Below are 72089 nucleotides of genomic sequence, written 5' to 3' on the forward strand. Positions count from 1 at the left end.
CCTGCATTTCTGGTTTTTACACTTTTTTCAGCATGGCCCTTTTGACCGATGGCAAGCGAGACTTCTTTGTAGTGCTGATTTGCCTTTCCGGCTTGCTTGGTTGGCCAAAAAGGGCGTATGCGTTTTTTCCTGAATATATTCAGGAAAAAACGCATACGCCCTTTTTGGCCAAGGGCATCATTGTCGACCTTTTGCCGCTTTTCATGTGCTTTAAAGGCGAGTCGAATCTACCTCCTGAAATCTGTTTCCTGCAATTCTGACTTGTTTTCAAATCCTCTTCGTTGCCTTCCCTGAATATATTTGTGGACGAGAGTTATCAGTTGTAACTCTACAGGTTTGTGAATTGAAGTGCCCCTGAGCTCCATTTGTCAACTCGCTTTTTTGGGAGCTGGCCGCAAAAGCGCAGGATTGCTTCAGGCCCTATTCTGGTTCCGGAGGGGGGGGGCAGGCTGAGCCTGTGGTTCATTTTTCTTCCTGATGGGAAAATAGAGTGACCTGTGCCTGTCCCAACACCTAGAGTTAGTCTCTCCTTGGTACCCCCTCTTCCCGTTCATCCTCAGGCCAAATTGCAACCTGTACGAAACAGGAGGTTAACGGTGCTGATTCTCCAATAGGGAGATTGTTCGTAAAGCGGCTGGAATGGCGAACCCGAGCACAAGGAGAGGAGAAATGAGGTGCATTTCAGAAACCTTTCCCGATCACACGGTGTACCATCTTCTGGGTTTCCCATGCATGTTTTCGATGTAGGAAGATGCCCTTGAACCTGGAGATTTAGGACTCATGGGATAGGTACCACGCACTATTACTTGAAAGGGTCTGCGTTTGCTCACCCAACCTCACCAATCCTCTCAGCCCCAAGAGTGTCCAGCCTTATGTCTCATCCAGCTGTGGGTGTAGATATGGTCAATCCAGGTTGCATCAGAGCCCCTGAACGGATTTTGTAAGAATTTCTCTCTCTTTCACTGTCTTTGTTTTATGGGTTTTTTTTAAAGTAATTTATTTTTGTTATGGGGTTTAGCTGCTTTTCACTGCTGTGTTTATGCCGCTTTACACCCTATTGATTCATTTCCAGAGAGATATCAATACATAGGTTTTGAGATTCTTACTAGTCAGATATATTCTTGTGCGGTGAATAGGGGATGTTGAGTCCAGTTCACTGAGCAGGGAGTAGGTTTGTCTATTACATATTTGGCTTATGGAACGGTATCTGAGCTAATTTCAAACCCTTTATTTTATGCATCACCCACCTGATCTTGCCGGTTAAGCAGCCATAGTGTGTTTTCTAAACGTGTGATTCTGTTCTGTTTTGTAATTCAGTTCAAGTGTAGCGAGTTTGACATTCCCTCTATAAGTGATATCTTAGGATAAGTGTCTTTTTCTGTGTGACTTATTTCACTTAGAGTCATGGTAACTAAATCCACTCATCATGCTGCTACTAGCCTTGTGACATTGATTTCATGGCTGAGTGATATTCCATTGTGCATAAGTACCACAACTTCTTTATCCATTTTTCTCTTTCCTGGGCTATTGAAGGTGTACCGAAGTGGAGATTCTTGTAAACAGAGCAGCCCTACACTCTGGGGTGCCTGTGTCTTGTGGATTTTCAGTTTTCCCAATGTATATGCCCATGAGTGGAAGTGCCCTATGCTCTCTAAGCTGTGTTTATTACATGTTTCAGAACACACCGTACACTTCTCCAGAGTGGCTGTTGGCAATTTACATCCCGCCCATCAGCGTAGCAAGGCTCCCATGTGTCCGTGGCCTGTCCTGCATTTCTGGTTTTTACACTTTTTTCAGCATGGCCCTTTTGACCGATGGCAAGCGAGACTTCTTTGTAGTGCTGATTTGCCTTTCCGGCTTGCTTGGTTGGCCAAAAAGGGCGTATGCGTTTTTTCCTGAATATATTCAGGAAAAAACGCATACGCCCTTTTTGGCCAAGGGCATCATTGTCGACGTTTTGCCGCTTTTCATGTGCTTTAAAGGCGAGTCGAATCTACCTCCTGAAATCTGTTTCCTGCAATTCTGCCTTGCTTTCAAATCCTCTTCGTTGCCTTCCCTCAATATATTTGTGGACGAGAGTTATCATTTAGAACTGTGCAGGTTTGTGAATTGCAGTGCCCCTGAGCTCCATGTGTCAACTCGCTTGTTTGGGAGCTGGCCGCAAAAGCGCAGGATTGCTTCAGGCCCTATTCTGGTTCCGGGGGGGGCAGGCTGAGCCTGTGGTTCATTCTTCTTCCTGATGGGAAAATAGAGTGACCTGTGCCTGTCCCAACACCTAGAGCTAGTCTATCCTTGGTTCCCCCTCTTCCCGTTCATCCTCAGGACAAATTGCAACCTGTACGAAACAGGAGGTTAACGGTGCTGATTCTCCAACTAGGGAGATTGTTATTAAAGTGGCTGGAATGGCGAACCCGAGCACAAGGATAGGAGAAATGAGGTTCGTTTTAGAAACCTTTCCCGATCACACGGTTTACCAACTTCTGAGTTTCCCATGCATGTTTTCGATGTAGGAAGATGCCCTTGAACCTGGAGATTTGGGACCCATGGGATGGGTACCACGCAGTATTACTTTAAAGGGTCTGCGTTTGCTCACCCAACCTCACCAATCCTCTCAGCCTCAAGAGTGTCCAGCCTTATGTCTCATACAGCTCTGGGTCTAGATATGGTCAATCCAGGTTGCATCACAGCCCCTGAACAGATTTTGTAAGAATTTCTCTCTCTTTCACTGTCTTTGTTTTATGGGTTTTTTTAAAAGTAATTTATTTTTGTTATGGGGTTTAGCTGCTTTTCACTGCTGTGTTTATGCCGCTTTACACCCTATTGATTCATTTCCAGAGAGATATCAATACATAGGTTTTAAGATTCTTACTAGTCAGATATATTCTTGTGCGGTGAATAGGGGATGTTGAGTCCAGTTCACTGAGCAGGGAGTAGGTTTGTCTATTACATATTTGGCTTATGGAACGGTATCTGAGCTAATTTCAAACCCTTGTTTTATGCATCACCCCACCTGATCTTTCCCGTTAAGCAGCCATAGTGTGTTTTCTAAACGTGTGATTCTGTTCTGTTTTGTAATTCAGTTCAAGTGTAGCGATTTTGACATTCCCTCTATAAGTGATATCTTAGGATAAGTGTCTTTTTCTGTGTGACTTATTTCACTTAGAGTCATCGTAACTAAATCCACTCATCATGCTGCTACTAGCCTTGTGACATTGATTTCATGGCTGAGTGATATTCCATTGTGCATAAGTACCACAACTTCTTTATCCATTTTTCTCTTTCCTGGGCTATTGAAGGTGTACCGAAGTGGAGATTCTTGTAAACAGAGCAGCCCTACACTCTGGGGTGCCTGTGTCTTGTGGATTTTCAGTTTTCCCAATGTATATGCCCATGAGTAGAAGTGCCCTATGCTCTCTAAGCTGTGTTTATTACATGTTTCAGGACACACCGTACACTTCTCCAGAGTGGCTGTTGGCAATTTACATCCCGCCCATCAGCGTAGCAAGGCTCCCATGTGTCCATGGCCTGTCCTGCATTTCTGGTTTTTACACTTTTTTCAGCATGGCCCTTTTGACCGATGGCAAGCGAGACTTCTTTGTAGTGCTGATTTGCCTTTCTGGATTGCTTGGTTGGCCAAAAAGGGCGTATGCGTTTTTTCCTGAATATACTCAGGAAAAAACGCATACGCCCTTTTTGGCCAAGGGCATCATTGTCGACGTCTTGCCGCTTTTCATGTGCTTTAAAGGCGAGTCGCATCTACCTCCTGAAATCTGTTTCCTGCAATTCTGCCTTGCTTTCAAATCCTCTTCGTTGCCTTCCCTCAATATATTTGTGGACGAGAGTTATCATTTAGAACTCTGCAGGTTTGTGAATTGCAGTGCCCCTGAGCTCCATTTGTCAACTCGCTTGTTTGGGAGCTGGCCGCAAAAGCGCAGGATTGCTTCAGGCCCTATTCTGGTTCCGGGGGGGCAGGCTGAGCCTGTGGTTCATTCTTCTTCCTGATGGGAAAATAGAGTGACCTGTGCCTGTCCCAACACCTAGAGCTAGTCTCTCCTTGGTTCCCCCTCTTCCCGTTCATCCTCAGGACAAATTGCAACCTGTACGAAACAGGAGGTTAACGGTGCTGATTCTCCAACTAGGGAGATTGTTATTAAAGTGGCTGGAATGGCGAACCCGAGCACAAGGATAGGAGAAATGAGGTGCGTTTTAGAAACCTTTCCCGATCACACGGTTTACCAACTTTTGAGTTTCCCATGCATGTTTTCGATGTAGGAAGATGCCCTTGAACCTGGAGATTTGGGACCCATGGGATGGGTACCACGCAGTATTACTTTAAAGGGTCTGCGTTTGCTCACCCAACCTCACCAATCCTCTCAGCCTCAAGAGTGTCCAGCCTTATGTCTCATCCAGCTCTGGGTCTAGATATGGTCAATCCAGGTTGCATCATAGCCCCTGAACAGATTTTGTAAGAATTTCTCTCTCTTTCACTGTCTTTGTTTTATGGGGTTTTTTTTGAGTAATTTCTTTTTATAATGGGGTTTAGCTGCTTTTCACTGCTGTGTTTATGCCGCTTTACACCCTATTGATTCACTTCCAGAGAGATATCAATACATAGGTTTTAAGATTCTTACTAGTCAGATATACTCTTGTGCGGTGAATAGGGGAGGTTGAGTACAGTTCACTGAGCAGGGAGTAGGTTTGTCTATTACATATTTGGCTTATGGAATGGTATCTGAGCTAATTTCAAACCCTTGTTTTATGCATCACCCCACCTGATCTTTCCCGTTAAGCAGCCATAGTGTGTTTTCTAAACATGTAATTCTGTTCTGTTTTGTAATTCAGTTCAAGTGTAGCGATTTTGACATTCCCTCTATAAGTGATATCTTAGGATAAGTGTCTTTTTCTGTGTGACTTATTTCACTTAGAGTCATCGTACCTAAATCCACTCATCATGCTGCTACTAGCCTTGTGACATTGATTTCATGGCTGAGTGATATTCCATTGTGCATAAGTACCACAACCTCTTTATCCATTTTTCTCTTTCCTGGGCTATTGAAGGTGTACCGAAGTGGAGATTCTTGTAAACAGAGCAGCCCTAAACTTTGGTGTGCCTTTGTCTTGTGGATTTTCAGTTTACCCAATGTATACGCCCATGAGTGGAAGTGCCCAATGCTCTCTATGCTGTGTTTATTACATGTTTCAGGACACACCGTACACTTCTCCAGAGTGGCTGTTGGCAAATTACATCCTGCCCATCAGCGTAGCAAGGCTCCCATGTGTCCATGGCCTGTCCTGCATTTCTGGTTTTTACACTTTTTTCAGCATGGCCCTTTTGACCGATGGCAAGCGAGACTTCTTTGTAGTGCTGATTTGCCTTTCCGGCTTGCTTGGTTGGCCAAAAAGGGCGTATGCGTTTTTTCCTGAATATATTCAGGAAAAAACGCATACGCCCTTTTTGGCCAAGGGCATCATTGTCGAGGTTTTGCCGCTTTTCATGTACTTTAAAGGCGAGTCGAATCTACCTCCTGAAATCTGTTTCCTGCAATTCTGCCTTGCTTTCAAATCCTCTTCGTTGCCTTCCCTCAATATATTTGTGGACGAGAGTTATCATTTATAACTCTACAGGTTTGTGAATTGCAGTGCCCCTGAGCTCCATTTGTCAACTCGCTTGTTTGGGAGCTGGCCGCAAAAGCGCAGGATTGCTTCAGGCCCTATTCTGGTTCCGGGGGGGCAGGCTGAGCCTGTGGTTCATTCTTCTTCCTGATGGGAAAATAGAGTGACCTGTGCCTGTCCCAACACCTAGAGCTAGTCTATCCTTGGTTCCCCCTCTTCCCGTTCATCCTCAGGACAAATTGCAACCTGTACGAAACAGGAGGTTAACGGTGCTGATTCTCCAACTAGGGAGATTGTTATTAAAGGGGCTGGAATGGCGAACCCGAGCACAAGGATAGGAGAAATGAGGTTCGTTTTAGAAACCTTTCCCGATCACACGGTTTACCAACTTCTGAGTTTCCCATGCATGTTTTCGATGTAGGAAGATGCCCTTGAACCTGGAGATTTGGGACCCATGGGATGGGTACCACGCAGTATTACTTTAAAGGGTCTGCGTTTGCTCACCCAACCTCACCAATCCTCTCAGCCTCAAGAGTGTCCAGCCTTATGTCTCATCCAGCTCTGGGTCTAGATATGGTCAATCCAGGTTGCATCAGAGCCCCTGAACGGATTTTGTAAGAATTTCTCTCTCTTTCACTGTCTTTGTTTTATGGGTTTTTTTTAAAGTAATTTATTTTTGTTATGGGGTTTAGCTGCTTTTCACTGCTGTGTTTATGCCGCTTTACACCCTATTGATTCATTTCCAGAGAGATATCAATACATAGGTTTTGAGATTCTTACTAGTCAGATATATTCTTGTGCGGTGAATAGGGGATGTTGAGTCCAGTTCACTGAGCAGGGAGTAGGATTGTCTATTACATATTTGGCTTATGGAACGGTATCTGAGCTAATTTCAAACCCTTGTTTTATGCATCACCCCACCTGATCTTTCCCGTTAAGCAGCCATAGTGTGTTTTCTAAACGTGTAATTCTGTTCTGTTTTGTAATTCAGTTCAAGTGTAGCGATTTTGACATTCCCTCTATAAGTGATATCTTAGGATAAGTGTCTTTTTCTGTGTGACTTATTTCACTTAGAGTCATCGTACCTAAATCCACTCATCATGCTGCTATTAGCCTTGTGACATTGATTTCATGGCTGAGTGATATTCCATTGTGCATAAGTACCACAACCTCTTTATCCATTTTTCTCTTTCCTGGGCTATTGAAGGTGTACCGAAGTGGAGATTCTTGTAAACAGAGCAGCCCTACACTCTGGGGTGCCTGTGTCTTGTGGATTTTCAGTTTTCCCAATGTATACGCCCATGAGTGGAAGTGCCCTATGCTCTCTAAGCTGTGTTTATTACATGTTTCAGGACACACCGTACACTTCTCCAGAGTGGCTGTTGGCAATTTACATCCCGCCCATCAGCGTAGCAAGGCTCCCATGTGTCCATGGCCTGTCCTGCATTTCTGGTTTTTACACTTTTTTCAGCATGGCCCTTTTGACCGATGGCAAGCGAGACTTCTTTGTAGTGCTGATTTGCCTTTCCGGCTTGCTTGGTTGGCCAAAAAGGGCGTATGCGTTTTTTCCTGAATATATTCAGGAAAAAACGCATACGCCCTTTTTGGCCAAGGGCATCATTGTCGACGTTTTGCCGCTTTTCATGTGCTTTAAAGGCGAGTCGAATCTACCTCCTGAAATCTGTTTCCTGCAATTCTGCCTTGCTTTCAAATCCTCTTCGTTGCCTTCCCTCAATATATTTGTGGACGAGAGTTATCATTTAGAACTCTGCAGGTTTGTGAATTGCAGTGCCCCTGAGCTCCATTTGTCAACTCGCTTGTTTGGGAGCTGGCCGCAAAAGCGCAGGATTGCTTCAGGCCCTATTCTGGTTCCGGGGGGGCAGGCTGAGCCTGTGGTTCATTCTTCTTCCTGATTGGAAAATAGAGTGACCTGTGCCTGTCCCCACACCTAGAGCTAGTCTCTACTTGGTTCCCCCTCTTCCCGTTTATCCTCAGGACAAATTGCAACCTGTACGAAACAGGAGGTTAACGGTGCTGATTCTCCAAGTAGGGAGATTGTTCGTAAAGCGGCTGGAATGGCGAAACCGAGCACTAGGAGAGGAGAAATGAGGTGCATTTCAGAAACCTTTCCCGATCACACGGTGTACCATCTTCTGGGTTTCCCATGCATGTTTTCGATGTAGGAAGATGCCCTTGAACCTGGAGATTTGGGACCCATGGGACGGGTACCACGCACTATTACTTGAAAGGGTCTGCGTTTGCTCACCCAACCTCACCAATCCTCTCAGCCCCAAGAGTGTCCAGCCTTATGTCTCATCCAGCTGTGGGTGTAGATATGGTGAATCCAGGTTGCATCAGAGCCCCTGAACGGATTTTGTAAGAATTTATCTCTCTTTCACTGTCTTTGTTTTATGGGTTTTTTTTAAAGTAATTTATTTTTGTTATGGGGTTTAGCTGCTTTTCACTGCTGTGTTTATGCCGCTTTACACCCTATTGATTCATTTCCAGAGAGATATCAATAAATAGGTTTTAAGATTCTTACTAGTCAGATATATTCCTGTGCGGTGAATAGGGGATGTTGAGTCCAGTTCACTGAGCAGGGAGTAGGATTGTCTATTACATATTTGGCTTATGGAACGGTATCTGAGCTAATTTCAAACCCTTGTTTTATGCATCACCCCACCTGATCTTTCCCGTTAAGCAGCAATAGTGTGTTTTCTAAACGTGTGACTCTGTTCTGTTTTGTAATTCAGTTCAAGTGTAGCGAGTTTAACATTCCCTCTATAAGTGATATCTTAGGATAAGTGTCTTTTTCTGTGTGACTTATTTCACTTAGAGTCATCGTAACTAAATCCACTCGTCATGCTGCTACTAGCCTTGTGACATTGATTTCATGGCTGAGTGATATTCCATTGTGCATAAGTACCACAACCTCTTTATCCATTTTTCTCTTTCCTGGGCTATTGAAGGTGTACCGAAGTGGAGATTCTTGTAAACAGAGCAGCCCTACACTCTGGGGTGCCTGTGTCTTGTGGATTTTCAGTTTTCCCAATGTATACGCCCATGAGTGGAAGTGCCCTATGCTCTCTAAGCTGTGTTTATTACATGTTTCAGGACACACCGTACACTTCTCCAGAGTGGCTTTTGGCAATTTACATCCCGCCCATCAGCGTAGCAAGGCTCCCATGTGTCCATGGCCTGTCCTGCATTTCTGGTTTTTACACATTTTTCAGCATGGCCCTTTTGACTGATGGCAAGCGAGACTTCTTTGTAGTGCTGATTTGCCTTTCCGGCTTGCTTGGTTGGCCAAAAAGGGCGTATGCGTTTTTTCCTGAATATATTCAGGAAAAAACGCATACGCCCTTTTTGGCCAAGGGCATCATTGTCGACGTTTTGCCGCTTTTCATGTGCTTTAAAGGCGAGTCGAATCTACCTCCTGAAATCTGTTTCCTGCAATTCTGCCTTGCTTTCAAATCCTCTTCGTTGCCTTCCCTCAATATATTTGTGGACGAGAGTTATCATTTAGAACTCTGCAGGTTTGTGAATTGCAGTGCCCCTGAGCTCCATGTGTCAACTCGCTTGTTTGGGAGCTGGCCGCAAAAGCGCAGGATTGCTTCAGGCCCTATTCTGGTTCCGGGGGGGCAGGCTGAGCCTGTGGTTCATTCTTCTTCCTGATGGGAAAATAGAGTGACCTGTGCCTGTCCCAACACCTAGAGCTAGTCTCTCCTTGGTTCCCCCTCTTCCCGTTCATCCTCAGGACAAATTGCAACCTGTACGAAACAGGAGGTTAACGGTGCTGATTCTCCAAGTAGGGAGATTGTTATTAAAGTGGCTGGAATGGCGAACCCGAGCACAAGGATAGGAGAAATGAGGTTCGTTTTAGAAACCTTTCCCGATCACACGGTTTACCAACTTCTGAGTTTCCCATGCATGTTTTCGATGTAGGAAGATGCCCTTGAACCTGGAGATTTGGGACCCATGGGATGGGTACCACGCAGTATTACTTTAAAGGGTCTGCGTTTGCTCACCCAACCTCACCAATCCTCTCAGCCTCAAGAGTGTCCAGCCTTATGTCTCATACAGCTCTGGGTGTAGATTTGGTCAATCCAGGTTGCATCATAGCCCCTGAACAGATTTTGTAAGAATTTCTCTCTCTTTCACTGTCTTTGTTTTATGGGTTTTTTTAAAAGTAATTTATTTTTGTTATGGGGTTTAGCTGCTTTTCACTGCTGTGTTTATGCCGCTTTACACCCTATTGATTCACTTCCAGAGAGATATCAATACATAGGTTTTAAGATTCTTACTAGTCAGATATACTCTTGTGCGGTGAATAGGGAAGGTTGAGTACAGTTCACTGAGCAGGGAGTAGGTTTGTCTATTACATATTTGGCTTATGGAATGGTATCTGAGCTAATTTCAAACCCTTGTTTTATGCATCACCCCACCTGATCTTTCCCGTTAAGCAGCCATAGTGTGTTTTCTAAACGTGTGACTCTGTTCTGTTTTGTAATTCAGTTCAAGTGTAGCGATTTTGACATTGCCTCTATAAGTGATATCTTAGGATAAGTGTCTTTTTCTGTGTGACTTATTTCACTTAGAGTCATCGTACCTAAATCCACTCGTCATGCTGCTACTAGCCTTGTGACATTGATTTCATGGCTGAGTGATATTCCATTGTGCATAAGTACCACAACCTCTTTATCCATTTTTCTCTTTCCTGGGCTATTGAAGGTGTACCGAAGTGGAGATTCTTGTAAACAGAGCAGCCCTACACTCTGGGGTGCCTGTGTCTTGTGGATTTTCAGTTTTCCCAATGTATACGCCCATGAGTGGAAGTGCCCTATGCTCTCTAAGCTGTGTTTATTACATGTTTCAGGACACACCGTACACTTCTCCAGAGTGGCTGTTGGCAAATTACATCCTGCCCATCAGCGTAGCAAGGCTCCCATGTGTCCATGGCCTGTCCTGCATTTCTGGTTTTTACACTTTTTTCAGCATGGCCCTTTTGACCGATGGCAAGCGAGACTTCTTTGTAGTGCTGATTTGCCTTTCCGGCTTGCTTGGTTGGCCAAAAAGGGCGTATGCGTTTTTTCCTGAATATATTCAGGAAAAAACGCATACGCCCTTTTTGGCCAAGGGCATCATTGTCGACCTTTTCCCGCTTTTCATGTGCTTTAAAGGCGAGTCGAATCTACCTCCTGAAATCTGTTTCCTGCAATTCTGACTTGTTTTCAAATCCTCTTCGTTGCCTTCCCTGAATATATTTGTGGACGAGAGTTATCAGTTGTAACTCTACAGGTTTGTGAATTGAAGTGCCCCTGAGCTCCATTTGTCAACTCGCTTGTTTGGGAGCTGGCCGCAAAAGCGCAGGATTGCTTCAGGCCCTATTCTGGTTCCGGGGGGGGGGGGGGGGGCAGGCTGAGCCTGTGGTTCATTTTTCTTCCTGATGGGAAAATAGAGTGACCTGTGCCTGTCCCAACACCTAGAGTTAGTCTCTCCTTGGTACCCCCTCTTCCCATTCATCCTCAGGCCAAATTGCAACCTGTACGAAACAGGAGGTTAACGGTGCTGATTCTCCAATAGGGAGATTGTTCGTAAAGCGGCTGGAATGGCGAACCCGAGCACAAGGAGAGGAGAAATGAGGTGCATTTCAGAAACCTTTCCCGATCACACGGTGTACCATCTTCTGGGTTTCCCATGCATGTTTTCGATGTAGGAAGATGCCCTTGAACCTGGAGATTTAGGACTCATGGGATAGGTACCACGCACTATTACTTGAAAGGGTCTGCGTTTGCTCACCCAACCTCACCAATCCTCTCAGCCCCAAGAGTGTCCAGCCTTATGTCTCATCCAGCTGTGGGTGTAGATATGGTCAATCCAGGTTGCATCAGAGCCCCTGAACGGATTTTGTAAGAATTTCTCTCTCTTTCACTGTCTTTGTTTTATGGTTTTTTTTAAAAGTAATTTATTTTTGTTATGGGGTTTAGCTGCTTTTCACTGCTGTGTTTATGCCGCTTTACACCCTATTGATTCATTTCCAGAGAGATATCAATAAATAGGTTTTGAGATTCTTACTAGTCAGATATATTCTTGTGCGGTGAATAGGGGATGTTGAGTCCAGTTCACTGAGCAGGGAGTAGGTTTGTCTATTACATATTTGGCTTATGGAACGGTATCTGAGCTAATTTCAAACCCTTTATTTTATGCATCACCCACCTGATCTTGCCGGTTAAGCAGCCATAGTGTGTTTTCTAAACGTGTGATTCTGTTCTGTTTTGTAATTCAGTTCAAGTGTAGCGAGTTTGACATTCCCTCTATAAGTGATATCTTAGGATAAGTGTCTTTTTCTGTGTGACTTATTTCACTTAGAGTCATGGTAACTAAATCCACTCATCATGCTGCTACTAGCCTTGTGACATTGATTTCATGGCTGAGTGATATTCCATTGTGCATAAGTATCACAACCTCTTTATCCATTTTTCTCTTTCCTGGGCTATTGAAGGTGTACCGAAGTGGAGATTCTTGTAAACAGAGCAGCCCTACACTCTGGGGTGCCTGTGTCTTGTGGATTTTCAGTTTTCCCAATGTATATGCCCATGAGTGGAAGTGCCCTATGCTCTCTAAGCTGTGTTTATTACATGTTTCAGAACACACCGTACACTTCTCCAGAGTGGCTGTTGGCAATTTACATCCCGCCCATCAGCGTAGCAAGGCTCCCATGTGTCCATGGCCTGTCCTGCATTTCTGGTTTTTACACTTTTTTCAGCATGGCCCTTTTGACCGATGGCAAGCGAGACTTCTTTGTAGTGCTGATTTGCCTTTCCGGCTTGCTTGGTTGGCCAAAAAGGGCGTATGCGTTTTTTCCTGAATATATTCAGGAAAAAACGCATACGCCCTTTTTGGCCAAGGGCATCATTGTCGACGTTTTGCCGCTTTTCATGTGCTTTAAAGGCGAGTCGAATCTACCTCCTGAAATCTGTTTCCTGCAATTCTGCCTTGCTTTCAAATCCTCTTCGTTGCCTTCCCTCAATATATTTGTGGACGAGAGTTATCATTTAGAACTCTGCAGGTTTGTGAATTGCAGTGCCCCTGAGCTCCATGTGTCAACTCGCTTGTTTGGGAGCTGGCCGCAAAAGCGCAGGATTGCTTCAGGCCCTATTCTGGTTCCGGGGGGGCAGGCTGAGCCTGTGGTTCATTCTTCTTCCTGATGGGAAAATAGAGTGACCTGTGCCTGTCCCAACACCTAGAGCTAGTCTATCCTTGGTTCCCCCTCTTCCCGTTCATCCTCAGGACAAATTGCAACCTGTACGAAACAGGAGGTTAACGGTGCTGATTCTCCAACTAGGGAGATTGTTATTAAAGTGGCTGGAATGGCGAACCCGAGCACAAGGATAGGAGAAATGAGGTTCGTTTTAGAAACCTTTCCCGATCACACGGTTTACCAACTTCTGAGTTTCCCATGCATGTTTTCGATGTAGGAAGATCCCCTTGAACCTGGAGATTTGGGACCCATGGGATGGGTACCACGCAGTATTACTTTAAAGGGTCTGCGTTTGCTCACCCAACCTCACCAATCCTCTCAGCCTCAAGAGTGTCCAGCCTTATGTCTCATACAGCTCTGGGTCTAGATATGGTCAATCCAGGTTGCATCACAGCCCCTGAACAGATTTTGTAAGAATTTCTCTCTCTTTCACTGTCTTTGTTTTATGGGTTTTTTTAAAAGTAATTTATTTTTGTTATGGGGTTTAGCTGCTTTTCACTGCTGTGTTTATGCCGCTTTACACCCTATTGATTCATTTCCAGAGAGATATCAATACATAGGTTTTAAGATTCTTACTAGTCAGATATATTCTTGTGCGGTGAATAGGGGATGTTGAGTCCAGTTCACTGAGCAGGGAGTAGGTTTGTCTATTACATATTTGGCTTATGGAACGGTATCTGAGCTAATTTCAAACCCTTGTTTTATGCATCACCCCACCTGATCTTTCCCGTTAAGCAGCCATAGTGTGTTTTCTAAACGTGTGATTCTGTTCTGTTTTGTAATTCAGTTCAAGTGTAGCAATTTTGACATTCCCTCTATAAGTGATATCTTAGGATAAGTGTCTTTTTCTGTGTGACTTATTTCACTTAGAGTCATCGTAACTAAATCCACTCATCATGCTGCTACTAGCCTTGTGACATTGATTTCATGGCTGAGTGATATTCCATTGTGCATAAGTACCACAACTTCTTTATCCATTTTTCTCTTTCCTGGGCTATTTAAGGTGTACCGAAGTGGAGATTCTTGTAAACAGAGCAGCCCTACACTCTGGGGTGCCTGTGTCTTGTGGATTTTCAGTTTTCCCAATGTATATGCCCATGAGTGGAAGTGCCCTATGCTCTCTAAGCTGTGTTTATTACATGTTTCAGGACACACCGTACACTTCTCCAGAGTGGCTGTTGGCAATTTACATCCCGCCCATCAGCGTAGCAAGGCTCCCATGTGTCCATGGCCTGTCCTGCATTTCTGGTTTTTACACTTTTTTCAGCATGGCCCTTTTGACCGATGGCAAGCGAGACTTCTTTGTAGTGCTGATTTGCCTTTCTGGATTGCTTGGTTGGCCAAAAAGGGCGTATGCGTTTTTTCCTGAATATACTCAGGAAAAAACGCATACGCCCTTTTTGGCCAAGGGCATCATTGTCGACGTCTTGCCGCTTTTCATGTGCTTTAAAGGCGAGTCGCATCTACCTCCTGAAATCTGTTTCCTGCAATTCTGCCTTGCTTTCAAATCCTCTTCGTTGCCTTCCCTCAATATATTTGTGGACGAGAGTTATCATTTATAACTCTGCAGGTTTGTGAATTGCAGTGCCCCTGAGCTCCATTTGTCAACTCGCTTGTTTGGGAGCTGGCCGCAAAAGCGCAGGATTGCTTCAGGCCCTATTCTGGTTCCGGGGGGGCAGGCTGAGCCTGTGGTTCATTCTTCTTCCTGATGGGAAAATAGAGTGACCTGTGCCTGTCCCAACACCTAGAGCTAGTCTCTACTTGGTTCCCCCTCTTCCCGTTCATCCTCAGGACAAATTGCAACCTGTACGAAACAGGAGGTTAACGGTGCTGATTCTCCAACTAGGGAGATTGTTATTAAAGTGGCTGGAATGGCGAACCCGAGCACAAGGATAGGAGAAATGAGGTGCGTTTTAGAAACCTTTCCCGATCACATGGTTTACCAACTTTTGAGTTTCCCATGCATGTTTTCGATGTAGGAAGATGCCCTTGAACCTGGAGATTTGGGACCCATGGGATGGGTACCACGCAGTATTACTTTAAAGGGTCTGCGTTTGCTCACCCAACCTCACCAATCCTCTCAGCCTCAAGAGTGTCCAGCCTTATGTCTCATCCAGCTCTGGGTCTAGATATGGTCAATCCAGGTTGCATCATAGCCCCTGAACAGATTTTGTAAGAATTTCTCTCTCTTTCACTGTCTTTGTTTTATGGGGTTTTTTTTGAGTAATTTCTTTTTATAATGGGGTTTAGCTGCTTTTCACTGCTGTGTTTATGCCGCTTTACACCCTATTGATTCACTTCCAGAGAGATATCAATACATAGGTTTTAAGATTCTTACTAGTCAGATATACTCTTGTGCGGTGAATAGGGGAGGTTGAGTACAGTTCACTGAGCAGGGAGTAGGTTTGTCTATTACATATTTGGCTTATGGAATGGTATCTGAGCTAATTTCAAACCCTTGTTTTATGCATCACCCCACCTGATCTTTCCCGTTAAGCAGCCATAGTGTGTTTTCTAAACGTGTGACTCTGTTCTGTTTTGTAATTCAGTTCAAGTGTAGCGATTTTGACATTCCCTCTATAAGTGATATCTTAGGATAAGTGTCTTTTTCTGTGTGACTTATTTCACTTAGAGTCATCGTACCTAAATCCACTCGTCATGCTGCTACTAGCCTTGTGACATTGATTTCATGGCTGAGTGATATTCCATTGTGCATAAGTACCACAACCTCTTTATCCATTTTTCTCTTTCCTGGGCTATTGAAGGTGTACCGAAGTGGAGATTCTTGTAAACAGAGCAGCCCTAAACTTTGGTGTGCCTTTGTCTTGTGGATTTTCAGTTTACCCAATGTATACGCCCATGAGTGGAAGTGCCCAATGCTCTCTATGCTGTGTTTATTACATGTTTCAGGACACACCGGACACTTCTCCAGAGTGGCTGTTGGCAAATTACATCCTGCCCATCAGCGTAGCAAGGCTCCCATGTGTCCATGGCCTGTCCTGCATTTCTGGTTTTTACACTTTTTTCAGCATGGCCCTTTTGACCGATGGCAAGCGAGACTTCTTTGTAGTGCTGATTTGCCTTTCCGGCTTGCTTGGTTGGCCAAAAAGGGCGTATGCGTTTTTTCCTGAATATATTCAGGAAAAAACGCATACGCCCTTTTTGGCCAAGGGCATCATTGTCGACCTTTTGCCGCTTTTCATGTGCTTTAAAGGCGAGTCGAATCTACCTCCTGAAATCTGTTTCCTGCAATTCTGACTTGTTTTCAAATCCTCTTCGTTGCCTTCCCTGAATATATTTGTGGACGAGAGTTATCAGTTGTAACTCTACAGGTTTGTGAATTGAAGTGCCCCTGAGCTCCATTTGTCAACTCGCTTGTTTGGGAGCTGGCCGCAAAAGCGCAGGATTGCTTCAGGCCCTATTCTGGTTCCGGGGGGGCAGGCTGAGCCTGTGGTTCATTCTTCTTCCTGATGGGAAAATAGAGTGACCTGTGCCTGTCCCAATACCTAGAGCTAGTCTATCCTTGGTTCCCCCTCTTCCCGTTCATCCTCAGGACAAATTGCAACCTGTACGAAACAGGAGGTTAACGGTGCTGATTCTCCAATAGGGAGATTGTTCGTAAAGCGGCTGGAATGGCGAACCCGAGCACAAGGAGAGGAGAAATGAGGTGCATTTCAGAAAGCTTTCCCGATCACACGGTGTACCATCTTCTGGGTTTCCCATGCATGTTTTCGATGTAGGAAGATGCCCTTGAACCTGGAGATTTAGGACTCATGGGATGGGTACCATGCACTATTACTTGAAAGGGTCTGCGTTTGCTCACCCAACCTCACCAATCCTCTCAGCCCCAAGAGTGTCCAGCCTTATGTCTCATCCAGCTGTGGGTGTAGATATGGTGAATCCAGGTTGCATCAGAGCCCCTGAAAGGATTTTGTAAGAATTTATCTCTCTTTCACTGTCTTTGTTTTATGGGTTTTTTTTAAAGTAATTTATTTTTGTTATGGGGTTTAGCTGCTTTTCACTGCTGTGTTTATGCCGCTTTACACCCTATTGATTCATTTCCAGAGAGATATCAATACATAGGTTTTAAGATTCTTACTAGTCAGATATATTCTTGTGCGGTGAATAGGGGATGTTGAGTCCAGTTCACTGAGCAGGGAGTAGGTTTGTATATTACATATTTGGCTTATGGAACGGTATCTGAGCTAATTTCAAACCCTTGTTTTATGCATCACCCCACCTGATCTTTCCCGTTAAGCAGCCATAGTGTGTTTTCTAAACGTGTGACACTGTTCTGTTTTGTAATTCAGTTCAAGTGTAGCGAGTTTAACATTCCCTCTATAAGTGATATCTTAGGATAAGTGTCTTTTTCTGTGTGACTTATTTTACTTAGAGTCATCGTAACTAAATCCACTCGTCATGCTGCTACTAGCCTTGTGACATTGATTTCATGGCTGAGTGATATTCCATTGTGCATAAGTACCACAACCTCTTTATCCATTTTTCTCTTTCCTGGGCTATTGAAGGTGTACCGAAGTGGAGATTCTTGTAAACAGAGCAGCCCTACACTCTGGGGTGCCTGTGTCTTGTGGATTTTCAGTTTTCCCAATGTATACGCCCATGAGTGGAAGTGCCCTATGCTCTCTAAGCTGTGTTTATTACATGTTTCAGGACACACCGTACACTTCTCCAGAGTGGCTTTTGGCAATTTACATCCCGCCCATCAGCGTAGCAAGGCTCCCATGTGTCCATGGCCTGTCCTGCATTTCTGGTTTTTACACATTTTTCAGCATGGCCCTTTTGACCGATGGCAAGCGAGACTTCTTTGTAGTGCTGATTTGCCTTTCCGGCTTGCTTGGTTGGCCAAAAAGGGCGTATGCGTTTTTTCCTGAATATATTCAGGAAAAAACGCATACGCCCTTTTTGGCCAAGGGCATCATTGTCGACGTTTTGCCGCTTTTCATGTGCTTTAAAGGCGAGTCGAATCTACCTCCTGAAATCTGTTTCCTGCAATTCTGCCTTGCTTTCAAATCCTCTTCGTTGCCTTCCCTCAATATATTTGTGGACGAGAGTTATCATTTATAACTCTGCAGGTTTGTGAATTGCAGTGCCCCTGAGCTCCATGTGTCAACTCGCTTGTTTGGGAGCTGGCCGCAAAAGCGCAGGATTGCTTCAGGCCCTATTCTGGTTCCGGGGGGGCAGGCTGAGCCTGTGGTTCATTCTTCTTCCTGATGGGAAAATAGAGTGACCTGTGCCTGTCCCAACACCTAGAGCTAGTCTCTCCTTGGTTCCCCCTCTTCCCGTTCATCCTCAGGACAAATTGCAACCTGTACGAAACAGGAGGTTAACGGTGCTGATTCTCCAACTAGGGAGATTGTTATTAAAGTGGCTGGAATGGCGAACCCGAGCACAAGGATAGGAGAAATGAGGTGCGTTTTAGAAACCTTTCCCGATCACACGGTTTACCAACTTCTGAGTTTCCCATGCATGTTTTCGATGTAGGAAGATGCCCTTGAACCTGGAGATTTGGGACCCATGGGATGGGTACCACGCAGTATTACTTTAAAGGGTCTGCGTTTGCTCACCCAACCTCACCAATCCTCTCAGCCTCAAGAGTGTCCAGCCTTATGTCTCATACAGCTCTGGGTCTAGATATGGTCAATCCAGGTTGCATCATAGCCCCTGAACAGATTTTGTAAGAATTTCTCTCTCTTTCACTGTCTTTGTTTTATGGGTTTTTTTAAAAGTAATTTATTTTTGTTATGGGGTTTAGCTGCTTTTCACTGCTGTGTTTATGCCGCTTTACACCCTATTGATTCACTTCCAGAGAGATATCAATACATAGGTTTTAAGATTCTTACTAGTCAGATATACTCTTGTGCGGTGAATAGGGAAGGTTGAGTACAGTTCACTGAGCAGGGAGTAGGTTTGTCTATTACATATTTGGCTTATGGAATGGTATCTGAGCTAATTTCAAACCCTTGTTTTATGCATCACCCCACCTGATCTTTCCCGTTAAGCAGCCATAGTGTGTTTTCTAAACGTGTGACTCTGTTCTGTTTTGTAATTCAGTTCAAGTGTAGCGATTTTGACATTGCCTCTATAAGTGATATCTTAGGATAAGTGTCTTTTTCTGTGTGACTTATTTCACTTAGAGTCATCGTACCTAAATCCACTCGTCATGCTGCTACTAGCCTTGTGACATTGATTTCATGGCTGAGTGATATTCCATTGTGCATAAGTACCACAACCTCTTTATCCATTTTTCTCTTTCCTGGGCTATTGAAGGTGTACCGAAGTGGAGATTCTTGTAAACAGAGCAGCCCTACACTCTGGGGTGCCTGTGTCTTGTGGATTTTCAGTTTTCCCAATGTATACGCCCATGAGAGGAAGTGCCCTATGCTCTCTAAGCTGTGTTTATTACATGTTTCAGGACACACCGTACACTTCTCCAGAGTGGCTGTTGGCAAATTACATCCTGCCCATCAGCGTAGCAAGGCTCCCATGTGTCCATGGCCTGTCCTGCATTTCTGGTTTTTACACTTTTTTCAGCATGGCCCTTTTGACCGATGGCAAGCGAGACTTCTTTGTAGTGCTGATTTGCCTTTCCGGCTTGCTTGGTTGGCCAAAAAGGGCGTATGCGTTTTTTCCTGAATATATTCAGGAAAAAACGCATACGCCCTTTTTGGCCAAGGGCATCATTGTCGACCTTTTGCCGCTTTTCATGTGCTTTAAAGGCGAGTCGAATCTACCTCCTGAAATCTGTTTCCTGCAATTCTGACTTGTTTTCAAATCCTCTTCGTTGCCTTCCCTGAATATATTTGTGGACGAGAGTTATCAGTTGTAACTCTACAGGTTTGTGAATTGAAGTGCCCCTGAGCTCCATTTGTCAACTCGCTTTTTTGGGAGCTGGCCGCAAAAGCGCAGGATTGCTTCAGGCCCTATTCTGGTTCCGGAGGGGGGGGGCAGGCTGAGCCTGTGGTTCATTTTTCTTCCTGATGGGAAAATAGAGTGACCTGTGCCTGTCCCAACACCTAGAGTTAGTCTCTCCTTGGTACCCCCTCTTCCCGTTCATCCTCAGGCCAAATTGCAACCTGTACGAAACAGGAGGTTAACGGTGCTGATTCTCCAATAGGGAGATTGTTCGTAAAGCGGCTGGAATGGCGAACCCGAGCACAAGGAGAGGAGAAATGAGGTGCATTTCAGAAACCTTTCCCGATCACACGGTGTACCATCTTCTGGGTTTCCCATGCATGTTTTCGATGTAGGAAGATGCCCTTGAACCTGGAGATTTAGGACTCATGGGATAGGTACCACGCACTATTACTTGAAAGGGTCTGCGTTTGCTCACCCAACCTCACCAATCCTCTCAGCCCCAAGAGTGTCCAGCCTTATGTCTCATCCAGCTGTGGGTGTAGATATGGTCAATCCAGGTTGCATCAGAGCCCCTGAACGGATTTTGTAAGAATTTCTCTCTCTTTCACTGTCTTTGTTTTATGGGTTTTTTTTAAAGTAATTTATTTTTGTTATGGGGTTTAGCTGCTTTTCACTGCTGTGTTTATGCCGCTTTACACCCTATTGATTCATTTCCAGAGAGATATCAATACATAGGTTTTGAGATTCTTACTAGTCAGATATATTCTTGTGCGGTGAATAGGGGATGTTGAGTCCAGTTCACTGAGCAGGGAGTAGGTTTGTCTATTACATATTTGGCTTATGGAACGGTATCTGAGCTAATTTCAAACCCTTTATTTTATGCATCACCCACCTGATCTTGCCGGTTAAGCAGCCATAGTGTGTTTTCTAAACGTGTGATTCTGTTCTGTTTTGTAATTCCGTTCAAGTGTAGCGAGTTTGACATTCCCTCTATAAGTGATATCTTAGGATAAGTGTCTTTTTCTGTGTGACTTATTTCACTTAGAGTCATGGTAACTAAATCCACTCATCATGCTGCTACTAGCCTTGTGACATTGATTTCATGGCTGAGTGATATTCCATTGTGCATAAGTACCACAACTTCTTTATCCATTTTTCTCTTTCCTGGGCTATTGAAGGTGTACCGAAGTGGAGATTCTTGTAAACAGAGCAGCCCTACACTCTGGGGTGCCTGTGTCTTGTGGATTTTCAGTTTTCCCAATGTATATGCCCATGAGTGGAAGTGCCCTATGCTCTCTAAGCTGTGTTTATTACATGTTTCAGAACACACCGTACACTTCTCCAGAGTGGCTGTTGGCAATTTACATCCCGCCCATCAGCGTAGCAAGGCTCCCATGTGTCCGTGGCCTGTCCTGCATTTCTGGTTTTTACACTTTTTTCAGCATGGCCCTTTTGACCGATGGCAAGCGAGACTTCTTTGTAGTGCTGATTTGCCTTTCCGGCTTGCTTGGTTGGCCAAAAAGGGCGTATGCGTTTTTTCCTGAATATATTCAGGAAAAAACGCATACGCCCTTTTTGGCCAAGGGCATCATTGTCGACGTTTTGCCGCTTTTCATGTGCTTTAAAGGCGAGTCGAATCTACCTCCTGAAATCTGTTTCCTGCAATTCTGCCTTGCTTTCAAATCCTCTTCGTTGCCTTCCCTCAATATATTTGTGGACGAGAGTTATCATTTAGAACTCTGCAGGTTTGTGAATTGCAGTGCCCCTGAGCTCCATGTGTCAACTCGCTTGTTTGGGAGCTGGCCGCAAAAGCGCAGGATTGCTTCAGGCCCTATTCTGGTTCCGGGGGGGCAGGCTGAGCCTGTGGTTCATTCTTCTTCCTGATGGGAAAATAGAGTGACCTGTGCCTGTCCCAACACCTAGAGCTAGTCTATCCTTGGTTCCCCCTCTTCCCGTTCATCCTCAGGACAAATTGCAACCTGTACGAAACAGGAGGTTAACGGTGCTGATTCTCCAACTAGGGAGATTGTTATTAAAGTGGCTGGAATGGCGAACCCGAGCACAAGGATAGGAGAAATGAGGTTCGTTTTAGAAACCTTTCCCGATCACACGGTTTACCAACTTCTGAGTTTCCCATGCATGTTTTCGATGTAGGAAGATGCCCTTGAACCTGGAGATTTGGGACCCATGGGATGGGTACCACGCAGTATTACTTTAAAGGGTCTGCGTTTGCTCACCCAACCTCACCAATCCTCTCAGCCTCAAGAGTGTCCAGCCTTATGTCTCATACAGCTCTGGGTCTAGATATGGTCAATCCAGGTTGCATCACAGCCCCTGAACAGATTTTGTAAGAATTTCTCTCTCTTTCACTGTCTTTGTTTTATGGGTTTTTTTAAAAGTAATTTATTTTTGTTATGGGGTTTAGCTGCTTTTCACTGCTGTGTTTATGCCGCTTTACACCCTATTGATTCATTTCCAGAGAGATATCAATACATAGGTTTTAAGATTCTTACTAGTCAGATATATTCTTGTGCGGTGAATAGGGGATGTTGAGTCCAGTTCACTGAGCAGGGAGTAGGTTTGTCTATTACATATTTGGCTTATGGAACGGTATCTGAGCTAATTTCAAACCCTTGTTTTATGCATCACCCCACCTGATCTTTCCCGTTAAGCAGCCATAGTGTGTTTTCTAAACGTGTGATTCTGTTCTGTTTTGTAATTCAGTTCAAGTGTAGCAATTTTGACATTCCCTCTATAAGTGATATCTTAGGATAAGTGTCTTTTTCTGTGTGACTTATTTCACTTAGAGTCATCGTAACTAAATCCACTCATCATGCTGCTACTAGCCTTGTGACATTGATTTCATGGCTGAGTGATATTCCATTGTGCATAAGTACCACAACTTCTTTATCCATTTTTCTCTTTCCTGGGCTATTTAAGGTGTACCGAAGTGGAGATTCTTGTAAACAGAGCAGCCCTACACTCTGGGGTGCCTGTGTCTTGTGGATTTTCAGTTTTCCCAATGTATATGCCCATGAGTGGAAGTGCCCTATGCTCTCTAAGCTGTGTTTATTACATGTTTCAGGACACACCGTACACTTCTCCAGAGTGGCTGTTGGCAATTTACATCCCGCCATCAGCGTAGCAAGGCTCCCATGTGTCCATGGCCTGTCCTGCATTTCTGGTTTTTACACTTTTTTCAGCATGGCCCTGTTGACCGATGGCAAGCGAGACTTCTTTGTAGTGCTGATTTGCCTTTCTGGATTGCTTGGTTGGCCAAAAAGGGCGTATGCGTTTTTTCCTGAATATACTCAGGAAAAAACGCATACGCCCTTTTTGGCCAAGGGCATCATTGTCGACGTCTTGCCGCTTTTCATGTGCTTTAAAGGCGAGTCGCATCTACCTCCTGAAATCTGTTTCCTGCAATTCTGCCTTGCTTTCAAATCCTCTTCGTTGCCTTCCCTCAATATATTTGTGGACGAGAGTTATCATTTAGAACTCTGCAGGTTTGTGAATTGCAGTGCCCCTGAGCTCCATTTGTCAACTCGCTTGTTTGGGAGCTGGCCGCAAAAGCGCAGGATTGCTTCAGGCCCTATTCTGGTTCCGGGGGGGCAGGCTGAGCCTGTGGTTCATTCTTCTTCCTGATGGGAAAATAGAGTGACCTGTGCCTGTCCCAAAACCTAGAGATAGTCTCTACTTGGTTCCCCCTCTTCCCGTTCATCCTCAGGACAAATTGCAACCTGTACGAAACAGGAGGTTAACGGTGCTGATTCTCCAACTAGGGAGATTGTTATTAAAGTGGCTGGAATGGCGAACCCGAGCACAAGGATAGGAGAAATGAGGTGCGTTTTAGAAACCTTTCCCGATCACACGGTTTACCAACTTTTGAGTTTCCCATGCATGTTTTCGATGTAGGAAGATGCCCTTGAACCTGGAGATTTGGGACCCATGGGATGGGTACCACGCAGTATTACTTTAAAGGGTCTGCGTTTGCTCACCCAACCTCACCAATCCTCTCAGCCTCAAGAGTGTCCAGCCTTATGTCTCATCCAGCTCTGGGTCTAGATATGGTCAATCCAGGTTGCATCATAGCCCCTGAACAGATTTTGTAAGAATTTCTCTCTCTTTCACTGTCTTTGTTTTATGGGGTTTTTTTTGAGTAATTTCTTTTTATAATGGGGTTTAGCTGCTTTTCACTGCTGTGTTTATGCCGCTTTACACCCTATTGATTCACTTCCAGAGAGATATCAATACATAGGTTTTAAGATTCTTACTAGTCAGATATACTCTTGTGCGGTGAATAGGGGAGGTTGAGTACAGTTCACTGAGCAGGGAGTAGGTTTGTCTATTACATATTTGGCTTATGGAATGGTATCTGAGCTAATTTCAAACCCTTGTTTTATGCATCACCCCACCTGATCTTTCCCGTTAAGCAGCCATAGTGTGTTTTCTAAACGTGTGACTCTGTTCTGTTTTGTAATTCAGTTCAAGTGTAGCGATTTTGACATTCCCTCTATAAGTGATATCTTAGGATAAGTGTCTTTTTCTGTGTGACTTATTTCACTTAGAGTCATCGTACCTAAATCCACTCGTCATGCTGCTACTAGCCTTGTGACATTGATTTCATGGCTGAGTGATATTCCATTGTGCATAAGTACCACAACCTCTTTATCCATTTTTCTCTTTCCTGGGCTATTGAAGGTGTACCGAAGTGGAGATTCTTGTAAACAGAGCAGCCCTAAACTTTGGTGTGCCTTTGTCTTGTGGATTTTCAGTTTACCCAATGTATACGCCCATGAGTGGAAGTGCCCAATGCTCTCTATGCTGTGTTTATTACATGTTTCAGGACACACCGGACACTTCTCCAGAGTGGCTGTTGGCAAATTACATCCTGCCCATCAGCGTAGCAAGGCTCCCATGTGTCCATGGCCTGTCCTGCATTTCTGGTTTTTACACTTTTTTCAGCATGGCCCTTTTGACCGATGGCAAGCGAGACTTCTTTGTAGTGCTGATTTGCCTTTCCGGCTTGCTTGGTTGGCCAAAAAGGGCGTATGCGTTTTTTCCTGAATATATTCAGGAAAAAACGCATACGCCCTTTTTGGCCAAGGGCATCATTGTCGACGTTTTGCCGCTTTTCATGTGCTTTAAAGGCGAGTCGAATCTACCTCCTGAAATCTGTTTCCTGCAATTCTGACTTGTTTTCAAATCCTCTTCGTTGCCTTCCCTGAATATATTTGTGGACGAGAGTTATCAGTTGTAACTCTACAGGTTTGTGAATTGAAGTGCCCCTGAGCTCCATTTGTCAACTCGCTTGTTTGGGAGCTGGCCGCAAAAGCGCAGGATTGCTTCAGGCCCTATTCTGGTTCCGGGGGGGCAGGCTGAGCCTGTGGTTCATTCTTCTTCCTGATGGGAAAATAGAGTGACCTGTGCCTGTCCCAATACCTAGAGCTAGTCTATCCTTGGTTCCCCCTCTTCCCGTTCATCCTCAGGACAAATTGCAACCTGTACGAAACAGGAGGTTAACGGTGCTGATTCTCCAAGTAGGGAGATTGTTCGTAAAGCGGCTGGAATGGCGAACCCGAGCACAAGGAGAGGAGAAATGAGGTGCATTTCAGAAAGCTTTCCCGATCACACGGTGTACCATCTTCTGGGTTTCCCATGCATGTTTTCGATGTAGGAAGATGCCCTTGAACCTGGAGATTTAGGACTCATGGGATGGGTACCATGCACTATTACTTGAAAGGGTCTTCGTTTGCTCACCCAACCTCACCAATCCTCTCAGCCCCAAGAGTGTCCAGCCTTATGTCTCATCCAGCTCTGGGTCTAGATATGGTCAATCCAGGTTGCATCATAGCCCCTGAACGGATCTTGTAAGAATTTCTCTCTCTTTCACTGTCTTTGTTTTATGGGTTTTTTTTAAAGTAATTTATTTTTGTTATGGGGTTTAGCTGCTTTTCACTGCTGTGTTTATGCCGCTTTACACCCTATTGATTCATTTCCAGAGAGATATCAATACATAGGTTTTAAGATTCTTACTAGTCAGATATATTCTTGTGCAGTGAATAGGGGATGTTGAGTCCAGTTCACTGAGCAGGGAGTAGGTTTGTCTATTACATATTTGGCTTATGGAACGGTATCTGAGCTAATTTCAAACCCTTGTTTTATGCATCACCCCACCTGATCTTTCCCGTTAAGCAGCCATAGTGTGTTTTCTAAACGTGTGATTCTGTTCTGTTTTGTAATTCAGTTCAAGTGTAGCGATTTTGACATTCCCTCTATAAGTGATATCTTAGGATAAGTGTCTTTTTCTGTGTGACTTATTTCACTTAGAGTCATGGTAACTAAATCCACTCATCATGCTGCTACTAGCCTTGTGACATTGATTTCATGGCTGAGTGATATTCCATTGTGCATAAGTACCACAACCTCTTTATCCATTTTTCTCTTTCCTGGGCTATTGAAGGTGTACCGAAGTGGAGATTCTTGTAAACAGAGCAGCCCTACACTCTGGGGTGCCTGTGTCTTGTGGATTTTCAGTTTTCCCAATGTATACGCCCATGAGTGGAAGTGCCCTATGCTCTCTAAGCTGTGTTTATTACATGTTTCAGGACACACCGTACACTTCTCCAGAGTGGCTGTTGGCAATTTACATCCCGCCCATCAGCGTAGCAAGGCTCCCATATGTCCATGGCCTGTCCTGCATTTCTGGTTTTTACACTTTTTTCAGCATGGCCCTTTTGACCGATGGCAAGCGAGACTTCTTTGTAGTGCTGATTTGCCTTTCCGGCTTGCTTGGTTGGCCAAAAAGGGCGTATGCGTTTTTTCCTGAATATATTCAGGAAAAAACGCATACGCCCTTTTTGGCCAAGGGCATCATTGTCGACGTTTTGCCGCTTTTCATGTGCTTTAAAGGCGAGTCGAATCTACCTCCTGAAATCTGTTTCCTGCAATTCTGACTTGCTTTCAAATCCTCTTCGTTGCCTTCCCTCAATATATTTGTGGACGAGAGTTATCATTTATAACTCTACAGGTTTGTGAATTGCAGTGCCCCTGAGCTCCATTTGTCAACTCGCTTGTTTGGGAGCTGGCCGCAAAAGCGCAGGATTGCTTCAGGCCCTATTCTGGTTCCGGGGGGGCAGGCTGAGCCTGTGGTTCATTCTTCTTCCTGATGGGAAAATAGAGTGACCTGTGCCTGTCCCAACACCTAGAGCTAGTCTCTCCTTGGTTCCCCCTCTTCCCGTTCATCCTCAGGACAAATTGCAACCTGTACGAAACAGGAGGTTAACGGTGCTGATTCTCCAACTAGGGAGATTGTTATTAAAGTGGCTGGAATGGCGAACCCGAGCACAAGGATAGGAGAAATGAGGTTCGTTTTAGAAACCTTTCCCGATCACACGGTTTACCAACTTCTGAGTTTCCCATGCATGTTTTCGATGTAGGAAGATGCCCTTGAACCTGGAGATTTGGGACCCATGGGATGGGTACCACGCAGTATTACTTTAAAGGGTCTGCGTTTGCTCACCCAACCTCACCAATCCTCTCAGCCTCAAGAGTGTCCAGCCTTATGTCTCATCCAGCTCTGGGTCTAGATATGGTCAATCCAGGTTGCATCATAGCCCCTGAACAGATTTTGTAAGAATTTCTCTCTCTTTCACTGTCTTTGTTTTATGGGTCTTTTTAAAAGTAATTTATTTTTGTTATGGGGTTTAGCTGCTTTTCACTGCTGTGTTTATGCCGCTTTACACCCTATTGATTCATTTCCAGAGAGATATCAATACATAGGTTTTAAGATTCTTACTAGTCAGATATATTCTTGTGCGGTGAATAGGGGATGTTGAGTCCAGTTCACTGAGCAGGGAGTATTTTTGTCTATTACATATTTGGCTTATGGAACGGTATCTGAGCTAATTTCAAACCCTTGTTTTATGCATCACCCCACCTGATCTTTCCCGTTAAGCAGCCATAGTGTGTTTTCTAAACGTGTGATTCTGTTCTGTTTTGTAATTCAGTTCAAGTGTAGCGATTTTGACATTCCGTCTATAAGTGATACCTTAGGATAAGTGTCTTTTTCTGTGTGACTTATTTCACTTAGAGTCATCGTAACTAAATCCACTCGTCATGCTGCTACTAGCCTTGTGACATTGATTTCATGGCTGAGTGATATTCCATTGTGCATAAGTATCACAACCTCTTTATCCATTTTTCTCTTTCCTGGGCTATTGAATGTGTACCGAAGTGGAGATTCTTGTAAACAGAGCAGCCCTACATTTTGGTGTGCCTTTGTCTTCTGGAGTTTCAGTTTTCCCAATGTATACGCCCATGAGTGGAAGTGCCCTATGCTCTCTAAGCTGTGTTTATTACATGTTTCAGGACACACCGTACACTTCTCCAGAGTGGCTGTTGGCAATTTACATCCCGCCCATCAGCGTAGCAAGGCTCCCATGTGTCCATGGCCTGTCCTGCATTTCTGGTTTTTACACTTTTTTCAGCATGGCCCTTTTGACCGATGGCAAGCGAGACTTCTTTGTAGTGCTGATTTGCCTTTCCGGCTTGCTTGGTTGGCCAAAAAGGGCGTATGCGTTTTTTCCTGAATATATTCAGGAAAAAACGCATACGCCCTTTTTGGCCAAGGGCATCATTGTCGACGTTTTGCCGCTTTTCATGTGCTTTAAAGGCGAGTCGAATCTACCTCCTGAAATCTGTTTCCTGCAATTCTGCCTTGCTTTCAAATCCTCTTCGTTGCCTTCCCTCAATATATTTGTGGACGAGAGTTATCATTTAGAACTCTGCAGGTTTGTGAATTGCAGTGCCCCTGAGCTCCATTTGTCAACTCGCTTGTTTGGGAGCTGGCCGCAAAAGCGCAGGATTGCTTCAGGCCCTATTCTGGTTCCGGGGGGGCAGGCTGAGCCTGTGGTTCATTCTTCTTCCTGATGGGAAAATAGAGTGACCTGTGCCTGTCCCAACACCTAGAGCTAGTCTCTCCTTGGTTCCCCCTCTTCCCGTTCATCCTCAGGACAAATTGCAACCTGTACGAAACAGGAGGTTAACGGTGCTGATTCTCCACGTAGGGAGATTGTTATTAAAGTGGCTGGAATGGCGAACCCGAGCACAAGGATAGGAGAAATAAGGTTCGTTTTAGAAACCTTTCCCGATCACACGGTTTACCCAACTTCTGAGTTTCCCATGCATGTTTTCGATGTAGGAAGATGCCCTTGAACCTGGAGATTTGGGACCCATGGGATGGGTACCACGCAGTATTACTTTAAAGGGTCTGCGTTTGCTCACCCAACCTCACCAATCCTCTCAGCCTCAAGAGTGTCCAGCCTTATGTCTCATACAGCTCTGGGTCTAGATATGGTCAATCCAGGTTGCATCACAGCCCCTGAACAGATTTTGTAAGAATTTCTCTCTCTTTCACTGTCTTTGTTTTATGGGGTTTTTTTGAGTAATTTCTTTTTATAATGGGGTTTAGCTGCTTTTCACTGCTGTGTTTATGCCGCTTGACACCCTATTGATTCACTTCCAGAGAGATATCAATACATAGATTTTAAGATTCTTACTAGTCAGATATATTCTTGTGCGGTGAATAGGGGATGTTGAGTCCAGTTCACTGAGCAGGGAGTAGGATTGTCTATTACATATTTGGCTTATGGAACAGTATCTGAGCTAATTTCAAACCCTTGTTTTATGCATCACCCCACCTGATCTTTCCCGTTAAGCAGCCATAGTGTGTTTTCTAAACGTGTGACTCTGTTCTGTTTTGTAATTCAGTTCAAGTGTAGCGATTTTGACATTCCCTCTATAAGTGATATCTTAGGATAAGTGTCTTTTTCTGTGTGACTTATTTCACTTAGAGTCATCGTAACTAAATCCACTCGTCATGCTGCTACTAGCCTTGTGACATTGATTTCATGGCTGAGTGATATTCCATTGTGCATAAGTATCACAACCTCTTTATCCATTTTTCTCTTTCCTGGGCTATTGAAGGTGTACCGAAGTGGAGATTCTTGTAAACAGAGCAGCCCTACACTCTGGGGTGCCTGTGTCTTGTGGATTTTCAGTTTTCCCAATGTATATGCCCATGAGTGGAAGTGCCCTATGCTCTCTAAGCTGTGTTTATTACATGTTTCAGAACACACCGTACACTTCTCCAGAGTGGCTGTTGGCAATTTACATCCCGCCCATCAGCGTAGCAAGGCTCCCATGTGTCCATGGCCTGTCCTGCATTTCTGGTTTTTACACTTTTTTCAGCATGGCCCTTTTGACCGATGGCAAGCGAGACTTCTTTGTAGTGCTGATTTGCCTTTCCGGCTTGCTTGGTTGGCCAAAAAGGGCGTATGCGTTTTTTCCTGAATATATTCAGGAAAAAACGCATACGCCCTTTTTGGCCAAGGGCATCATTGTCGACGTTTTGCCGCTTTTCATGTGCTTTAAAGGCGAGTCGAATCTACCTCCTGAAATCTGTTTCCTGCAATTCTGCCTTGCTTTCAAATCCTCTTCGTTGCCTTCCCTCAATATATTTGTGGACGAGAGTTATCATTTAGAACTCTGCAGGTTTGTGAATTGCAGTGCCCCTGAGCTCCATGTGTCAACTCGCTTGTTTGGGAGCTGGCCGCAAAAGCGCAGGATTGCTTCAGGCCCTATTCTGGTTCCGGGGGGGCAGGCTGAGCCTGTGGTTCATTCTTCTTCCTGATGGGAAAATAGAGTGACCTGTGCCTGTCCCAACACCTAGAGCTAGTCTATCCTTGGTTCCCCCTCTTCCCGTTCATCCTCAGGACAAATTGCAACCTGTACGAAACAGGAGGTTAACGGTGCTGATTCTCCAACTAGGGAGATTGTTATTAAAGTGGCTGGAATGGCGAACCCGAGCACAAGGATAGGAGAAATGAGGTTCGTTTTAGAAACCTTTCCCGATCACACGGTTTACCAACTTCTGAGTTTCCCATGCATGTTTTCGATGTAGGAAGATCCCCTTGAACCTGGAGATTTGGGACCCATGGGATGGGTACCACGCAGTATTACTTTAAAGGGTCTGCGTTTGCTCACCCAACCTCACCAATCCTCTCAGCCTCAAGAGTGTCCAGCCTTATGTCTCATACAGCTCTGGGTCTAGATATGGTCAATCCAGGTTGCATCACAGCCCCTGAACAGATTTTGTAAGAATTTCTCTCTCTTTCACTGTCTTTGTTTTATGGGTTTTTTTAAAAGTAATTTATTTTTGTTATGGGGTTTAGCTGCTTTTCACTGCTGTGTTTATGCCGCTTTACACCCTATTGATTCATTTCCAGAGAGATATCAATACATAGGTTTTAAGATTCTTACTAGTCAGATATATTCTTGTGCGGTGAATAGGGGATGTTGAGTCCAGTTCACTGAGCAGGGAGTAGGTTTGTCTATTACATATTTGGCTTATGGAACGGTATCTGAGCTAATTTCAAACCCTTGTTTTATGCATCACCCCACCTGATCTTTCCCGTTAAGCAGCCATAGTGTGTTTTCTAAACGTGTGATTCTGTTCTGTTTTGTAATTCAGTTCAAGTGTAGCAATTTTGACATTCCCTCTATAAGTGATATCTTAGGATAAGTGTCTTTTTCTGTGTGACTTATTTCACTTAGAGTCATCGTAACTAAATCCACTCATCATGCTGCTACTAGCCTTGTGACATTGATTTCATGGCTGAGTGATATTCCATTGTGCATAAGTACCACAACTTCTTTATCCATTTTTCTCTTTCCTGGGCTATTTAAGGTGTACCGAAGTGGAGATTCTTGTAAACAGAGCAGCCCTACACTCTGGGGTGCCTGTGTCTTGTGGATTTTCAGTTTTCCCAATGTATATGCCCATGAGTGGAAGTGCCCTATGCTCTCTAAGCTGTGTTTATTACATGTTTCAGGACACACCGTACACTTCTCCAGAGTGGCTGTTGGCAATTTACATCCCGCCCATCAGCGTAGCAAGGCTCCCATGTGTCCATGGCCTGTCCTGCATTTCTGGTTTTTACACTTTTTTCAGCATGGCCCTTTTGACCGATGGCAAGCGAGACTTCTTTGTAGTGCTGATTTGCCTTTCTGGATTGCTTGGTTGGCCAAAAAGGGCGTATGCGTTTTTTCCTGAATATACTCAGGAAAAAACGCATACGCCCTTTTTGGCCAAGGGCATCATTGTCGACGTCTTGCCGCTTTTCATGTGCTTTAAAGGCGAGTCGCATCTACCTCCTGAAATCTGTTTCCTGCAATTCTGCCTTGCTTTCAAATCCTCTTCGTTGCCTTCCCTCAATATATTTGTGGACGAGAGTTATCATTTATAACTCTGCAGGTTTGTGAATTGCAGTGCCCCTGAGCTCCATTTGTCAACTCGCTTGTTTGGGAGCTGGCCGCAAAAGCGCAGGATTGCTTCAGGCCCTATTCTGGTTCCGGGGGGGCAGGCTGAGCCTGTGGTTCATTCTTCTTCCTGATGGGAAAATAGAGTGACCTGTGCCTGTCCCAACACCTAGAGCTAGTCTCTACTTGGTTCCCCCTCTTCCCGTTCATCCTCAGGACAAATTGCAACCTGTACGAAACAGGAGGTTAACGGTGCTGATTCTCCAACTAGGGAGATTGTTATTAAAGTGGCTGGAATGGCGAACCCGAGCACAAGGATAGGAGAAATGAGGTGCGTTTTAGAAACCTTTCCCGATCACATGGTTTACCAACTTTTGAGTTTCCCATGCATGTTTTCGATGTAGGAAGATGCCCTTGAACCTGGAGATTTGGGACCCATGGGATGGGTACCACGCAGTATTACTTTAAAGGGTCTGCGTTTGCTCACCCAACCTCACCAATCCTCTCAGCCTCAAGAGTGTCCAGCCTTATGTCTCATCCAGCTCTGGGTCTAGATATGGTCAATCCAGGTTGCATCATAGCCCCTGAACAGATTTTGTAAGAATTTCTCTCTCTTTCACTGTCTTTGTTTTATGGGGTTTTTTTTGAGTAATTTCTTTTTATAATGGGGTTTAGCTGCTTTTCACTGCTGTGTTTATGCCGCTTTACACCCTATTGATTCACTTCCAGAGAGATATCAATACATAGGTTTTAAGATTCTTACTAGTCAGATATACTCTTGTGCGGTGAATAGGGGAGGTTGAGTACAGTTCACTGAGCAGGGAGTAGGTTTGTCTATTACATATTTGGCTTATGGAATGGTATCTGAGCTAATTTCAAACCCTTGTTTTATGCATCACCCCACCTGATCTTTCCCGTTAAGCAGCCATAGTGTGTTTTCTAAACGTGTGACTCTGTTCTGTTTTGTAATTCAGTTCAAGTGTAGCGATTTTGACATTCCCTCTATAAGTGATATCTTAGGATAAGTGTCTTTTTCTGTGTGACTTATTTCACTTAGAGTCATCGTACCTAAATCCACTCGTCATGCTGCTACTAGCCTTGTGACATTGATTTCATGGCTGAGTGATATTCCATTGTGCATAAGTACCACAACCTCTTTATCCATTTTTCTCTTTCCTGGGCTATTGAAGGTGTACCGAAGTGGAGATTCTTGTAAACAGAGCAGCCCTAAACTTTGGTGTGCCTTTGTCTTGTGGATTTTCAGTTTACCCAATGTATACGCCCATGAGTGGAAGTGCCCAATGCTCTCTATGCTGTGTTTATTACATGTTTCAGGACACACCGGACACTTCTCCAGAGTGGCTGTTGGCAAATTACATCCTGCCCATCAGCGTAGCAAGGCTCCCATGTGTCCATGGCCTGTCCTGCATTTCTGGTTTTTACACTTTTTTCAGCATGGCCCTTTTGACCGATGGCAAGCGAGACTTCTTTGTAGTGCTGATTTGCCTTTCCGGCTTGCTTGGTTGGCCAAAAAGGGCGTATGCGTTTTTTCCTGAATATATTCAGGAAAAAACGCATACGCCCTTTTTGGCCAAGGGCATCATTGTCGACCTTTTGCCGCTTTTCATGTGCTTTAAAGGCGAGTCGAATCTACCTCCTGAAATCTGTTTCCTGCAATTCTGACTTGTTTTCAAATCCTCTTCGTTGCCTTCCCTGAATATATTTGTGGACGAGAGTTATCAGTTGTAACTCTACAGGTTTGTGAATTGAAGTGCCCCTGAGCTCCATTTGTCAACTCGCTTGTTTGGGAGCTGGCCGCAAAAGCGCAGGATTGCTTCAGGCCCTATTCTGGTTCCGGGGGGGCAGGCTGAGCCTGTGGTTCATTCTTCTTCCTGATGGGAAAATAGAGTGACCTGTGCCTGTCCCAATACCTAGAGCTAGTCTATCCTTGGTTCCCCCTCTTCCCGTTCATCCTCAGGACAAATTGCAACCTGTACGAAACAGGAGGTTAACGGTGCTGATTCTCCAAGTAGGGAGATTGTTCGTAAAGCGGCTGGAATGGCGAACCCGAGCACAAGGAGAGGAGAAATGAGGTGCATTTCAGAAAGCTTTCCCGATCACACGGTGTACCATCTTCTGGGTTTCCCATGCATGTTTTCGATGTAGGAAGATGCCCTTGAACCTGGAGATTTAGGACTCATGGGATGGGTACCATGCACTATTACTTGAAAGGGTCTTCGTTTGCTCACCCAACCTCACCAATCCTCTCAGCCCCAAGAGTGTCCAGCCTTATGTCTCATCCAGCTCTGGGTCTAGATATGGTCAATCCAGGTTGCATCATAGCCCCTGAACGGATCTTGTAAGAATTTCTCTCTCTTTCACTGTCTTTGTTTTATGGGTTTTTTTTAAAGTAATTTATTTTTGTTATGGGGTTTAGCTGCTTTTCACTGCTGTGTTTATGCCGCTTTACACCCTATTGATTCATTTCCAGAGAGATATCAATACATAGGTTTTAAGATTCTTACTAGTCAGATATATTCTTGTGCAGTGAATAGGGGATGTTGAGTCCAGTTCACTGAGCAGGGAGTAGGTTTGTCTATTACATATTTGGCTTATGGAACGGTATCTGAGCTAATTTCAAACCCTTGTTTTATGCATCACCCCACCTGATCTTTCCCGTTAAGCAGCCATAGTGTGTTTTCTAAACGTGTGATTCTGTTCTGTTTTGTAATTCAGTTCAAGTGTAGCGATTTTGACATTCCCTCTATAAGTGATATCTTAGGATAAGTGTCTTTTTCTGTGTGACTTATTTCACTTAGAGTCATGGTAACTAAATCCACTCATCATGCTGCTACTAGCCTTGTGACATTGATTTCATGGCTGAGTGATATTCCATTGTGCATAAGTACCACAACCTCTTTATCCATTTTTCTCTTTCCTGGGCTATTGAAGGTGTACCGAAGTGGAGATTCTTGTAAACAGAGCAGCCCTACACTCTGGGGTGCCTGTGTCTTGTGGATTTTCAGTTTTCCCAATGTATACGCCCATGAGTGGAAGTGCCCTATGCTCTCTAAGCTGTGTTTATTACATGTTTCAGGACACACCGTACACTTCTCCAGAGTGGCTGTTGGCAATTTACATCCCGCCCATCAGCGTAGCAAGGCTCCCATGTGTCCATGGCCTGTCCTGCATTTCTGGTTTTTACACTTTTTTCAGCATGGCCCTTTTGACCGATGGCAAGCGAGACTTCTTTGTAGTGCTGATTTGCCTTTCCGGCTTGCTTGGTTGGCCAAAAAGGGCGTATGCGTTTTTTCCTGAATATATTCAGGAAAAAACGCATACGCCCTTTTTGGCCAAGGGCATCATTGTCGACGTTTTGCCGCTTTTCATGTGCTTTAAAGGCGAGTCGAATCTACCTCCTGAAATCTGTTTCCTGCAATTCTGACTTGCTTTCAAATCCTCTTCGTTGCCTTCCCTCAATATATTTGTGGACGAGAGTTATCATTTATAACTCTACAGGTTTGTGAATTGCAGTGCCCCTGAGCTCCATTTGTCAACTCGCTTGTTTGGGAGCTGGCCGCAAAAGCGCAGGATTGCTTCAGGCCCTATTCTGGTTCCGGGGGGGCAGGCTGAGCCTGTGGTTCATTCTTCTTCCTGATGGGAAAATAGAGTGACCTGTGCCTGTCCCAACACCTAGAGCTAGTCTCTCCTTGGTTCCCCCTCTTCCCGTTCATCCTCAGGACAAATTGCAACCTGTACGAAACAGGAGGTTAACGGTGCTGATTCTCCAACTAGGGAGATTGTTATTAAAGTGGCTGGAATGGCGAACCCGAGCACAAGGATAGGAGAAATGAGGTTCGTTTTAGAAACCTTTCCCGATCACACGGTTTACCAACTTCTGAGTTTCCCATGCATGTTTTCGATGTAGGAAGATGCCCTTGAACCTGGAGATTTGGGACCCATGGGATGGGTACCACGCAGTATTACTTTAAAGGGTCTGCGTTTGCTCACCCAACCTCACCAATCCTCTCAGCCTCAAGAGTGTCCAGCCTTATGTCTCATCCAGCTCTGGGTCTAGATATGGTCAATCCAGGTTGCATCATAGCCCCTGAACAGATTTTGTAAGAATTTCTCTCTCTTTCACTGTCTTTGTTTTATGGGTCTTTTTAAAAGTAATTTATTTTTGTTATGGGGTTTAGCTGCTTTTCACTGCTGTGTTTATGCCGCTTTACACCCTATTGATTCATTTCCAGAGAGATATCAATACATAGGTTTTAAGATTCTTACTAGTCAGATATATTCTTGTGCGGTGAATAGGGGATGTTGAGTCCAGTTCACTGAGCAGGGAGTATTTTTGTCTATTACATATTTGGCTTATGGAACGGTATCTGAGCTAATTTCAAACCCTTGTTTTATGCATCACCCCACCTGATCTTTCCCGTTAAGCAGCCATAGTGTGTTTTCTAAACGTGTGATTCTGTTCTGTTTTGTAATTCAGTTCAAGTGTAGCGATTTTGACATTCCGTCTATAAGTGATACCTTAGGATAAGTGTCTTTTTCTGTGTGACTTATTTCACTTAGAGTCATCGTAACTAAATCCACTCGTCATGCTGCTACTAGCCTTGTGACATTGATTTCATGGCTGAGTGATATTCCATTGTGCATAAGTATCACAACCTCTTTATCCATTTTTCTCTTTCCTGGGCTATTGAATGTGTACCGAAGTGGAGATTCTTGTAAACAGAGCAGCCCTACATTTTGGTGTGCCTTTGTCTTCTGGAGTTTCAGTTTTCCCAATGTATACGCCCATGAGTGGAAGTGCCCTATGCTCTCTAAGCTGTGTTTATTACATGTTTCAGGACACACCGTACACTTCTCCAGAGTGGCTGTTGGCAATTTACATCCCGCCCATCAGCGTAGCAAGGCTCCCATGTGTCCATGGCCTGTCCTGCATTTCTGGTTTTTACACTTTTTTCAGCATGGCCCTTTTGACCGATGGCAAGCGAGACTTCTTTGTAGTGCTGATTTGCCTTTCCGGCTTGCTTGGTTGGCCAAAAAGGGCGTATGCGTTTTTTCCTGAATATATTCAGGAAAAAACGCATACGCCCTTTTTGGCCAAGGGCATCATTGTCGACGTTTTGCCGCTTTTCATGTGCTTTAAAGGCGAGTCGAATCTACCTCCTGAAATCTGTTTCCTGCAATTCTGCCTTGCTTTCAAATCCTCTTCGTTGCCTTCCCTCAATATATTTGTGGACGAGAGTTATCATTTAGAACTCTGCAGGTTTGTGAATTGCAGTGCCCCTGAGCTCCATTTGTCAACTCGCTTGTTTGGGAGCTGGCCGCAAAAGCGCAGGATTGCTTCAGGCCCTATTCTGGTTCCGGGGGGGCAGGCTGAGCCTGTGGTTCATTCTTCTTCCTGATGGGAAAATAGAGTGACCTGTGCCTGTCCCAACACCTAGAGCTAGTCTCTCCTTGGTTCCCCCTCTTCCCGTTCATCCTCAGGACAAATTGCAACCTGTACGAAACAGGAGGTTAACGGTGCTGATTCTCCACGTAGGGAGATTGTTATTAAAGTGGCTGGAATGGCGAACCCGAGCACAAGGATAGGAGAAATAAGGTTCGTTTTAGAAACCTTTCCCGATCACACGGTTTACCAACTTCTGAGTTTCCCATGCATGTTTTCGATGTAGGAAGATGCCCTTGAACCTGGAGATTTGGGACCCATGGGATGGGTACCACGCAGTATTACTTTAAAGGGTCTGCGTTTGCTCACCCAACCTCACCAATCCTCTCAGCCTCAAGAGTGTCCAGCCTTATGTCTCATACAGCTCTGGGTCTAGATATGGTCAATCCAGGTTGCATCACAGCCCCTGAACAGATTTTGTAAGAATTTCTCTCTCTTTCACTGTCTTTGTTTTATGGGGTTTTTTTTGAGTAATTTCTTTTTATAATGGGGTTTAGCTGCTTTTCACTGCTGTGTTTATGCCGCTTGACACCCTATTGATTCACTTCCAGAGAGATATCAATACATAGATTTTAAGATTCTTACTAGTCAGATATATTCTTGTGCGGTGAATAGGGGATGTTGAGTCCAGTTCACTGAGCAGGGAGTAGGATTGTCTATTACATATTTGGCTTATGGAACAGTATCTGAGCTAATTTCAAACCCTTGTTTTATGCATCACCCCACCTGATCTTTCCCGTTAAGCAGCCATAGTGTGTTTTCTAAACGTGTGACTCTGTTCTGTTTTGTAATTCAGTTCAAGTGTAGCGATTTTGACATTCCCTCTATAAGTGATATCTTAGGATAAGTGTCTTTTTCTGTGTGACTTATTTCACTTAGAGTCATCGTAACTAAATCCACTCGTCATGCTGCTACTAGCCTTGTGACATTGATTTCATGGCTGAGTGATATTCCATTGTGCATAAGTATCACAACCTCTTTATCCATTTTTCTCTTTCCTGGGCTATTGAAGGTGTACCGAAGTGGAGATTCTTGTAAACAGAGCAGCCCTACACTCTGGGGTGCCTGTGTCTTGTGGATTTTCAGTTTTCCCAATGTATATGCCCATGAGTGGAAGTGCCCTATGCTCTCTAAGCTGTGTTTATTACATGTTTCAGAACACACCGTACACTTCTCCAGAGTGGCTGTTGGCAATTTACATCCCGCCCATCAGCGTAGCAAGGCTCCCATGTGTCCATGGCCTGTCCTGCATTTCTGGTTTTTACACTTTTTTCAGCATGGCCCTTTTGACCGATGGCAAGCGAGACTTCTTTGTAGTGCTGATTTGCCTTTCCGGCTTGCTTGGTTGGCCAAAAAGGGCGTATGCGTTTTTTCCTGAATATATTCAGGAAAAAACGCATACGCCCTTTTTGGCCAAGGGCATCATTGTCGACGTTTTGCCGCTTTTCATGTGCTTTAAAGGCGAGTCGAATCTACCTCCTGAAATCTGTTTCCTGCAATTCTGCCTTGCTTTCAAATCCTCTTCGTTGCCTTCCCTCAATATATTTGTGGACGAGAGTTATCATTTAGAACTCTGCAGGTTTGTGAATTGCAGTGCCCCTGAGCTCCATGTGTCAACTCGCTTGTTTGGGAGCTGGCCGCAAAAGCGCAGGATTGCTTCAGGCCCTATTCTGGTTCCGGGGGGGCAGGCTGAGCCTGTGGTTCATTCTTCTTCCTGATGGGAAAATAGAGTGACCTGTGCCTGTCCCAACACCTAGAGCTAGTCTATCCTTGGTTCCCCCTCTTCCCGTTCATCCTCAGGACAAATTGCAACCTGTACGAAACAGGAGGTTAACGGTGCTGATTCTCCAACTAGGGAGATTGTTATTAAAGTGGCTGGAATGGCGAACCCGAGCACAAGGATAGGAGAAATGAGGTTCGTTTTAGAAACCTTTCCCGATCACACGGTTTACCAACTTCTGAGTTTCCCATGCATGTTTTCGATGTAGGAAGATCCCCTTGAACCTGGAGATTTGGGACCCATGGGATGGGTACCACGCAGTATTACTTTAAAGGGTCTGCGTTTGCTCACCCAACCTCACCAATCCTCTCAGCCTCAAGAGTGTCCAGCCTTATGTCTCATACAGCTCTGGGTCTAGATATGGTCAATCCAGGTTGCATCACAGCCCCTGAACAGATTTTGTAAGAATTTCTCTCTCTTTCACTGTCTTTGTTTTATGGGTTTTTTTAAAAGTAATTTATTTTTGTTATGGGGTTTAGCTGCTTTTCACTGCTGTGTTTATGCCGCTTTACACCCTATTGATTCATTTCCAGAGAGATATCAATACATAGGTTTTAAGATTCTTACTAGTCAGATATATTCTTGTGCGGTGAATAGGGGATGTTGAGTCCAGTTCACTGAGCAGGGAGTAGGTTTGTCTATTACATATTTGGCTTATGGAACGGTATCTGAGCTAATTTCAAACCCTTGTTTTATGCATCACCCCACCTGATCTTTCCCGTTAAGCAGCCATAGTGTGTTTTCTAAACGTGTGATTCTGTTCTGTTTTGTAATTCAGTTCAAGTGTAGCAATTTTGACATTCCCTCTATAAGTGATATCTTAGGATAAGTGTCTTTTTCTGTGTGACTTATTTCACTTAGAGTCATCGTAACTAAATCCACTCATCATGCTGCTACTAGCCTTGTGACATTGATTTCATGGCTGAGTGATATTCCATTGTGCATAAGTACCACAACTTCTTTATCCATTTTTCTCTTTCCTGGGCTATTTAAGGTGTACCGAAGTGGAGATTCTTGTAAACAGAGCAGCCCTACACTCTGGGGTGCCTGTGTCTTGTGGATTTTCAGTTTTCCCAATGTATATGCCCATGAGTGGAAGTGCCCTATGCTCTCTAAGCTGTGTTTATTACATGTTTCAGGACACACCGTACACTTCTCCAGAGTGGCTGTTGGCAATTTACATCCCGCCCATCAGCGTAGCAAGGCTCCCATGTGTCCATGGCCTGTCCTGCATTTCTGGTTTTTACACTTTTTTCAGCATGGCCCTTTTGACCGATGGCAAGCGAGACTTCTTTGTAGTGCTGATTTGCCTTTCTGGATTGCTTGGTTGGCCAAAAAGGGCGTATGCGTTTTTTCCTGAATATACTCAGGAAAAAACGCATACGCCCTTTTTGGCCAAGGGCATCATTGTCGACGTCTTGCCGCTTTTCATGTGCTTTAAAGGCGAGTCGCATCTACCTCCTGAAATCTGTTTCCTGCAATTCTGCCTTGCTTTCAAATCCTCTTCGTTGCCTTCCCTCAATATATTTGTGGACGAGAGTTATCATTTATAACTCTGCAGGTTTGTGAATTGCAGTGCCCCTGAGCTCCATTTGTCAACTCGCTTGTTTGGGAGCTGGCCGCAAAAGCGCAGGATTGCTTCAGGCCCTATTCTGGTTCCGGGGGGGCAGGCTGAGCCTGTGGTTCATTCTTCTTCCTGATGGGAAAATAGAGTGACCTGTGCCTGTCCCAATACCTAGAGCTAGTCTATCCTTGGTTCCCCCTCTTCCCGTTCATCCTCAGGACAAATTGCAACCTGTACGAAACAGGAGGTTAACGGTGCTGATTCTCCAATAGGGAGATTGTTCGTAAAGCGGCTGGAATGGCGAACCCGAGCACAAGGAGAGGAGAAATGAGGTGCATTTCAGAAAGCTTTCCCGATCACACGGTGTACCATCTTCTGGGTTTCCCATGCATGTTTTCGATGTAGGAAGATGCCCTTGAACCTGGAGATTTAGGACTCATGGGATGGGTACCATGCACTATTACTTGAAAGGGTCTGCGTTTGCTCACCCAACCTCACCAATCCTCTCAGCCCCAAGAGTGTCCAGCCTTATGTCTCATCCAGCTGTGGGTGTAGATATGGTGAATCCAGGTTGCATCAGAGCCCCTGAACGGATTTTGTAAGAATTTATCTCTCTTTCACTGTCTTTGTTTTATGGGTTTTTTTTAAAGTAATTTATTTTTGTTATGGGGTTTAGCTGCTTTTCACTGCTGTGTTTATGCCGCTTTACACCCTATTGATTCATTTCCAGAGAGATATCAATACATAGGTTTTAAGATTCTTACTAGTCAGATATATTCTTGTGCGGTGAATAGGGGATGTTGAGTCCAGTTCACTGAGCAGGGAGTAGGTTTGTATATTACATATTTGGCTTATGGAACGGTATCTGAGCTAATTTCAAACCCTTGTTTTATGCATCACCCCACCTGATCTTTCCCGTTAAGCAGCCATAGTGTGTTTTCTAAACGTGTGACACTGTTCTGTTTTGTAATTCAGTTCAAGTGTAGCGAGTTTAACATTCCCTCTATAAGTGATATCTTAGGATAAGTGTCTTTTTCTGTGTGACTTATTTTACTTAGAGTCATCGTAACTAAATCCACTCGTCATGCTGCTACTAGCCTTGTGACATTGATTTCATGGCTGAGTGATATTCCATTGTGCATAAGTACCACAACCTCTTTATCCATTTTTCTCTTTCCTGGGCTATTGAAGGTGTACCGAAGTGGAGATTCTTGTAAACAGAGCAGCCCTACACTCTGGGGTGCCTGTGTCTTGTGGATTTTCAGTTTTCCCAATGTATACGCCCATGAGTGGAAGTGCCCTATGCTCTCTAAGCTGTGTTTATTACATGTTTCAGGACACACCGTACACTTCTCCAGAGTGGCTTTTGGCAATTTACATCCCGCCCATCAGCGTAGCAAGGCTCCCATGTGTCCATGGCCTGTCCTGCATTTCTGGTTTTTACACATTTTTCAGCATGGCCCTTTTGACCGATGGCAAGCGAGACTTCTTTGTAGTGCTGATTTGCCTTTCCGGCTTGCTTGGTTGGCCAAAAAGGGCGTATGCGTTTTTTCCTGAATATATTCAGGAAAAAACGCATACGCCCTTTTTGGCCAAGGGCATCATTGTCGACGTTTTGCCGCTTTTCATGTGCTTTAAAGGCGAGTCGAATCTACCTCCTGAAATCTGTTTCCTGCAATTCTGCCTTGCTTTCAAATCCTCTTCGTTGCCTTCCCTCAATATATTTGTGGACGAGAGTTATCATTTATAACTCTGCAGGTTTGTGAATTGCAGTGCCCCTGAGCTCCATGTGTCAACTCGCTTGTTTGGGAGCTGGCCGCAAAAGCGCAGGATTGCTTCAGGCCCTATTCTGGTTCCGGGGGGGCAGGCTGAGCCTGTGGTTCATTCTTCTTCCTGATGGGAAAATAGAGTGACCTGTGCCTGTCCCAACACCTAGAGCTAGTCTCTCCTTGGTTCCCCCTCTTCCCGTTCATCCTCAGGACAAATTGCAACCTGTACGAAACAGGAGGTTAACGGTGCTGATTCTCCAACTAGGGAGATTGTTATTAAAGTGGCTGGAATGGCGAACCCGAGCACAAGGATAGGAGAAATGAGGTGCGTTTTAGAAACCTTTCCCGATCACACGGTTTACCAACTTCTGAGTTTCCCATGCATGTTTTCGATGTAGGAAGATGCCCTTGAACCTGGAGATTTGGGACCCATGGGATGGGTACCACGCAGTATTACTTTAAAGGGTCTGCGTTTGCTCACCCAACCTCACCAATCCTCTCAGCCTCAAGAGTGTCCAGCCTTATGTCTCATACAGCTCTGGGTCTAGATATGGTCAATCCAGGTTGCATCATAGCCCCTGAACAGATTTTGTAAGAATTTCTCTCTCTTTCACTGTCTTTGTTTTATGGGTTTTTTTAAAAGTAATTTATTTTTGTTATGGGGTTTAGCTGCTTTTCACTGCTGTGTTTATGCCGCTTTACACCCTATTGATTCACTTCCAGAGAGATATCAATACATAGGTTTTAAGATTCTTACTAGTCAGATATACTCTTGTGCGGTGAATAGGGAAGGTTGAGTACAGTTCACTGAGCAGGGAGTAGGTTTGTCTATTACATATTTGGCTTATGGAATGGTATCTGAGCTAATTTCAAACCCTTGTTTTATGCATCACCCCACCTGATCTTTCCCGTTAAGCAGCCATAGTGTGTTTTCTAAACGTGTGACTCTGTTCTGTTTTGTAATTCAGTTCAAGTGTAGCGATTTTGACATTGCCTCTATAAGTGATATCTTAGGATAAGTGTCTTTTTCTGTGTGACTTATTTCACTTAGAGTCATCGTACCTAAATCCACTCGTCATGCTGCTACTAGCCTTGTGACATTGATTTCATGGCTGAGTGATATTCCATTGTGCATAAGTACCACAACCTCTTTATCCATTTTTCTCTTTCCTGGGCTATTGAAGGTGTACCGAAGTGGAGATTCTTGTAAACAGAGCAGCCCTACACTCTGGGGTGCCTGTGTCTTGTGGATTTTCAGTTTTCCCAATGTATACGCCCATGAGAGGAAGTGCCCTATGCTCTCTAAGCTGTGTTTATTACATGTTTCAGGACACACCGTACACTTCTCCAGAGTGGCTGTTGGCAAATTACATCCTGCCCATCAGCGTAGCAAGGCTCCCATGTGTCCATGGCCTGTCCTGCATTTCTGGTTTTTACACTTTTTTCAGCATGGCCCTTTTGACCGATGGCAAGCGAGACTTCTTTGTAGTGCTGATTTGCCTTTCCGGCTTGCTTGGTTGGCCAAAAAGGGCGTATGCGTTTTTTCCTGAATATATTCAGGAAAAAACGCATACGCCCTTTTTGGCCAAGGGCATCATTGTCGACCTTTTGCCGCTTTTCATGTGCTTTAAAGGCGAGTCGAATCTACCTCCTGAAATCTGTTTCCTGCAATTCTGACTTGTTTTCAAATCCTCTTCGTTGCCTTCCCTGAATATATTTGTGGACGAGAGTTATCAGTTGTAACTCTACAGGTTTGTGAATTGAAGTGCCCCTGAGCTCCATTTGTCAACTCGCTTTTTTGGGAGCTGGCCGCAAAAGCGCAGGATTGCTTCAGGCCCTATTCTGGTTCCGGAGGGGGGGGGCAGGCTGAGCCTGTGGTTCATTTTTCTTCCTGATGGGAAAATAGAGTGACCTGTGCCTGTCCCAACACCTAGAGTTAGTCTCTCCTTGGTACCCCCTCTTCCCGTTCATCCTCAGGCCAAATTGCAACCTGTACGAAACAGGAGGTTAACGGTGCTGATTCTCCAATAGGGAGATTGTTCGTAAAGCGGCTGGAATGGCGAACCCGAGCACAAGGAGAGGAGAAATGAGGTGCATTTCAGAAACCTTTCCCGATCACACGGTGTACCATCTTCTGGGTTTCCCATGCATGTTTTCGATGTAGGAAGATGCCCTTGAACCTGGAGATTTAGGACTCATGGGATAGGTACCACGCACTATTACTTGAAAGGGTCTGCGTTTGCTCACCCAACCTCACCAATCCTCTCAGCCCCAAGAGTGTCCAGCCTTATGTCTCATCCAGCTGTGGGTGTAGATATGGTCAATCCAGGTTGCATCAGAGCCCCTGAACGGATTTTGTAAGAATTTCTCTCTCTTTCACTGTCTTTGTTTTATGGGTTTTTTTTAAAGTAATTTATTTTTGTTATGGGGTTTAGCTGCTTTTCACTGCTGTGTTTATGCCGCTTTACACCCTATTGATTCATTTCCAGAGAGATATCAATACATAGGTTTTGAGATTCTTACTAGTCAGATATATTCTTGTGCGGTGAATAGGGGATGTTGAGTCCAGTTCACTGAGCAGGGAGTAGGTTTGTCTATTACATATTTGGCTTATGGAACGGTATCTGAGCTAATTTCAAACCCTTTATTTTATGCATCACCCACCTGATCTTGCCGGTTAAGCAGCCATAGTGTGTTTTCTAAACGTGTGATTCTGTTCTGTTTTGTAATTCCGTTCAAGTGTAGCGATTTTGACATTCCCTCTATAAGTGATATCTTAGGATAAGTGTCTTTTTCTGTGTGACTTATTTCACTTAGAGTCATGGTAACTAAATCCACTCATCATGCTGCTACTAGCCTTGTGACATTGATTTCATGGCTGAGTGATATTCCATTGTGCATAAGTACCACAACTTCTTTATCCATTTTTCTCTTTCCTGGGCTATTGAAGGTGTACCGAAGTGGAGATTCTTGTAAACAGAGCAGCCCTACACTCTGGGGTGCCTGTGTCTTGTGGATTTTCAGTTTTCCCAATGTATATGCCCATGAGTGGAAGTGCCCTATGCTCTCTAAGCTGTGTTTATTACATGTTTCAGAACACACCGTACACTTCTCCAGAGTGGCTGTTGGCAATTTACATCCCGCCCATCAGCGTAGCAAGGCTCCCATGTGTCCGTGGCCTGTCCTGCATTTCTGGTTTTTACACTTTTTTCAGCATGGCCCTTTTGACCGATGGCAAGCGAGACTTCTTTGTAGTGCTGATTTGCCTTTCCGGCTTGCTTGGTTGGCCAAAAAGGGCGTATGCGTTTTTTCCTGAATATATTCAGGAAAAAACGCATACGCCCTTTTTGGCCAAGGGCATCATTGTCGACGTTTTGCCGCTTTTCATGTGCTTTAAAGGCGAGTCGAATCTACCTCCTGAAATCTGTTTCCTGCAATTCTGCCTTGCTTTCAAATCCTCTTCGTTGCCTTCCCTCAATATATTTGTGGACGAGAGTTATCATTTAGAACTCTGCAGGTTTGTGAATTGCAGTGCCCCTGAGCTCCATGTGTCAACTCGCTTGTTTGGGAGCTGGCCGCAAAAGCGCAGGATTGCTTCAGGCCCTATTCTGGTTCCGGGGGGGCAGGCTGAGCCTGTGGTTCATTCTTCTTCCTGATGGGAAAATAGAGTGACCTGTGCCTGTCCCAACACCTAGAGCTAGTCTATCCTTGGTTCCCCCTCTTCCCGTTCATCCTCAGGACAAATTGCAACCTGTACGAAACAGGAGGTTAACGGTGCTGATTCTCCAACTAGGGAGATTGTTATTAAAGTGGCTGGAATGGCGAACCCGAGCACAAGGATAGGAGAAATGAGGTTCGTTTTAGAAACCTTTCCCGATCACACGGTTTACCAACTTCTGAGTTTCCCATGCATGTTTTCGATGTAGGAAGATGCCCTTGAACCTGGAGATTTGGGACCCATGGGATGGGTACCACGCAGTATTACTTTAAAGGGTCTGCGTTTGCTCACCCAACCTCACCAATCCTCTCAGCCTCAAGAGTGTCCAGCCTTATGTCTCATACAGCTCTGGGTCTAGATATGGTCAATCCAGGTTGCATCACAGCCCCTGAACAGATTTTGTAAGAATTTCTCTCTCTTTCACTGTCTTTGTTTTATGGGTTTTTTTAAAAGTAATTTATTTTTGTTATGGGGTTTAGCTGCTTTTCACTGCTGTGTTTATGCCGCTTTACACCCTATTGATTCATTTCCAGAGAGATATCAATACATAGGTTTTAAGATTCTTACTAGTCAGATATATTCTTGTGCGGTGAATAGGGGATGTTGAGTCCAGTTCACTGAGCAGGGAGTAGGTTTGTCTATTACATATTTGGCTTATGGAACGGTATCTGAGCTAATTTCAAACCCTTGTTTTATGCATCACCCCACCTGATCTTTCCCGTTAAGCAGCCATAGTGTGTTTTCTAAACGTGTGATTCTGTTCTGTTTTGTAATTCAGTTCAAGTGTAGCAATTTTGACATTCCCTCTATAAGTGATATCTTAGGATAAGTGTCTTTTTCTGTGTGACTTATTTCACTTAGAGTCATCGTAACTAAATCCACTCATCATGCTGCTACTAGCCTTGTGACATTGATTTCATGGCTGAGTGATATTCCATTGTGCATAAGTACCACAACTTCTTTATCCATTTTTCTCTTTCCTGGGCTATTTAAGGTGTACCGAAGTGGAGATTCTTGTAAACAGAGCAGCCCTACACTCTGGGGTGCCTGTGTCTTGTGGATTTTCAGTTTTCCCAATGTATATGCCCATGAGTGGAAGTGCCCTATGCTCTCTAAGCTGTGTTTATTACATGTTTCAGGACACACCGTACACTTCTCCAGAGTGGCTGTTGGCAATTTACATCCCGCCATCAGCGTAGCAAGGCTCCCATGTGTCCATGGCCTGTCCTGCATTTCTGGTTTTTACACTTTTTTCAGCATGGCCCTGTTGACCGATGGCAAGCGAGACTTCTTTGTAGTGCTGATTTGCCTTTCTGGATTGCTTGGTTGGCCAAAAAGGGCGTATGCGTTTTTTCCTGAATATACTCAGGAAAAAACGCATACGCCCTTTTTGGCCAAGGGCATCATTGTCGACGTCTTGCCGCTTTTCATGTGCTTTAAAGGCGAGTCGCATCTACCTCCTGAAATCTGTTTCCTGCAATTCTGCCTTGCTTTCAAATCCTCTTCGTTGCCTTCCCTCAATATATTTGTGGACGAGAGTTATCATTTAGAACTCTGCAGGTTTGTGAATTGCAGTGCCCCTGAGCTCCATTTGTCAACTCGCTTGTTTGGGAGCTGGCCGCAAAAGCGCAGGATTGCTTCAGGCCCTATTCTGGTTCCGGGGGGGCAGGCTGAGCCTGTGGTTCATTCTTCTTCCTGATGGGAAAATAGAGTGACCTGTGCCTGTCCCAAAACCTAGAGATAGTCTCTACTTGGTTCCCCCTCTTCCCGTTCATCCTCAGGACAAATTGCAACCTGTACGAAACAGGAGGTTAACGGTGCTGATTCTCCAACTAGGGAGATTGTTATTAAAGTGGCTGGAATGGCGAACCCGAGCACAAGGATAGGAGAAATGAGGTGCGTTTTAGAAACCTTTCCCGATCACACGGTTTACCAACTTTTGAGTTTCCCATGCATGTTTTCGATGTAGGAAGATGCCCTTGAACCTGGAGATTTGGGACCCATGGGATGGGTACCACGCAGTATTACTTTAAAGGGTCTGCGTTTGCTCACCCAACCTCACCAATCCTCTCAGCCTCAAGAGTGTCCAGCCTTATGTCTCATCCAGCTCTGGGTCTAGATATGGTCAATCCAGGTTGCATCATAGCCCCTGAACAGATTTTGTAAGAATTTCTCTCTCTTTCACTGTCTTTGTTTTATGGGGTTTTTTTTGAGTAATTTCTTTTTATAATGGGGTTTAGCTGCTTTTCACTGCTGTGTTTATGCCGCTTTACACCCTATTGATTCACTTCCAGAGAGATATCAATACATAGGTTTTAAGATTCTTACTAGTCAGATATACTCTTGTGCGGTGAATAGGGGAGGTTGAGTACAGTTCACTGAGCAGGGAGTAGGTTTGTCTATTACATATTTGGCTTATGGAATGGTATCTGAGCTAATTTCAAACCCTTGTTTTATGCATCACCCCACCTGATCTTTCCCGTTAAGCAGCCATAGTGTGTTTTCTAAACGTGTGACTCTGTTCTGTTTTGTAATTCAGTTCAAGTGTAGCGATTTTGACATTCCCTCTATAAGTGATATCTTAGGATAAGTGTCTTTTTCTGTGTGACTTATTTCACTTAGAGTCATCGTACCTAAATCCACTCGTCATGCTGCTACTAGCCTTGTGACATTGATTTCATGGCTGAGTGATATTCCATTGTGCATAAGTACCACAACCTCTTTATCCATTTTTCTCTTTCCTGGGCTATTGAAGGTGTACCGAAGTGGAGATTCTTGTAAACAGAGCAGCCCTAAACTTTGGTGTGCCTTTGTCTTGTGGATTTTCAGTTTACCCAATGTATACGCCCATGAGTGGAAGTGCCCAATGCTCTCTATGCTGTGTTTATTACATGTTTCAGGACACACCGGACACTTCTCCAGAGTGGCTGTTGGCAAATTACATCCTGCCCATCAGCGTAGCAAGGCTCCCATGTGTCCATGGCCTGTCCTGCATTTCTGGTTTTTACACTTTTTTCAGCATGGCCCTTTTGACCGATGGCAAGCGAGACTTCTTTGTAGTGCTGATTTGCCTTTCCGGCTTGCTTGGTTGGCCAAAAAGGGCGTATGCGTTTTTTCCTGAATATATTCAGGAAAAAACGCATACGCCCTTTTTGGCCAAGGGCATCATTGTCGACGTTTTGCCGCTTTTCATGTGCTTTAAAGGCGAGTCGAATCTACCTCCTGAAATCTGTTTCCTGCAATTCTGACTTGTTTTCAAATCCTCTTCGTTGCCTTCCCTGAATATATTTGTGGACGAGAGTTATCAGTTGTAACTCTACAGGTTTGTGAATTGAAGTGCCCCTGAGCTCCATTTGTCAACTCGCTTGTTTGGGAGCTGGCCGCAAAAGCGCAGGATTGCTTCAGGCCCTATTCTGGTTCCGGGGGGGCAGGCTGAGCCTGTGGTTCATTCTTCTTCCTGATGGGAAAATAGAGTGACCTGTGCCTGTCCCAATACCTAGAGCTAGTCTATCCTTGGTTCCCCCTCTTCCCGTTCATCCTCAGGACAAATTGCAACCTGTACGAAACAGGAGGTTAACGGTGCTGATTCTCCAAGTAGGGAGATTGTTCGTAAAGCGGCTGGAATGGCGAACCCGAGCACAAGGAGAGGAGAAATGAGGTGCATTTCAGAAAGCTTTCCCGATCACACGGTGTACCATCTTCTGGGTTTCCCATGCATGTTTTCGATGTAGGAAGATGCCCTTGAACCTGGAGATTTAGGACTCATGGGATGGGTACCATGCACTATTACTTGAAAGGGTCTTCGTTTGCTCACCCAACCTCACCAATCCTCTCAGCCCCAAGAGTGTCCAGCCTTATGTCTCATCCAGCTCTGGGTCTAGATATGGTCAATCCAGGTTGCATCATAGCCCCTGAACGGATCTTGTAAGAATTTCTCTCTCTTTCACTGTCTTTGTTTTATGGGTTTTTTTTAAAGTAATTTATTTTTGTTATGGGGTTTAGCTGCTTTTCACTGCTGTGTTTATGCCGCTTTACACCCTATTGATTCATTTCCAGAGAGATATCAATACATAGGTTTTAAGATTCTTACTAGTCAGATATATTCTTGTGCAGTGAATAGGGGATGTTGAGTCCAGTTCACTGAGCAGGGAGTAGGTTTGTCTATTACATATTTGGCTTATGGAACGGTATCTGAGCTAATTTCAAACCCTTGTTTTATGCATCACCCCACCTGATCTTTCCCGTTAAGCAGCCATAGTGTGTTTTCTAAACGTGTGATTCTGTTCTGTTTTGTAATTCAGTTCAAGTGTAGCGATTTTGACATTCCCTCTATAAGTGATATCTTAGGATAAGTGTCTTTTTCTGTGTGACTTATTTCACTTAGAGTCATGGTAACTAAATCCACTCATCATGCTGCTACTAGCCTTGTGACATTGATTTCATGGCTGAGTGATATTCCATTGTGCATAAGTACCACAACCTCTTTATCCATTTTTCTCTTTCCTGGGCTATTGAAGGTGTACCGAAGTGGAGATTCTTGTAAACAGAGCAGCCCTACACTCTGGGGTGCCTGTGTCTTGTGGATTTTCAGTTTTCCCAATGTATACGCCCATGAGTGGAAGTGCCCTATGCTCTCTAAGCTGTGTTTATTACATGTTTCAGGACACACCGTACACTTCTCCAGAGTGGCTGTTGGCAATTTACATCCCGCCCATCAGCGTAGCAAGGCTCCCATGTGTCCATGGCCTGTCCTGCATTTCTGGTTTTTACACTTTTTTCAGCATGGCCCTTTTGACCGATGGCAAGCGAGACTTCTTTGTAGTGCTGATTTGCCTTTCCGGCTTGCTTGGTTGGCCAAAAAGGGCGTATGCGTTTTTTCCTGAATATATTCAGGAAAAAACGCATACGCCCTTTTTGGCCAAGGGCATCATTGTCGACGTTTTGCCGCTTTTCATGTGCTTTAAAGGCGAGTCGAATCTACCTCCTGAAATCTGTTTCCTGCAATTCTGACTTGCTTTCAAATCCTCTTCGTTGCCTTCCCTCAATATATTTGTGGACGAGAGTTATCATTTATAACTCTACAGGTTTGTGAATTGCAGTGCCCCTGAGCTCCATTTGTCAACTCGCTTGTTTGGGAGCTGGCCGCAAAAGCGCAGGATTGCTTCAGGCCCTATTCTGGTTCCGGGGGGGCAGGCTGAGCCTGTGGTTCATTCTTCTTCCTGATGGGAAAATAGAGTGACCTGTGCCTGTCCCAACACCTAGAGCTAGTCTCTCCTTGGTTCCCCCTCTTCCCGTTCATCCTCAGGACAAATTGCAACCTGTACGAAACAGGAGGTTAACGGTGCTGATTCTCCAACTAGGGAGATTGTTATTAAAGTGGCTGGAATGGCGAACCCGAGCACAAGGATAGGAGAAATGAGGTTCGTTTTAGAAACCTTTCCCGATCACACGGTTTACCAACTTCTGAGTTTCCCATGCATGTTTTCGATGTAGGAAGATGCCCTTGAACCTGGAGATTTGGGACCCATGGGATGGGTACCACGCAGTATTACTTTAAAGGGTCTGCGTTTGCTCACCCAACCTCACCAATCCTCTCAGCCTCAAGAGTGTCCAGCCTTATGTCTCATCCAGCTCTGGGTCTAGATATGGTCAATCCAGGTTGCATCATAGCCCCTGAACAGATTTTGTAAGAATTTCTCTCTCTTTCACTGTCTTTGTTTTATGGGTCTTTTTAAAAGTAATTTATTTTTGTTATGGGGTTTAGCTGCTTTTCACTGCTGTGTTTATGCCGCTTTACACCCTATTGATTCATTTCCAGAGAGATATCAATACATAGGTTTTAAGATTCTTACTAGTCAGATATATTCTTGTGCGGTGAATAGGGGATGTTGAGTCCAGTTCACTGAGCAGGGAGTATTTTTGTCTATTACATATTTGGCTTATGGAACGGTATCTGAGCTAATTTCAAACCCTTGTTTTATGCATCACCCCACCTGATCTTTCCCGTTAAGCAGCCATAGTGTGTTTTCTAAACGTGTGATTCTGTTCTGTTTTGTAATTCAGTTCAAGTGTAGCGATTTTGACATTCCGTCTATAAGTGATACCTTAGGATAAGTGTCTTTTTCTGTGTGACTTATTTCACTTAGAGTCATCGTAACTAAATCCACTCGTCATGCTGCTACTAGCCTTGTGACATTGATTTCATGGCTGAGTGATATTCCATTGTGCATAAGTATCACAACCTCTTTATCCATTTTTCTCTTTCCTGGGCTATTGAATGTGTACCGAAGTGGAGATTCTTGTAAACAGAGCAGCCCTACATTTTGGTGTGCCTTTGTCTTCTGGAGTTTCAGTTTTCCCAATGTATACGCCCATGAGTGGAAGTGCCCTATGCTCTCTAAGCTGTGTTTATTACATGTTTCAGGACACACCGTACACTTCTCCAGAGTGGCTGTTGGCAATTTACATCCCGCCCATCAGCGTAGCAAGGCTCCCATGTGTCCATGGCCTGTCCTGCATTTCTGGTTTTTACACTTTTTTCAGCATGGCCCTTTTGACCGATGGCAAGCGAGACTTCTTTGTAGTGCTGATTTGCCTTTCCGGCTTGCTTGGTTGGCCAAAAAGGGCGTATGCGTTTTTTCCTGAATATATTCAGGAAAAAACGCATACGCCCTTTTTGGCCAAGGGCATCATTGTCGACGTTTTGCCGCTTTTCATGTGCTTTAAAGGCGAGTCGAATCTACCTCCTGAAATCTGTTTCCTGCAATTCTGCCTTGCTTTCAAATCCTCTTCGTTGCCTTCCCTCAATATATTTGTGGACGAGAGTTATCATTTAGAACTCTGCAGGTTTGTGAATTGCAGTGCCCCTGAGCTCCATTTGTCAACTCGCTTGTTTGGGAGCTGGCCGCAAAAGCGCAGGATTGCTTCAGGCCCTATTCTGGTTCCGGGGGGGCAGGCTGAGCCTGTGGTTCATTCTTCTTCCTGATGGGAAAATAGAGTGACCTGTGCCTGTCCCAACACCTAGAGCTAGTCTCTCCTTGGTTCCCCCTCTTCCCGTTCATCCTCAGGACAAATTGCAACCTGTACGAAACAGGAGGTTAACGGTGCTGATTCTCCACGTAGGGAGATTGTTATTAAAGTGGCTGGAATGGCGAACCCGAGCACAAGGATAGGAGAAATAAGGTTCGTTTTAGAAACCTTTCCCGATCACACGGTTTACCAACTTCTGAGTTTCCCATGCATGTTTTCGATGTAGGAAGATGCCCTTGAACCTGGAGATTTGGGACCCATGGGATGGGTACCACGCAGTATTACTTTAAAGGGTCTGCGTTTGCTCACCCAACCTCACCAATCCTCTCAGCCTCAAGAGTGTCCAGCCTTATGTCTCATACAGCTCTGGGTCTAGATATGGTCAATCCAGGTTGCATCACAGCCCCTGAACAGATTTTGTAAGAATTTCTCTCTCTTTCACTGTCTTTGTTTTATGGGTTTTTTTAAAAGTAATTTATTTTTGTTATGGGGTTTAGCTGCTTTTCACTGCTGTGTTTATGCCGCTTTACACCCTATTGATTCATTTCCAGAGAGATATCAATACATAGGTTTTAAGATTCTTACTAGTCAGATATATTCTTGTGCGGTGAATAGGGGATGTTGAGTCCAGTTCACTGAGCAGGGAGTAGGTTTGTCTATTACATATTTGGCTTATGGAACGGTATCTGAGCTAATTTCAAACCCTTGTTTTATGCATCACCCCACCTGATCTTTCCCGTTAAGCAGCCATAGTGTGTTTTCTAAACGTGTGATTCTGTTCTGTTTTGTAATTCAGTTCAAGTGTAGCAATTTTGACATTCCCTCTATAAGTGATATCTTAGGATAAGTGTCTTTTTCTGTGTGACTTATTTCACTTAGAGTCATCGTAACTAAATCCACTCATCATGCTGCTACTAGCCTTGTGACATTGATTTCATGGCTGAGTGATATTCCATTGTGCATAAGTACCACAACTTCTTTATCCATTTTTCTCTTTCCTGGGCTATTTAAGGTGTACCGAAGTGGAGATTCTTGTAAACAGAGCAGCCCTACACTCTGGGGTGCCTGTGTCTTGTGGATTTTCAGTTTTCCCAATGTATATGCCCATGAGTGGAAGTGCCCTATGCTCTCTAAGCTGTGTTTATTACATGTTTCAGGACACACCGTACACTTCTCCAGAGTGGCTGTTGGCAATTTACATCCCGCCCATCAGCGTAGCAAGGCTCCCATGTGTCCATGGCCTGTCCTGCATTTCTGGTTTTTACACTTTTTTCAGCATGGCCCTTTTGACCGATGGCAAGCGAGACTTCTTTGTAGTGCTGATTTGCCTTTCTGGATTGCTTGGTTGGCCAAAAAGGGCGTATGCGTTTTTTCCTGAATATACTCAGGAAAAAACGCATACGCCCTTTTTGGCCAAGGGCATCATTGTCGACGTCTTGCCGCTTTTCATGTGCTTTAAAGGCGAGTCGCATCTACCTCCTGAAATCTGTTTCCTGCAATTCTGCCTTGCTTTCAAATCCTCTTCGTTGCCTTCCCTCAATATATTTGTGGACGAGAGTTATCATTTATAACTCTGCAGGTTTGTGAATTGCAGTGCCCCTGAGCTCCATTTGTCAACTCGCTTGTTTGGGAGCTGGCCGCAAAAGCGCAGGATTGCTTCAGGCCCTATTCTGGTTCCGGGGGGGCAGGCTGAGCCTGTGGTTCATTCTTCTTCCTGATGGGAAAATAGAGTGACCTGTGCCTGTCCCAACACCTAGAGCTAGTCTCTACTTGGTTCCCCCTCTTCCCGTTCATCCTCAGGACAAATTGCAACCTGTACGAAACAGGAGGTTAACGGTGCTGATTCTCCAACTAGGGAGATTGTTATTAAAGTGGCTGGAATGGCGAACCCGAGCACAAGGATAGGAGAAATGAGGTGCGTTTTAGAAACCTTTCCCGATCACATGGTTTACCAACTTTTGAGTTTCCCATGCATGTTTTCGATGTAGGAAGATGCCCTTGAACCTGGAGATTTGGGACCCATGGGATGGGTACCACGCAGTATTACTTTAAAGGGTCTGCGTTTGCTCACCCAACCTCACCAATCCTCTCAGCCTCAAGAGTGTCCAGCCTTATGTCTCATCCAGCTCTGGGTCTAGATATGGTCAATCCAGGTTGCATCATAGCCCCTGAACAGATTTTGTAAGAATTTCTCTCTCTTTCACTGTCTTTGTTTTATGGGGTTTTTTTTGAGTAATTTCTTTTTATAATGGGGTTTAGCTGCTTTTCACTGCTGTGTTTATGCCGCTTTACACCCTATTGATTCACTTCCAGAGAGATATCAATACATAGGTTTTAAGATTCTTACTAGTCAGATATACTCTTGTGCGGTGAATAGGGGAGGTTGAGTACAGTTCACTGAGCAGGGAGTAGGTTTGTCTATTACATATTTGGCTTATGGAATGGTATCTGAGCTAATTTCAAACCCTTGTTTTATGCATCACCCCACCTGATCTTTCCCGTTAAGCAGCCATAGTGTGTTTTCTAAACGTGTGACTCTGTTCTGTTTTGTAATTCAGTTCAAGTGTAGCGATTTTGACATTCCCTCTATAAGTGATATCTTAGGATAAGTGTCTTTTTCTGTGTGACTTATTTCACTTAGAGTCATCGTACCTAAATCCACTCGTCATGCTGCTACTAGCCTTGTGACATTGATTTCATGGCTGAGTGATATTCCATTGTGCATAAGTACCACAACCTCTTTATCCATTTTTCTCTTTCCTGGGCTATTGAAGGTGTACCGAAGTGGAGATTCTTGTAAACAGAGCAGCCCTAAACTTTGGTGTGCCTTTGTCTTGTGGATTTTCAGTTTACCCAATGTATACGCCCATGAGTGGAAGTGCCCAATGCTCTCTATGCTGTGTTTATTACATGTTTCAGGACACACCGGACACTTCTCCAGAGTGGCTGTTGGCAAATTACATCCTGCCCATCAGCGTAGCAAGGCTCCCATGTGTCCATGGCCTGTCCTGCATTTCTGGTTTTTACACTTTTTTCAGCATGGCCCTTTTGACCGATGGCAAGCGAGACTTCTTTGTAGTGCTGATTTGCCTTTCCGGCTTGCTTGGTTGGCCAAAAAGGGCGTATGCGTTTTTTCCTGAATATATTCAGGAAAAAACGCATACGCCCTTTTTGGCCAAGGGCATCATTGTCGACCTTTTGCCGCTTTTCATGTGCTTTAAAGGCGAGTCGAATCTACCTCCTGAAATCTGTTTCCTGCAATTCTGACTTGTTTTCAAATCCTCTTCGTTGCCTTCCCTGAATATATTTGTGGACGAGAGTTATCAGTTGTAACTCTACAGGTTTGTGAATTGAAGTGCCCCTGAGCTCCATTTGTCAACTCGCTTGTTTGGGAGCTGGCCGCAAAAGCGCAGGATTGCTTCAGGCCCTATTCTGGTTCCGGGGGGGCAGGCTGAGCCTGTGGTTCATTCTTCTTCCTGATGGGAAAATAGAGTGACCTGTGCCTGTCCCAATACCTAGAGCTAGTCTATCCTTGGTTCCCCCTCTTCCCGTTCATCCTCAGGACAAATTGCAACCTGTACGAAACAGGAGGTTAACGGTGCTGATTCTCCAAGTAGGGAGATTGTTCGTAAAGCGGCTGGAATGGCGAACCCGAGCACAAGGAGAGGAGAAATGAGGTGCATTTCAGAAAGCTTTCCCGATCACACGGTGTACCATCTTCTGGGTTTCCCATGCATGTTTTCGATGTAGGAAGATGCCCTTGAACCTGGAGATTTAGGACTCATGGGATGGGTACCATGCACTATTACTTGAAAGGGTCTTCGTTTGCTCACCCAACCTCACCAATCCTCTCAGCCCCAAGAGTGTCCAGCCTTATGTCTCATCCAGCTCTGGGTCTAGATATGGTCAATCCAGGTTGCATCATAGCCCCTGAACGGATCTTGTAAGAATTTCTCTCTCTTTCACTGTCTTTGTTTTATGGGTTTTTTTTAAAGTAATTTATTTTTGTTATGGGGTTTAGCTGCTTTTCACTGCTGTGTTTATGCCGCTTTACACCCTATTGATTCATTTCCAGAGAGATATCAATACATAGGTTTTAAGATTCTTACTAGTCAGATATATTCTTGTGCAGTGAATAGGGGATGTTGAGTCCAGTTCACTGAGCAGGGAGTAGGTTTGTCTATTACATATTTGGCTTATGGAACGGTATCTGAGCTAATTTCAAACCCTTGTTTTATGCATCACCCCACCTGATCTTTCCCGTTAAGCAGCCATAGTGTGTTTTCTAAACGTGTGATTCTGTTCTGTTTTGTAATTCAGTTCAAGTGTAGCGATTTTGACATTCCCTCTATAAGTGATATCTTAGGATAAGTGTCTTTTTCTGTGTGACTTATTTCACTTAGAGTCATGGTAACTAAATCCACTCATCATGCTGCTACTAGCCTTGTGACATTGATTTCATGGCTGAGTGATATTCCATTGTGCATAAGTACCACAACCTCTTTATCCATTTTTCTCTTTCCTGGGCTATTGAAGGTGTACCGAAGTGGAGATTCTTGTAAACAGAGCAGCCCTACACTCTGGGGTGCCTGTGTCTTGTGGATTTTCAGTTTTCCCAATGTATACGCCCATGAGTGGAAGTGCCCTATGCTCTCTAAGCTGTGTTTATTACATGTTTCAGGACACACCGTACACTTCTCCAGAGTGGCTGTTGGCAATTTACATCCCGCCCATCAGCGTAGCAAGGCTCCCATGTGTCCATGGCCTGTCCTGCATTTCTGGTTTTTACACTTTTTTCAGCATGGCCCTTTTGACCGATGGCAAGCGAGACTTCTTTGTAGTGCTGATTTGCCTTTCCGGCTTGCTTGGTTGGCCAAAAAGGGCGTATGCGTTTTTTCCTGAATATATTCAGGAAAAAACGCATACGCCCTTTTTGGCCAAGGGCATCATTGTCGACGTTTTGCCGCTTTTCATGTGCTTTAAAGGCGAGTCGAATCTACCTCCTGAAATCTGTTTCCTGCAATTCTGCCTTGCTTTCAAATCCTCTTCGTTGCCTTCCCTCAATATATTTGTGGACGAGAGTTATCATTTATAACTCTACAGGTTTGTGAATTGCAGTGCCCCTGAGCTCCATTTGTCAACTCGCTTGTTTGGGAGCTGGCCGCAAAAGCGCAGGATTGCTTCAGGCCCTATTCTGGTTCCGGGGGGGCAGGCTGAGCCTGTGGTTCATTCTTCTTCCTGATGGGAAAATAGAGTGACCTGTGCCTGTCCCAACACCTAGAGCTAGTCTCTACTTGGTTCCCCCTCTTCCCGTTCATCCTCAGGACAAATTGCAACCTGTACGAAACAGGAGGTTAACGGTGCTGATTCTCCAACTAGGGAGATTGTTATTAAAGTGGCTGGAATGGCGAACCCGAGCACAAGGATAGGAGAAATGAGGTGCGTTTTAGAAACCTTTCCCGATCACATGGTTTACCAACTTTTGAGTTTCCCATGCATGTTTTCGATGTAGGAAGATGCCCTTGAACCTGGAGATTTGGGACCCATGGGATGGGTACCACGCAGTATTACTTTAAAGGGTCTGCGTTTGCTCACCCAACCTCACCAATCCTCTCAGCCTCAAGAGTGTCCAGCCTTATGTCTCATCCAGCTCTGGGTCTAGATATGGTCAATCCAGGTTGCATCATAGCCCCTGAACAGATTTTGTAAGAATTTCTCTCTCTTTCACTGTCTTTGTTTTATGGGGTTTTTTTTGAGTAATTTCTTTTTATAATGGGGTTTAGCTGCTTTTCACTGCTGTGTTTATGCCGCTTTACACCCTATTGATTCACTTCCAGAGAGATATCAATACATAGGTTTTAAGATTCTTACTAGTCAGATATACTCTTGTGCGGTGAATAGGGGAGGTTGAGTACAGTTCACTGAGCAGGGAGTAGGTTTGTCTATTACATATTTGGCTTATGGAATGGTATCTGAGCTAATTTCAAACCCTTGTTTTATGCATCACCCCACCTGATCTTTCCCGTTAAGCAGCCATAGTGTGTTTTCTAAACGTGTGACTCTGTTCTGTTTTGTAATTCAGTTCAAGTGTAGCGATTTTGACATTCCCTCTATAAGTGATATCTTAGGATAAGTGTCTTTTTCTGTGTGACTTATTTCACTTAGAGTCATCGTACCTAAATCCACTCGTCATGCTGCTACTAGCCTTGTGACATTGATTTCATGGCTGAGTGATATTCCATTGTGCATAAGTACCACAACCTCTTTATCCATTTTTCTCTTTCCTGGGCTATTGAAGGTGTACCGAAGTGGAGATTCTTGTAAACAGAGCAGCCCTAAACTTTGGTGTGCCTTTGTCTTGTGGATTTTCAGTTTACCCAATGTATACGCCCATGAGTGGAAGTGCCCAATGCTCTCTATGCTGTGTTTATTACATGTTTCAGGACACACCGGACACTTCTCCAGAGTGGCTGTTGGCAAATTACATCCTGCCCATCAGCGTAGCAAGGCTCCCATGTGTCCATGGCCTGTCCTGCATTTCTGGTTTTTACACTTTTTTCAGCATGGCCCTTTTGACCGATGGCAAGCGAGACTTCTTTGTAGTGCTGATTTGCCTTTCCGGCTTGCTTGGTTGGCCAAAAAGGGCGTATGCGTTTTTTCCTGAATATATTCAGGAAAAAACGCATACGCCCTTTTTGGCCAAGGGCATCATTGTCGACCTTTTGCCGCTTTTCATGTGCTTTAAAGGCGAGTCGAATCTACCTCCTGAAATCTGTTTCCTGCAATTCTGACTTGTTTTCAAATCCTCTTCGTTGCCTTCCCTGAATATATTTGTGGACGAGAGTTATCAGTTGTAACTCTACAGGTTTGTGAATTGAAGTGCCCCTGAGCTCCATTTGTCAACTCGCTTGTTTGGGAGCTGGCCGCAAAAGCGCAGGATTGCTTCAGGCCCTATTCTGGTTCCGGGGGGGCAGGCTGAGCCTGTGGTTCATTCTTCTTCCTGATGGGAAAATAGAGTGACCTGTGCCTGTCCCAATACCTAGAGCTAGTCTATCCTTGGTTCCCCCTCTTCCCGTTCATCCTCAGGACAAATTGCAACCTGTACGAAACAGGAGGTTAACGGTGCTGATTCTCCAAGTAGGGAGATTGTTCGTAAAGCGGCTGGAATGGCGAACCCGAGCACAAGGAGAGGAGAAATGAGGTGCATTTCAGAAAGCTTTCCCGATCACACGGTGTACCATCTTCTGGGTTTCCCATGCATGTTTTCGATGTAGGAAGATGCCCTTGAACCTGGAGATTTAGGACTCATGGGATGGGTACCATGCACTATTACTTGAAAGGGTCTTCGTTTGCTCACCCAACCTCACCAATCCTCTCAGCCCCAAGAGTGTCCAGCCTTATGTCTCATCCAGCTCTGGGTCTAGATATGGTCAATCCAGGTTGCATCATAGCCCCTGAACGGATCTTGTAAGAATTTCTCTCTCTTTCACTGTCTTTGTTTTATGGGTTTTTTTTAAAGTAATTTATTTTTGTTATGGGGTTTAGCTGCTTTTCACTGCTGTGTTTATGCCGCTTTACACCCTATTGATTCATTTCCAGAGAGATATCAATACATAGGTTTTAAGATTCTTACTAGTCAGATATATTCTTGTGCAGTGAATAGGGGATGTTGAGTCCAGTTCACTGAGCAGGGAGTAGGTTTGTCTATTACATATTTGGCTTATGGAACGGTATCTGAGCTAATTTCAAACCCTTGTTTTATGCATCACCCCACCTGATCTTTCCCGTTAAGCAGCCATAGTGTGTTTTCTAAACGTGTGATTCTGTTCTGTTTTGTAATTCAGTTCAAGTGTAGCGATTTTGACATTCCCTCTATAAGTGATATCTTAGGATAAGTGTCTTTTTCTGTGTGACTTATTTCACTTAGAGTCATGGTAACTAAATCCACTCATCATGCTGCTACTAGCCTTGTGACATTGATTTCATGGCTGAGTGATATTCCATTGTGCATAAGTACCACAACCTCTTTATCCATTTTTCTCTTTCCTGGGCTATTGAAGGTGTACCGAAGTGGAGATTCTTGTAAACAGAGCAGCCCTACACTCTGGGGTGCCTGTGTCTTGTGGATTTTCAGTTTTCCCAATGTATACGCCCATGAGTGGAAGTGCCCTATGCTCTCTAAGCTGTGTTTATTACATGTTTCAGGACACACCGTACACTTCTCCAGAGTGGCTGTTGGCAATTTACATCCCGCCCATCAGCGTAGCAAGGCTCCCATGTGTCCATGGCCTGTCCTGCATTTCTGGTTTTTACACTTTTTTCAGCATGGCCCTTTTGACCGATGGCAAGCGAGACTTCTTTGTAGTGCTGATTTGCCTTTCCGGCTTGCTTGGTTGGCCAAAAAGGGCGTATGCGTTTTTTCCTGAATATATTCAGGAAAAAACGCATACGCCCTTTTTGGCCAAGGGCATCATTGTCGACGTTTTGCCGCTTTTCATGTGCTTTAAAGGCGAGTCGAATCTACCTCCTGAAATCTGTTTCCTGCAATTCTGCCTTGCTTTCAAATCCTCTTCGTTGCCTTCCCTCAATATATTTGTGGACGAGAGTTATCATTTATAACTCTACAGGTTTGTGAATTGCAGTGCCCCTGAGCTCCATTTGTCAACTCGCTTGTTTGGGAGCTGGCCGCAAAAGCGCAGGATTGCTTCAGGCCCTATTCTGGTTCCGGGGGGGCAGGCTGAGCCTGTGGTTCATTCTTCTTCCTGATGGGAAAATAGAGTGACCTGTGCCTGTCCCAACACCTAGAGCTAGTCTCTCCTTGGTTCCCCCTCTTCCCGTTCATCCTCAGGACAAATTGCAACCTGTACGAAACAGGAGGTTAACGGTGCTGATTCTCCAACTAGGGAGATTGTTATTAAAGTGGCTGGAATGGCGAACCCGAGCACAAGGATAGGAGAAATGAGGTTCGTTTTAGAAACCTTTCCCGATCACACGGTTTACCAACTTCTGAGTTTCCCATGCATGTTTTCGATGTAGGAAGATGCCCTTGAACCTGGAGATTTGGGACCCATGGGATGGGTACCACGCAGTATTACTTTAAAGGGTCTGCGTTTGCTCACCCAACCTCACCAATCCTCTCAGCCTCAAGAGTGTCCAGCCTTATGTCTCATCCAGCTCTGGGTCTAGATATGGTCAATCCAGGTTGCATCATAGCCCCTGAACAGATTTTGTAAGAATTTCTCTCTCTTTCACTGTCTTTGTTTTATGGGTCTTTTTAAAAGTAATTTATTTTTGTTATGGGGTTTAGCTGCTTTTCACTGCTGTGTTTATGCCGCTTTACACCCTATTGATTCATTTCCAGAGAGATATCAATACATAGGTTTTAAGATTCTTACTAGTCAGATATATTCTTGTGCGGTGAATAGGGGATGTTGAGTCCAGTTCACTGAGCAGGGAGTATTTTTGTCTATTACATATTTGGCTTATGGAACGGTATCTGAGCTAATTTCAAACCCTTGTTTTATGCATCACCCCACCTGATCTTTCCCGTTAAGCAGCCATAGTGTGTTTTCTAAACGTGTGATTCTGTTCTGTTTTGTAATTCAGTTCAAGTGTAGCGATTTTGACATTCCGTCTATAAGTGATACCTTAGGATAAGTGTCTTTTTCTGTGTGACTTATTTCACTTAGAGTCATCGTAACTAAATCCACTCGTCATGCTGCTACTAGCCTTGTGACATTGATTTCATGGCTGAGTGATATTCCATTGTGCATAAGTATCACAACCTCTTTATCCATTTTTCTCTTTCCTGGGCTATTGAATGTGTACCGAAGTGGAGATTCTTGTAAACAGAGCAGCCCTACATTTTGGTGTGCCTTTGTCTTCTGGAGTTTCAGTTTTCCCAATGTATACGCCCATGAGTGGAAGTGCCCTATGCTCTCTAAGCTGTGTTTATTACATGTTTCAGGACACACCGTACACTTCTCCAGAGTGGCTGTTGGCAATTTACATCCCGCCCATCAGCGTAGCAAGGCTCCCATGTGTCCATGGCCTGTCCTGCATTTCTGGTTTTTACACTTTTTTCAGCATGGCCCTTTTGACCGATGGCAAGCGAGACTTCTTTGTAGTGCTGATTTGCCTTTCCGGCTTGCTTGGTTGGCCAAAAAGGGCGTATGCGTTTTTTCCTGAATATATTCAGGAAAAAACGCATACGCCCTTTTTGGCCAAGGGCATCATTGTCGACGTTTTGCCGCTTTTCATGTGCTTTAAAGGCGAGTCGAATCTACCTCCTGAAATCTGTTTCCTGCAATTCTGCCTTGCTTTCAAATCCTCTTCGTTGCCTTCCCTCAATATATTTGTGGACGAGAGTTATCATTTAGAACTCTGCAGGTTTGTGAATTGCAGTGCCCCTGAGCTCCATTTGTCAACTCGCTTGTTTGGGAGCTGGCCGCAAAAGCGCAGGATTGCTTCAGGCCCTATTCTGGTTCCGGGGGGGCAGGCTGAGCCTGTGGTTCATTCTTCTTCCTGATGGGAAAATAGAGTGACCTGTGCCTGTCCCAACACCTAGAGCTAGTCTCTCCTTGGTTCCCCCTCTTCCCGTTCATCCTCAGGACAAATTGCAACCTGTACGAAACAGGAGGTTAACGGTGCTGATTCTCCACGTAGGGAGATTGTTATTAAAGTGGCTGGAATGGCGAACCCGAGCACAAGGATAGGAGAAATAAGGTTCGTTTTAGAAACCTTTCCCGATCACACGGTTTACCAACTTCTGAGTTTCCCATGCATGTTTTCGATGTAGGAAGATGCCCTTGAACCTGGAGATTTGGGACCCATGGGATGGGTACCACGCAGTATTACTTTAAAGGGTCTGCGTTTGCTCACCCAACCTCACCAATCCTCTCAGCCTCAAGAGTGTCCAGCCTTATGTCTCATACAGCTCTGGGTCTAGATATGGTCAATCCAGGTTGCATCACAGCCCCTGAACAGATTTTGTAAGAATTTCTCTCTCTTTCACTGTCTTTGTTTTATGGGGTTTTTTTTGAGTAATTTCTTTTTATAATGGGGTTTAGCTGCTTTTCACTGCTGTGTTTATGCCGCTTGACACCCTATTGATTCACTTCCAGAGAGATATCAATACATAGATTTTAAGATTCTTACTAGTCAGATATATTCTTGTGCGGTGAATAGGGGATGTTGAGTCCAGTTCACTGAGCAGGGAGTAGGATTGTCTATTACATATTTGGCTTATGGAACAGTATCTGAGCTAATTTCAAACCCTTGTTTTATGCATCACCCCACCTGATCTTTCCCGTTAAGCAGCCATAGTGTGTTTTCTAAACGTGTGACTCTGTTCTGTTTTGTAATTCAGTTCAAGTGTAGCGATTTTGACATTCCCTCTATAAGTGATATCTTAGGATAAGTGTCTTTTTCTGTGTGACTTATTTCACTTAGAGTCATCGTAACTAAATCCACTCGTCATGCTGCTACTAGCCTTGTGACATTGATTTCATGGCTGAGTGATATTCCATTGTGCATAAGTATCACAACCTCTTTATCCATTTTTCTCTTTCCTGGGCTATTGAAGGTGTACCGAAGTGGAGATTCTTGTAAACAGAGCAGCCCTACACTCTGGGGTGCCTGTGTCTTGTGGATTTTCAGTTTTCCCAATGTATATGCCCATGAGTGGAAGTGCCCTATGCTCTCTAAGCTGTGTTTATTACATGTTTCAGAACACACCGTACACTTCTCCAGAGTGGCTGTTGGCAATTTACATCCCGCCCATCAGCGTAGCAAGGCTCCCATGTGTCCATGGCCTGTCCTGCATTTCTGGTTTTTACACTTTTTTCAGCATGGCCCTTTTGACCGATGGCAAGCGAGACTTCTTTGTAGTGCTGATTTGCCTTTCCGGCTTGCTTGGTTGGCCAAAAAGGGCGTATGCGTTTTTTCCTGAATATATTCAGGAAAAAACGCATACGCCCTTTTTGGCCAAGGGCATCATTGTCGACGTTTTGCCGCTTTTCATGTGCTTTAAAGGCGAGTCGAATCTACCTCCTGAAATCTGTTTCCTGCAATTCTGACTTGTTTTCAAATCCTCTTCGTTGCCTTCCCTGAATATATTTGTGGACGAGAGTTATCAGTTGTAACTCTACAGGTTTGTGAATTGAAGTGCCCCTGAGCTCCATTTGTCAACTCGCTTGTTTGGGAGCTGGCCGCAAAAGCGCAGGATTGCTTCAGGCCCTATTCTGGTTCCGGGGGGGCAGGCTGAGCCTGTGGTTCATTCTTCTTCCTGATGGGAAAATAGAGTGACCTGTGCCTGTCCCAATACCTAGAGCTAGTCTATCCTTGGTTCCCCCTCTTCCCGTTCATCCTCAGGACAAATTGCAACCTGTACGAAACAGGAGGTTAACGGTGCTGATTCTCCAATAGGGAGATTGTTCGTAAAGCGGCTGGAATGGCGAACCCGAGCACAAGGAGAGGAGAAATGAGGTGCATTTCAGAAAGCTTTCCCGATCACACGGTGTACCATCTTCTGGGTTTCCCATGCATGTTTTCGATGTAGGAAGATGCCCTTGAACCTGGAGATTTGGGACCCATGGGACGGGTACCACGCACTATTACTTGAAAGGGTCTGCGTTTGCTCACCCAACCTCACCAATCCTCTCAGCCCCAAGAGTGTCCAGCCTTATGTCTCATCCAGCTGTGGGTGTAGATATGGTGAATCCAGGTTGCATCAGAGCCCCTGAACGGATTTTGTAAGAATTTATCTCTCTTTCACTGTCTTTGTTTTATGGGTTTTTTTTAAAGTAATTTATTTTTGTTATGGGGTTTAGCTGCTTTTCACTGCTGTGTTTATGCCGCTTTACACCCTATTGATTCATTTCCAGAGAGATATCAATACATAGGTTTTAAGATTCTTACTAGTCAGATATATTCTTGTGCGGTGAATAGGGGATGTTGAGTCCAGTTCACTGAGCAGGGAGTAGGTTTGTATATTACATATTTGGCTTATGGAACGGTATCTGAGCTAATTTCAAACCCTTGTTTTATGCATCACCCCACCTGATCTTTCCCGTTAAGCAGCCATAGTGTGTTTTCTAAACGTGTGATTCTGTTCTGTTTTGTAATTCAGTTCAAGTGTAGCGAGTTTAACATTCCCTCTATAAGTGATATCTTAGGATAAGTGTCTTTTTCTGTGTGACTTATTTTACTTAGAGTCATCGTAACTAAATCCACTCGTCATGCTGCTACTAGCCTTGTGACATTGATTTCATGGCTGAGTGATATTCCATTGTGCATAAGTACCACAACCTCTTTATCCATTTTTCTCTTTCCTGGGCTATTGAAGGTGTACCGAAGTGGAGATTCTTGTAAACAGAGCAGCCCTACACTCTGGGGTGCCTGTGTCTTGTGGATTTTCAGTTTTCCCAATGTATACGCCCATGAGTGGAAGTGCCCTATGCTCTCTAAGCTGTGTTTATTACATGTTTCAGGACACACCGTACACTTCTCCAGAGTGGCTTTTGGCAATTTACATCCCGCCCATCAGCGTAGCAAGGCTCCCATGTGTCCATGGCCTGTCCTGCATTTCTGGTTTTTACACATTTTTCAGCATGGCCCTTTTGACCGATGGCAAGCGAGACTTCTTTGTAGTGCTGATTTGCCTTTCCGGCTTGCTTGGTTGGCCAAAAAGGGCGTATGCGTTTTTTCCTGAATATATTCAGGAAAAAACGCATACGCCCTTTTTGGCCAAGGGCATCATTGTCGACGTTTTGCCGCTTTTCATGTGCTTTAAAGGCGAGTCGAATCTACCTCCTGAAATCTGTTTCCTGCAATTCTGCCTTGCTTTCAAATCCTCTTCGTTGCCTTCCCTCAATATATTTGTGGACGAGAGTTATCATTTATAACTCTGCAGGTTTGTGAATTGCAGTGCCCCTGAGCTCCATGTGTCAACTCGCTTGTTTGGGAGCTGGCCGCAAAAGCGCAGGATTGCTTCAGGCCCTATTCTGGTTCCGGGGGGGCAGGCTGAGCCTGTGGTTCATTCTTCTTCCTGATGGGAAAATAGAGTGACCTGTGCCTGTCCCAACACCTAGAGCTAGTCTCTCCTTGGTTCCCCCTCTTCCCGTTCATCCTCAGGACAAATTGCAACCTGTACGAAACAGGAGGTTAACGGTGCTGATTCTCCAACTAGGGAGATTGTTATTAAAGGGGCTGGAATGGCGAACCCGAGCACAAGGATAGGAGAAATGAGGTTCGTTTTAGAAACCTTTCCCGATCACACGGTTTACCAACTTCTGAGTTTCCCATGCATGTTTTCGATGTAGGAAGATGCCCTTGAACCTGGAGATTTGGGACCCATGGGATGGGTACCACGCAGTATTACTTTAAAGGGTCTGCGTTTGCTCACCCAACCTCACCAATCCTCTCAGCCTCAAGAGTGTCCAGCCTTATGTCTCATCCAGCTCTGGGTCTAGATATGGTCAATCCAGGTTGCATCAGAGCCCCTGAACGGATTTTGTAAGAATTTCTCTCTCTTTCACTGTCTTTGTTTTATGGGTTTTTTTTAAAGTAATTTATTTTTGTTATGGGGTTTAGCTGCTTTTCACTGCTGTGTTTATGCCGCTTTACACCCTATTGATTCATTTCCAGAGAGATATCAATACATAGGTTTTGAGATTCTTACTAGTCAGATATATTCTTGTGCGGTGAATAGGGGATGTTGAGTCCAGTTCACTGAGCAGGGAGTAGGATTGTCTATTACATATTTGGCTTATGGAACGGTATCTGAGCTAATTTCAAACCCTTGTTTTATGCATCACCCCACCTGATCTTTCCCGTTAAGCAGCCATAGTGTGTTTTCTAAACGTGTAATTCTGTTCTGTTTTGTAATTCAGTTCAAGTGTAGCGATTTTGACATTCCCTCTATAAGTGATATCTTAGGATAAGTGTCTTTTTCTGTGTGACTTATTTCACTTAGAGTCATCGTACCTAAATCCACTCATCATGCTGCTACTAGCCTTGTGACATTGATTTCATGGCTGAGTGATATTCCATTGTGCATAAGTACCACAACCTCTTTATCCATTTTTCTCTTTCCTGGGCTATTGAAGGTGTACCGAAGTGGAGATTCTTGTAAACAGAGCAGCCCTACACTCTGGGGTGCCTGTGTCTTGTGGATTTTCAGTTTTCCCAATGTATACGCCCATGAGTGGAAGTGCCCTATGCTCTCTAAGCTGTGTTTATTACATGTTTCAGGACACACCGTACACTTCTCCAGAGTGGCTGTTGGCAATTTACATCCCGCCCATCAGCGTAGCAAGGCTCCCATGTGTCCATGGCCTGTCCTGCATTTCTGGTTTTTACACTTTTTTCAGCATGGCCCTTTTGACCGATGGCAAGCGAGACTTCTTTGTAGTGCTGATTTGCCTTTCCGGCTTGCTTGGTTGGCCAAAAAGGGCGTATGCGTTTTTTCCTGAATATATTCAGGAAAAAACGCATACGCCCTTTTTGGCCAAGGGCATCATTGTCGACGTTTTGCCGCTTTTCATGTGCTTTAAAGGCGAGTCGAATCTACCTCCTGAAATCTGTTTCCTGCAATTCTGCCTTGCTTTCAAATCCTCTTCGTTGCCTTCCCTCAATATATTTGTGGACGAGAGTTATCATTTAGAACTCTGCAGGTTTGTGAATTGCAGTGCCCCTGAGCTCCATTTGTCAACTCGCTTGTTTGGGAGCTGGCCGCAAAAGCGCAGGATTGCTTCAGGCCCTATTCTGGTTCCGGGGGGGCAGGCTGAGCCTGTGGTTCATTCTTCTTCCTGATGGGAAAATAGAGTGACCTGTGCCTGTCCCCACACCTAGAGCTAGTCTCTACTTGGTTCCCCCTCTTCCCGTTTATCCTCAGGACAAATTGCAACCTGTACGAAACAGGAGGTTAACGGTGCTGATTCTCCAAGTAGGGAGATTGTTCGTAAAGCGGCTGGAATGGCGAACCCGAGCACAAGGAGAGGAGAAATGAGGTGCATTTCAGAAACCTTTCCCGATCACACGGTGTACCATCTTCTGGGTTTCCCATGCATGTTTTCGATGTAGGAAGATGCCCTTGAACCTGGAGATTTGGGACCCATGGGACGGGTACCACGCACTATTACTTGAAAGGGTCTGCGTTTGCTCACCCAACCTCACCAATCCTCTCAGCCCCAAGAGTGTCCAGCCTTATGTCTCATCCAGCTGTGGGTGTAGATATGGTGAATCCAGGTTGCATCAGAGCCCCTGAACGGATTTTGTAAGAATTTATCTCTCTTTCACTGTCTTTGTTTTATGGGTTTTTTTTTAAAGTAATTTATTTTTGTTATGGGGTTTAGCTGCTTTTCACTGCTGTGTTTATGCCGCTTTACACTCTATTGATTCATTTCCAGAGAGATATCAATACATAGGTTTTAAGATTCTTACTAGTCAGATATATTCCTGTGCGGTGAATAGGGGATGTTGAGTCCAGTTCACTGAGCAGGGAGTAGGATTGTCTATTACATATTTGGCTTATGGAACGGTATCTGAGCTAATTTCAAACCCTTGTTTTATGCATCACCCCACCTGATCTTTCCCGTTAAGCAGCCATAGTGTGTTTTCTAAACGTGTGACTCTGTTCTGTTTTGTAATTCAGTTCAAGTGTAGCGAGTTTAACATTCCCTCTATAAGTGATATCTTAGGATAAGTGTCTTTTTCTGTGTGACTTATTTCACTTAGAGTCATCGTAACTAAATCCACTCGTCATGCTGCTACTAGCCTTGTGACATTGATTTCATGGCTGAGTGATATTCCATTGTGCATAAGTACCACAACCTCTTTATCCATTTTTCTCTTTCCTGGGCTATTGAAGGTGTACCGAAGTGGAGATTCTTGTAAACAGAGCAGCCCTACACTCTGGGGTGCCTGTGTCTTGTGGATTTTCAGTTTTCCCAATGTATACGCCCATGAGTGGAAGTGCCCTATGCTCTCTAAGCTGTGTTTATTACATGTTTCAGGACACACCGTACACTTCTCCAGAGTGGCTTTTGGCAATTTACATCCCGCCCATCAGCGTAGCAAGGCTCCCATGTGTCCATGGCCTGTCCTGCATTTCTGGTTTTTACACATTTTTCAGCATGGCCCTTTTGACTGATGGCAAGCGAGACTTCTTTGTAGTGCTGATTTGCCTTTCCGGCTTGCTTGGTTGGCCAAAAAGGGCGTATGCGTTTTTTCCTGAATATATTCAGGAAAAAACGCATACGCCCTTTTTGGCCAAGGGCATCATTGTCGACGTTTTGCCGCTTTTCATGTGCTTTAAAGGCGAGTCGAATCTACCTCCTGAAATCTGTTTCCTGCAATTCTGCCTTGCTTTCAAATCCTCTTCGTTGCCTTCCCTCAATATATTTGTGGACGAGAGTTATCATTTAGAACTCTGCAGGTTTGTGAATTGCAGTGCCCCTGAGCTCCATGTGTCAACTCGCTTGTTTGGGAGCTGGCCGCAAAAGCGCAGGATTGCTTCAGGCCCTATTCTGGTTCCGGGGGGGCAGGCTGAGCCTGTGGTTCATTCTTCTTCCTGATGGGAAAATAGAGTGACCTGTGCCTGTCCCAACACCTAGAGCTAGTCTCTCCTTGGTTCCCCCTCTTCCCGTTCATCCTCAGGACAAATTGCAACCTGTACGAAACAGGAGGTTAACGGTGCTGATTCTCCAAGTAGGGAGATTGTTATTAAAGTGGCTGGAATGGCGAACCCGAGCACAAGGATAGGAGAAATGAGGTTCGTTTTAGAAACCTTTCCCGATCACACGGTTTACCAACTTCTGAGTTTCCCATGCATGTTTTCGATGTAGGAAGATGCCCTTGAACCTGGAGATTTGGGACCCATGGGATGGGTACCACGCAGTATTACTTTAAAGGGTCTGCGTTTGCTCACCCAACCTCACCAATCCTCTCAGCCTCAAGAGTGTCCAGCCTTATGTCTCATACAGCTCTGGGTGTAGATTTGGTCAATCCAGGTTGCATCATAGCCCCTGAACAGATTTTGTAAGAATTTCTCTCTCTTTCACTGTCTTTGTTTTATGGGTTTTTTTAAAAGTAATTTATTTTTGTTATGGGGTTTAGCTGCTTTTCACTGCTGTGTTTATGCCGCTTTACACCCTATTGATTCACTTCCAGAGAGATATCAATACATAGGTTTTAAGATTCTTACTAGTCAGATATACTCTTGTGCGGTGAATAGGGAAGGTTGAGTACAGTTCACTGAGCAGGGAGTAGGTTTGTCTATTACATATTTGGCTTATGGAATGGTATCTGAGCTAATTTCAAACCCTTGTTTTATGCATCACCCCACCTGATCTTTCCCGTTAAGCAGCCATAGTGTGTTTTCTAAACGTGTGACTCTGTTCTGTTTTGTAATTCAGTTCAAGTGTAGCGATTTTGACATTGCCTCTATAAGTGATATCTTAGGATAAGTGTCTTTTTCTGTGTGACTTATTTCACTTAGAGTCATCGTACCTAAATCCACTCGTCATGCTGCTCCTAGCCTTGTGACATTGATTTCATGGCTGAGTGATATTCCATTGTGCATAAGTACCACAACCTCTTTATCCATTTTTCTCTTTCCTGGGCTATTGAAGGTGTACCGAAGTGGAGATTCTTGTAAACAGAGCAGCCCTACACTCTGGGGTGCCTGTGTCTT

This window comes from Eubalaena glacialis, chromosome 3 (genome assembly GCF_028564815.1).
Source record: "Eubalaena glacialis isolate mEubGla1 chromosome 3, mEubGla1.1.hap2.+ XY, whole genome shotgun sequence".
NCBI classification, from domain to species: Eukaryota; Metazoa; Chordata; class Mammalia; order Artiodactyla; family Balaenidae; genus Eubalaena; species Eubalaena glacialis.